General features: G+C 47.8%; 1 protein-coding gene across 1 annotated transcript; it reads right to left on the bottom strand.

Moving 5' to 3' along the window:
• Positions 1–18,053: 18,053 nt before the first annotated feature.
• On the bottom strand, positions 18,054–50,032 carry CA6 (carbonic anhydrase 6). Its single transcript, XM_030912980.1, has 8 exons — positions 49,907–50,032; positions 46,376–46,555; positions 35,452–35,600; positions 33,741–33,833; positions 29,655–29,724; positions 24,593–24,750; positions 21,065–21,179; positions 18,054–18,395 (listed from the first exon to the last, which is right to left on the bottom strand). The coding sequence occupies exons 1-8, from the start codon at positions 49,995–49,997 to the stop codon at positions 18,313–18,315; spliced, it is 939 nt and encodes a 312-aa protein (XP_030768840.1). The 5' UTR covers positions 49,998–50,032; the 3' UTR covers positions 18,054–18,312.
• Between the last annotated feature and the right edge of the window lie 20,791 nt (positions 50,033–70,823).

The following is a 70,823-nucleotide window of genomic DNA, read 5'->3' as shown; positions in this document are numbered from 1 at the left end:
GCTTCCCCAGCCATATGGAACTGTATGTCCAACTAAACCTCTTTCTTTTGTAAGTTGCCCAGTCTCAGGTATGTCTTTATCAGCAGCGTGCTTCACCCAGATCTGCAACCTGATGTCAGGTTTCCTTGCCATCTCCCTTTATTGGGTAGGCTTCTACCCATGGTACTGTCTTCAGGGTCCCACTTCAGAGAAGGGATCTCTATGCCAGTGCTCTTGGATGGCTGCGCTGCAAGGCTGGAATCCTGGAGCTTCAGGGACCCACTCAGGGGACTGGTCACCTGAGAGCAAAGCCTGCAGACAGGAGGCAGAGCCAAGACAGGCTGACCACACTTCTGACGCTGCACTCTAGATCCTGGGCTCCGGCTGTACTGGAAGCCAGGCCTCCCCTGGATTCTTCTGGTAGGTGAAACAATGGGTTCCCTGTATTGCTAAAACCTGTGTGTTCTGGGTTTTCTGTCTCTGAAAACAAAAGTCTTGAATAAAATAGTTCATTAAAGAACAAAGCAGCAGGAAGGTGGGGATGGTTAATGGGAAGAAAGAAAGAAAGAAAGAGAGGGAGAGAGAGAAAGAGAGAGAAAAGAAAAGAAAAGAAAAGAAAAAAAAGAAAAGAGCCAGGTGCTGTGACTCAAGCCTGTAATCCCCACACTTTCGGAGGCCAAGGCAGGAGGATCACTTGACCCCAGGAGTTTGAGACTAGCCTGGGCAACATAGCAAGACCCCCATCTCTACAAAAAAATATATATATAAATTAGCTGGGTGTGGTGGCATGTGCCTGTACTCCCAGCTACCCGGGAGTCTAAAGTGGGAGGATCGCCTGAGCCCCGGAGGTTGAGTGCAGTTCATGCCACTGCACGTTAGCCTGGGCAACAGAGCAAGACCTGTCTCAAAAAAAAAAAAAGATGACTGTGACCCCAGCTTGGTTAATGGGCTGGAATAGACAAATGTAGAGAATGTAGAGAGAAGCAAGTGTGGAAGTAAGGAGATGAGTTAGTGGGCCACTTCCATAGACCAGGGAAGAGATGCTGGTGGGTTGATGACAGAGAGATCAGTGAAAAATGGAGGTTGCTAGAGATTGTTGAGACTACAACTGAGAGACGTTTAGGAGGTGAGATCAATGGAGCTCAGTAATGGACTGGAGAGTGGGTGATGGGAAGGGAGAGGTTACAAATGTTTGCTGGTTTTTACTTCCTTCGTCGGATGGATGGTGGTACCACTTACTGAATCTGGGGTCACAGGGAAAGTACCAGGCTTTTTGGGGAAACCATGCATTTAGTTTTGTGCATGTTGTGGTTGAGTCCTCCCACATTCTGGGATGGGACGTGATAGGGCTCCTTGATCACATCTATCCCTGAAAACAATCCTTGTAGCTCACAGGTTGTAGCACACTGACACATCCCACTCAAAGCACATGGACTGAGAACTGGGGAGGATGGAGAGCAGCTGCTGTCCCTCACAGAGATCTAGGAGAAAAGGGTGTTCCAGGTTAGGATTTGGGTGTTCTTGCCATCCTTAGTGCCATTGACATGTCAACTTGATCAAACTTCCACATCCCAAAGGTGTGCTACTTCTGCTCTTTCAACCTATCTTTACTACTCTTAGCCTTGGGTTCTGCATTAATGTTGACGTTGGCTGGGCACAGGGGCTCTTGCCTGCAATCCCAGCACCTTGGGAGGCTGAAGCGGGTGGATCACTTGAGGTCAGGAGTTTGAGACCAGCATGGCCAACATGGTAAAACTCCTTCTCTACCAAAAATACAAAAATTAGCCAGATGTGGTAGCGTGCACCTGTAGTTCCAGCTACTCAGGAGGCTGAGGCAGGAGAATTGGTTGAACCCAGGAGGTGGAGGTTGCGGTGAGCTGAGATCGTGCCACTGCACTTCAGCCTGGCGACAGTTGCGTTTGCATTAACCTCTCTGTTGTCTTATATTTTTTATTTTCACTTTGTATTGTACTAGTTGTTTTGGTAACTGGGTCTCACTCTGCCACCCAGGCTGGAGGGGAGTGGTGCAGTCATGACTCACTGCAGCCTCCAACTCCTGTGCTCAAGTCATCCTCCTGCCTCAGCCTCCTGAGTAGCTGGGATTACAGGCACACACTACCATCCCCGCCTAATTGTTGTATTTTTTGTAGGGATAGGGCCCAGGCTGATCTTAAACTCCTGGCCTCAACAGATCCTCGCATGAGCCACCACACCCAGCTTGTTTTAGCTATGCCCTAGTGTTTTATTCTTTGATCCCATCTGAGAATATTTGCCCTTGAATAGCAGAGTTTAATCCATTTTTATGTCTTACAATTGATATTTTTTTCTTCTTCATCTTATTTTATGCTTTGTTTCTTACATGTTCTTGCTATTTTTAAATTTTTCTTTTCTTTGGCTGTATTGATTAACTTTGCTTAATTTTTATGTCCATGATTTGAGGTTTTACATTCTATTTGTATTTTATTAATAGTACCTACAGGCTGGGCATCGTGGCTCATGCCTGTCATCCCAACACTTTGGGAGGCCAAGGCAGGAGGATCACTTGAGGTCAGGAGTTCGAGACCAGCCTGGGCAACATGGTGAAACCCTGTCTCGACAAAAAATACAAAAATTAGCTGGGCATGCTGCCTGGGCTGTGTCTGTCGTCCCAGCTACTCTGGAGGTTGAAGTGATTGAGCCTGGGAGGTGGAGGTTGCAATGAGCCGAGATCGTGCCATCATACCCCAGCCTGGGTGACAGAGCCAAACTCTGTCTCAAAAAAAAAGAAAAAAATAATTGCCTACAGAGCCCTGGAGACCCTTACTGGTACTTAGGAATCCCCAATATGGCTCTGTCTTCCTGTGATGGGGGGCCCCACAGGTTGACCATTGCATGCAGGCTCCCAGAGGTCGCAGAGCCAGCCCTGCCTCTCCCCAGGGAGCCCAGAGATCCCAGAGCCAGTCCTTCCTCTCCCCAAGGAGCACAGTCCCTGAGCTGGCTGACCTTGATGTCCCGTGTCATTGCTACATGGAGGGACACTCCTCTGGGTCCCTCCTCTGCCCCCACCGTCCTCCTGGGGACAGCTGGGCTGATGCCCCAGCAAATCCGCAGCTCCCAGCAGTTCTCAGATGCAGCCACATGGCCCACTGGGCTCTGCAAACACTTGGTTTTGCATTGAGGTCCCGGCCTACCCCAGATGAAACAGTGACTCAGCCAACAACCTCAGGCCTCCCTCAGTCAGCTGCCTCTGATACTCCTTTCCTCCTTATCACATCCACCATCCTAAACCCAAAAGAAAGGCACCACAATAAAACTGCTTGCTATCCGTTGTTTAATTCACACTAAGATTTAATTAAGTGATAATGCTTCATCAATTAACTTTCCCTGTAGTGTTTTTATTTTCAAAGAGAAGCTTAGAGGCCATAAAGGATTTTTTTTTTTTTTAAGACAGAGTCTCATTCTGTCACCCAGGCTGGAGTGTAGTGGTGGGATCTCAACTCGCTGCAACCTCAGCCTCCAAGGTTAAAGTGATTCTCCTGCCTCAGCCTCCTGAGTAGCTGGGATTATAGGCAACTGCCACCACGCCCGGCTAATTTTTGTATTTTAGTAGAGATGGTTTCACCATGTTGGCCAGGCTGATCTCGAACTCCTGAGCTCAGGCGATCTACCTGCCTTGGCCCCCCAAGGATTACAGGCGTGAGCCAGTGTGCCCAACCATCTGGATCTTTGCCTCTAAGATGTACACAAGCAGGCGTCTCTCAGGGCCCCTCTCAAAGAGAGGTCAACGCGTGAGCAGCACCCCTGAGCCAGCTGTCTTCCGGGGCTCCACCCACAGAAGCCCAATATGCCATCAGGGGAGGGTGGGAAGCTCTGACACAGAGACTGCGGGGGCATTTGCCCCATGTTTGGAAGATGCTGGGGTCCTGATACCCTCAAACTCAGCCCTGGGGCCTGCATTGGTGGAGCTGAGACTGCCTGGAGCCACCTGGAAAATGCACCCCGCCCTCCGCCTCTTGCTGACGTGTCCCATAGTCCAGCTCCAGAGCTCCGAGGGGTCGATGGGAGAGCAGGAATTGGAGCTGGGTCCCAGCACCCCGCTGAGAGGCTGTATCCGGGCACACTGTCTTGTCCCAGTGTCCTTGTCAGGACATGGAGATAGCAAAGCCTGTCTCTGAGGCTCCAACAAAATCAAAGGCATGCTGTCTTAGTTGGGAACTGTGTATTTGTGGAAAAGCAGAAAAGCGAGCAAGGGCTGCAGGGAATTTCTGTGGAAGTCAAGGGCAGGACGTACAGCCCGGTCCAGTGGTCGTCAGCAGGTCATCATCCACCACCCCCGCGACGCCGACCCCCTCTGAAGCCCAGAGGCCCTCCTCTGCTTCTCTCCAGCCCTGCATCCTTCTCCCTGGACAGCGGCACTCCTGGGAAGGGCTGAGCACCTGCTCCCCAGCGTGCACTTGTGTGAGTTTTAGGGTGGCCAGGTGCCAATCGTGGCCCTCTCTGCACAGCCTTGGCATTCAGATATCACTTACTGAGGCCTGAAAGGGGGCACCTGAGTGACCGCTGGCCCACCATCCCTTCAGCTGTGGGTGGGGTGGGGGACCCCCATCATCCAGGTGTGAGGGTGCTTGGAAATTCCTTAAGCAGAGCATAGAGGCAACAGGAACCAACATCCCCATGTCCAGAGCCCCCCACATCCCACTGGAACAGTCCAGGGACACACAATCTGCCCTTTGTCCTTGATATGCTTTTAACTTACCTGGAGAGCTCTATAGCTCTTCTGTGCCTCAGTTTACCAATATGAAAAATGGGAGGGGGTGGACTGGATGGATCTCCGAGGTCTCCTGGGCACAGCCCCTGCTGTCCTCACAGAGGCCACTGGAGGGCAGCACCTCCTCTGTCCGGGCTGCCGGTTCTGCTTGGCCCCTCCAATCTGTTCGAGAACCTTCCGTGCTTTAGGTTTTGGGGGTTTTTTTGTTTTTGTTTACAAAATGGCACCAACAAAGAAGGTCTTTCAGAGAATTTCTGGCACTAGTGAGGGGAACACCCACTGCCGGCTCCATGGAACAGCTAATGGCTGTTTCTAAGGGATGTTTTGTTTCTCAAAACATGAATTTACAGGAACCAATCCTGGACCATCAAGATCCCAGGTCCCGCCAGGGTCTGCCCAGCTTCTGCCCCCCAGAAGCCATTGCTCAGTGACTTCCTTCCCATTGACAACGTGGTTTTGTGACTGTTTAAAGAACACGATTCTTTCTGCTGTCCCCAGGAGAGGATGCCCCATTGTGGCTGGGGGCCCACGGGTGCTCTCCAGCTTCTAGGAGGTTTGTAGAAAACAAAATTGGCCTCAGCAATGTAGTTTCTAAAGTGAACGTTCGCCCAAAAGTAATAGCACTGGAAGGCCTTCTGTTTCTTCTTGGGTTTGTTTTTAGTTTTAGTTTTTTGGGGTTTTTTTGAGTCAGAGTCTCTCTCTGTTGCCCAGGCTGGAGTACGGTGGCGCGATCTCGGCTTACTGCAGCCTCCACCTCCCGGGTTCAAGCAATTCTCCTGCCTCAGCCTTGCGAGTAGCTGGGATTACAGGCACACGCTACCACGCCGAGCTGATTTTTGTAATTTTAGAGGAGGTGGGGCTTCACCATGTTGGCCAGTCTGGTCTCAAACTCCTGAACTTAGGTGATCCTCCCACCTCAGCCTTCCAAAGTGCTGTGGTTACAGAAGTGACCCACCATGCCCGGTCCCTTAGTTTTCGTTTTTCAACTAAATTCAGGGCCAGGCATGGTGGCTCACACCTATAATCCCAGCACTTTGTGAGGCCGAGGTGGGAGGATTCCTTGAGCCCAGGAGTTCCAGACCAGCTCGGGCAACATAGCAAGATCCTGTCTTTACGAAAAATACAAAAATTAGCCGGGCGTGGTAGTGTGCACCTGTGGTCCCAGCTGCTCGGGAGGCTGAGGCAGGAGGATTGCTTGAGCACAGGAGGCTGAGGCAGCAGTAAGCTGTGATCACACCATTGTACTCCAGTGAGGGAGACAGAGTGAGATCCTATCTCAAAAAAAAAAAAAAGGCCCTTGCTCACTTCCTGTTGCTCCACCTGCCTTGGCCTCCCCACCTCTCTCCGATCCTGCTTGAGCCTCCGCATCTGGGAAGTACCTGCTGGTCCCCCTAGACTCACCCTCCTTGCTGCCCCAGGTGGGACCCACTCCCAGAATGCACACCTGGAGGCACTCACACAGCAGTAACAGGGACCACCTGCCTCCCGCCCAATCCTGACCTGCAGGAGGGGTGTCTGCCACAGCAGCGCCTCAGGAAACTCTGTTTGTTTGTTTGTCTGTTTGTGGCAGGGTCTCGCTCTGTCACCCAGGCTGGAGTGCAGTGGTACAGTCTCGGCTCACTGCAACCTCCGCCTCCAGTGCTCAAGTGATCCTCCCACCCCAGCCTCCGGAGTAGCTGGGACCACAGGTGTGCAGCACCATGCCCAGCTAATTGTTTATTTTTTGTAGAGACAGGGTCTTGCTGTGTTGCCGCGGCTGGTCTTAAACTCCTGGGCTCAAGCAGTCCTACTGCCTCGGCCTCCCAAAGTACTGGGATTATGAATGTGAGCCACCGTGCCCGGCCCCAGGAAATTCGTATTGCATGATTCAGTCCAACCAGCAGCTTCCTGGCTCATATTTGCCTTTCCAGAAAGCAGACTCTCCCAGGCTAAGCGCCAGACCCGCCATTCCTCCATGAGAACCACACTGAGTGCCGGTGAACACCCTGTAAACTGTCACTGTTGGAACAATTGTGCTTCCAGGTCTTCGAGAAGTGCAGGGAAAATGACAGCTTGCTCGGTGCTCCTAAAGTGCTAGGATTGCTCAGGGCTGAGGGTGCTTCAGAAACCCAAGCTTTTTGTCCTCAAAGTTTTTTTGGTAAGTGCTGAAAGTAATGATTTTTCTGGATCCATTAGTCATATGGGAGTATTGCCTGGGTCCTCCTCCTTCAACGCAAAGGGAGGAGTCATAGAATGGTGGGAAGATGACCTGCTTAGAGTCTGAGACCTGAGTTCAAATCCTGGCTCTGTTGCTAATGAAAGCTGGGCCCCAGTTTCTCTACCTGTAACTTGGCAATCAGAGATCCCCCCTCATGGCGTTGCTGATCCATGGGAATTTTCGGGAATGTTTATTTAAATTATTTTTATTTTCATTATCGTAGAGACAAGGTCTCATTATGTTGCCCAAGGTGGTCTTGAACTCCTGGGCTCAAGCAATTCTCCTGTCTTGGCCTCCTAAAGTGCTGGGATTACAGGCATGAGCCACCATGTCCAAGAACTTTCAGGAACTTTTGAAGCACAACATAAATGTGAGTGACCCTGGTAAATAAAACGTCCCAAGAGCTAGCTTGGTGCTGAGCCCAGTTCCCGCCTGCCTCATCCCAAACACCCCAGCCTCGCTTTCTGCATTTGCAACTGCACTCCTGCCTCAGACCAGAATCTCCCCAGAAGTGGCCCCAGGTGGCTGCAGGGAGCACGTGGCTCCTCCAGCCCAGGAATCCAGTGAAGGAGATTTCTGGAGTTCACCATGATTCCACCCAGAGGGCACCCTTCCCTCCCACTGGACACACTCTTTCTAGAGCCATGGTGCAGCCACGTCCACAGGCGAGCCTTCCCTGAATAGGAGCATAATGGGAGCAGTTGGCTCAGCTCTGGGCTCACAGCTCAGGGCACAAGGGTAAAGAGGCCATCCTCTCAAGCTCATTGTCATCCCTGGGGCAAAACAGAAGATGGTCAGGTGGCCTTTGTGAGGTGGGTAAAGAACACAGCAAGAAGGAGGAGAGATCAGTGCCCCATGTTCAGTGCAGAGAATGGCATGTGCAAAGGCCCTGTGGCCAGAACACATTTGATGTCTCTGAGGAACACTGCAGCCAGAGCTCAGTGAGAAAAGGGAGGGCAGAAACAGAGGATGCCCAGAAAGCGGCCAGGGCCAATGAGGCAGACCACAGCTAGGGCTTCGGAATTCATTCGAAGTATAATGAGGTCCAAGCGTGGTGGCTCACGCCTCTAATCCCAGCATTTTGGGAGGCCGAGGCGGGTGGATCACCTGAGGTCAGGAGTGCAAGACCAGCCTGACCAACATGGTGAAACCCTGTCTCTACTAAAAATACAAAAATTAGCCAGGCATGGTGGTGCATGACTGTAATCCCAGCTACTCGGGAGGCTGACACACAAGAATTGCTTGAACCTGGGAGGTGGAAGTTGCAGTGGGCCGAGATCACGCTGCTGCACTCCAGCCTGGGCAACAGAGTGAGACTCCATCTCAAAAAACAAAAGAGAGAGAGAGATTATAGCACACTTTTTAATACTACCTATGTTATAACATTGAATAAAAGATTAATTTAAGAAAAAGTGTAATGGGAAACACCGAAAGTTTTGAAGTAGGAAAATGATGTAATCAGATTTTTATTTTGAAGGGATAAATAGTAATATGACACTTAATTTCGTGTCTTTCTTTGCTTGCTTGCTTGATCTCTTTCTTCTTCCTTCCTTCTTTTATTTCTCTTTCTTTCTTTTCTTTCTTTCTTTCCTTTCTTCTTTTCTTTCTTTCTTTCTCTCTCTCTCCTTCCTTCCTTCCCTCCCTCCCTCCCTCCCTCCCTCCTTCCTTCTCTCTCTCTCTCTCTCTCTCTCTCTCTCTCTCTCTCCCCCCCTCCCTCCCTTTCTTTCTTTCCTTTCTTTTCTTTCTTTCTTTTTTGGAGACTGGATCTCACTCTCTAGCCCAAGCAGTAGTGTGATCTCACTACACTCACTGCAGCCTCAGCCTTCTAGGCTCAGGTGATTCTCCTACCTCAGCCTCCCAAGTAGCTGGGACTACAGGTGCCTGCCACCACACCCAGCTAATTTTTGTATTTTTTTTGTACAGTCTCACCATGTTGCCCAGGCTGGTCTTGAACTCCTGGGCTCCAGTGATCCTCCCACCTTGGCCTCCCAAAGTGCTGGGATTACAGGCATGAGTCACTTCACCCTGCCTGGTGTTTTTCTTATTAATCACCTTTACTGTGTGTTGTGTCTCCTTGACATTATACAGTCATGTGTCAGTAAACAATAGGGATATGTGCTGAGAAATGTGTCATGAGTCACTGTGTGAACACTGTAGTGTGTACTTGCACAAACCCAGATGGCATAGCCTACCCACACTAGGCTCGGTGGTGTAGCCTACTGCTCCTGGGTTACAAAGCTTCACAGCATGTTACTCTACTGAAGACTGTAAGCAGCTGTAACGCAATGCTAAGTATTCCTATATCTAAACATATCTAAACATGGAAAAGGCACAGTGAAAATACAGTGTTATCATCTTATGGGACCGCCGTCGACTACACTATCCATCATTGACTGAAACATTGTGATTTGGCACCTGTGTATGTACATCATTATTTTGTTATTCAACTTTTTATAAATGCTATGCTACTTTTCCTGGACTTGCTTTTGTTGCTCAACATGTTTGTAACTTTCTTTTTTTGTTTTTCGTTTTTTTGTTTTGTTTTCCGAGGCAAGGTCTGGCTTTATCACCCAGGTTGGAGTGCAATGGTGCGATTTTGGCTCACAGCAACCTCTGCCTCCCAGCTCAAGCTGTATTCCCACCTCAGCCTCCTGAGTAGCCAGGACTACAGGCGTACTCCACCACGCCTAGCTAATTTTTGTATTTTTTGTAGAGGCAGGGTTTTTCCATGTTGCCCAGGCTCATCTCGAACTCATGAGCTCAAGAGATCAGCCCAGCTTGGCCTCCCAAAGTACTAGGATTACAAGCATGAGCTACCATGCCCGGCCATGTTTGTAAATTTCTATCATGCTCATATTTCTTTCCTTTTTTGATTTTTTGAGACGGAGTCTTGCACTGTCACCAGGCTGGAGTGCAGTGGCACGATCTTGGCTCACTGCAACCTCCACCTCCCAGGTTCAGGTCATTCTCCTGCCTCAGGCTCCCGAGTAGCTGGGACTACAGGCACGTGCCATCACGCCCAGCTAATTTTTGTGTTTTTAGTAGAGATGAGGTTTCACCATGTTGGCCAGGATGGTCTTGATCTTTTGACTTCATGATCCACCCGCCTCGGCCTCCCAGTTTGGTGCTGGGATTACAGGCTTGAGTCACCACGCCCGGCTTCATGCTAATATTTCTAATTTTCATTTTCTAGTTCATTTGTCTTTACCGCTGCATAATATGATCTCTAAAACATCATTCTTTTACATTCACCTACTGACAAACTTTTAGGTTGTTTCCTGTATTTTTCCATTACAAGTAATGCTGCGGTGCGCGTGTTTGTTTCTTATGCATTCATGCAAGTCTCTGTAAAGTAAATACCCAGGAGTGGAATCTCTGGGTCCTAGGAGATGCCCCTGTTGAACTTTATGAGGTTTTGCCAAACTGCTTTCAGAGCGGTTGTACCTGTTCACACTCCCAGCACTGAATGAAGATTGCTTCATTTTTCACATCCTCAGTTGCACTTGGTAGCATCAGACCTTAAAGTTTTTGCCAATCCGAGGTTGTGAAATGGTATCTCATTGCGGTTTTCATTTTCACTGCCTTAATTACTATTGGTCACTCCTATTTCTCCTCCTGTAAATTGTCCGTTCCCTGCTCCTTATGATTTTTCTCTTGGGTTATTAATTGTTTTCTTTTTGATTTTTCGTATTTCTTCATATGAATGCTAATTCATCCATTCAGCACATTTTCACTGAGCATCGTACGTACCAGATAGTCTTCTCAGGGTGTTGGAGTTTATTGTGAAAAAGAAAACAAAAATCCCATCTTCCTCATGGAGCTTACTGCTTCATGGCGAATTACGCATTCTTCTGTGGCCTGAGTTTCCGGAAGCACAGGGTGTGCTCTTATTTTGTGTTCAGTGATGTTAACGCTGCTCAGTGTTTCCAAAGGTTGTCCCTGATCCATAAAATAGAATAGGACAGGATAGGATAGGATAGGATAGGATGGAATGGAATGGAATGGAATGGAATGGAATGGAATGGAATAGAATAGAATAGAATAGAATAGAATAGAATAGAATAGAATAGAATAGAATAGAATAGAATAGAATGCAATATAGTGTAAAGATCCCATCAATCTCCCATCTAACAGTGTTGGAAACCAATCATGATCATTTTCTGGGTCCATTATTTCATTGAGGTTGCAAAATGACTCCTTCTGAATACACTAACTGGAATTCCTCCAAGAAGAACTCACCCTCACCAACTGTATAGGGTAGAACAGTGGCCACCCCAAAAAAGTGTCCCCCCAGAACCTGTGAATGTGACCTTATTTGGAAAAAGGGGGCTGGGTGGGGTGGCTCATGCCTGTACTCCCAGCTTTTGGGAGGCCAAGGAGGGTATATCGCTTGAGCTCAGGAGTTCCAGACCAGCCTGGGCAATAAGGTGAAACCCTGTCTCTATTTAAAAAAAAAAAAAAAAAAAACTGGTTTAATTAGCTGGGTGTAGTTGAGCGTGCCTGTAGTCCCAGCCACCTGGGAGGCTGATTTGGGAGGCTCACTTGAGCCTGGGAGGTTGAGAGGTTGAGGATGCAGTGAGATACGATTGTGTCACTGTCCTCTAGCCTGGGCAACAGAGGAAGACCACATCTTGAAAGAAAGAAAAAAAAAGAAAAACTGAGAAAGCAGGAGGAGAGAAGGAAGGGAGGGAGGGAGGGAAAGAAAGAAAGAAAAAGAAAGAAAGAAAGGAAAAAGGAAGGAAGGAAAGAAAGAAAAGAAAGAAAGAAAAAGAAAGAAAGGAAGGAAGGAAGGAAGGAAGGAAGGAGAAGGAGAGAAAGAAAGGGAAAGGTAAGGCAAGGCAAGGAAGAAAGAAGGGAGGGAGGGAAAGGAAAGGGCAAAGAAAGAAGGAAGGAAGGAAGGAAGAAAAAACAAAGAAAAGAAAAGGATCTTTGCAGATGTAATCAAGTAAAGAATTTTGAGATGAAGTTCTGGATTATCCAAATGGACCCTAAGTCCAATGACAAATGACCTTATAAGAGAAAAGCAGATGGACAAAGGCACAGAGAAAAGGGGGAAGACCACGTGAGGATGGCAGCAGAGACTGGAGTGATGCAGCCACAAGCCAAGGAATGCCCGTGACCACTAGAAGCTGGAAGAGACAAGGGAAGCCCCCCAGCATCTTTGAGGGCAGCTTGGTCCTGCCAACACCCTGATTTCAAATTTCTGGTGTCCAGAACCGTGAGAAAATAAATAAATTTCTGATATTTTAAACCATGCAGTTTGTGGTCATTTATTACAGCAGCCACAGGAAACTGATGCAACGAACCATGAGCTCTCTCAGCTACAGTGTGCACAGGGAAGGCAGGACATATACTTGACCCTTTCCTTCATTTGCCAATTTACAGAAAAATAAATGATTTCCCTAGCAACCTCCAAAGTTGACCAGTGCATTTTCTTTTGCTTATTTTTAGGACCATAATGAACTCAAATATTTCTATATATTTAGTGTTTCAATTTTCAATCCATTGCAGTTATTATTCTTTTTATGATATTGTTCTTTTGGATGCTTAAGTTGACCCAGGAGCCCCTTCAAGATGGCCCCAGTGTCTTTTTGACATAAATCCAGTACTTAGATATCTTGTTTTCTGGCCTAAAAAGATATCCCAGGTTCTTTCTAAATATGCTTTTTTTTTTTTTTTTCTGGAGACAGGAGTCTTGCTCTGTTGCACAGGCTTATCTCAAACTCCCCATCTTAAATGATCCTCACAGTGCTGGGATTGTAGGAGTGAGCCACTGTGCCCAGCCCATCTTCTATATTCTTGTTCCACGTCTGGAATCAGTCATTTCTCCAAGGTTCCCTGATTCCTCATAGTGAAAAATGGTATTTAGAAGCCACTATCTGGGCCAGGCACAGTGGCTTACGCCTGCAATCCCAGCACTTTGGGAGGCCAAGGCAGGTGGATGATTTGAGGTCAGGAGTTCAAGACCAGCCTTACCAACATGGCGGAACCCCGTCTCCACTAAAAATACAAAAATGAGCGGGGTTTGGTGGCGCACGCCTGTGACTGCAGCTACTTGGAAGGGTGAGGCAGGAGAAATCACTTGAACCTGAGAGGTGGAGATTGTAGTGAGCTGAGATCGTGCCACTGCGCTCCAGCCTGGGCAACAGAGCAGGACTCTGTCTCAAAAAAAAAAAAAAAAAAAAAGGGAGCCGTTATCTGGTTATAAGGTGTTCGTTGCTTGTAGCTTGTTTTTGTTGGTAGGACATTTCAGTGAACAGACCTAGGAAATACACGCTTTTTAGAAAGAAAAAAAGAATTTATTGCCAAGTGTGGTGGTGCATGCCTGTAGTCCCAGGTAGTTGGAAGGCTGAGACAGGACAGCTCGAGCCCAGGAGTACTGGGCTGCAGCGCACTGTGCCAATTGGGTGTCCACACTAAGTCTGGCACCAATATGGTGACCTCCCTGGAGCAGGGGACAACCAGGTTGCCTAAGGAGGGGTGAACCAGCCCAGGTCAGAAATGGATCAGGTCAAAACTCCTGTGCTGATCAGTAACGAGACCATGCCTGTGAATAGCCACTGCACTCCAGCCTGGGCAACATAACGAGGTTCTGTCCCTAAAAAAAAAAAAAAAAAAAAAAAAAGACTTTATATATTTATACTGATATTTCTAAATTTATGATTACAGGGTTTTTTATCTAGCTCTGTCAATTTTTTTTTTCTTTTTTGAAACAGGGTCTTTTTTTGTCACCCAGGCTGGAGGGCTGTGATATAACCACGGCTCATGGCAGCCTTCACCTCCCCGGCTCAAGCAATCCTCCCACCTCAGCCTCCTGAGGAGCTGGGACCACAGGCATGGACCACCATGCCTGGCTAAATTTTTACTTTTTGTAGAGATGAGGTCTCACAGTATTACCCAGGCTGGTCTCAAACTCCTGGACTCCAGTGATCCTCCCACCTCAGCCTCCCAAAGTGCTGGGATTAAAGGTGTCAGCCATGAAGCCCAGCCTGATTTTTAAATTTGGATCTCTGTTTTTATCTTGAAAATCTTGTTAGTAAGGACATTAACATCATTCTTTGTGCACATATAGTAGTAGAGGATAGTAATTGCACACACACACAATTTCAAAATAACAATACCAATATAATTAGTAAGAGGATCCCTAAGTACTGTTTAACGTTTCTTGGTACTTCTTCTTGTCCTTAGGATACACTGCACCAGGTAGGTAGATGAAAACTACTGTGTCTAAAATAACATGAAAAAATCCTTCAGTGTTTCTGCCACCAGCCCTAAGTACAATTGTTCAATTGTTCTGCTATATTTTTATGTTGAAACATAACTTGCATTTTATGTTTCAGGAATGCTTTTTTCCTTCCTTACTTTTTTTTTTTTTTTTTTGAGACGGAGTCTCGCTCTGTCGCCCAGGCTGGAGTGCAGTGGCTGGATCTCAGCTCACTGCAAGCTCCGCCTCCCGGGTTTACGCCATTCTCCTGCCTCAGCCTCCCCAGTACCTGGGACTACAGGCGCTCGCCACCTCGCCTGGCCAGTTTGTGTATTTTTTAGTAGAGACGGGGTTTCACCGTGCTAGCCAGGATGGTCTCGATCTCCTGACCTCGTGATCTGCCTGTCTCGGCCTCCCAAAGTGCTGGGATTACAGGCTTGAGCCACCGCGCCCGGCCTTTCCTTACTTACTTAATTTTGCTTTGCAATTACATACAGCCTAATGTTCCAAAGTCAAAACTATCAAACAGGGTACATCCAGAAAACTCTACCTTCCCACCCCACCCTCAGCACCCTTCCCCTGCCTTCTCTTTTTAGGAAACCATTTTAATTTATTTTTTATTTCTTTCTCCCTTGTTTGTGCTTGAAAACATAAACAAATACTTAACTATTTTCGTATTTCTAACTCTTCTTGTGCCATCTGTAAAACTGCTTTTTGCAGGCTTAAAATGTAGCCTACAGTCCAAGTGCAGTGGCTCATGCCTGTAATCCCAGCACTTTGGGAGGCCAAAGTGTGCAGATCATATGAGGTCAGGAGTTCAAGACCAGCATGGCCAACATGAAAAACCCCCATCTCTACTAAAATTACAAAAATTAGCCAGGGCGTTGGTGGCATGCACCTGTAATCCCAGCTACTCACGAGGCTGAGACAAAAGAATCACTTGAGCCTGGGAGGCAGAGACTGCAGTGAGCTGAGATCCGGCCACTGCACTCCAGCCTGGGTGACAGAGCGAGACTCATCTCAAAAAAAAAAAAAAATGTAACCTAGAGATTATTCCCTATGCAGTTCTCTGCTGTGTGAATAGCTCTGATTTAGTCAACCAATCCCCAACTGATGGACATTTGCGGTTTTTCCTGTCCTGTAAATAACATCAGCATGAATGGCTTTTTTGCAAGTCTCTTTTTTTTTTTTTTGAGATGGAGTCTCGCTCTGTCGCCAGGCTGGAGTGCAGTGGCACGATCTTAGCTCACTGCAACCTCCGCCTCCCAGGTTCAAGCGATTCTCCTGCCTCAGCCTCCCGAGTAGCTGGGATTACAGGTGCCTGCCACCATGCCTGGCTAATTTTTTTGTATTTTTAGTAGAGACAGGGTTTCACGATGTTGGCCAGGATGCCTTCAATCTCCTGACTTCATGATCCACCCACCTCGGCCTCCCAAAGTGCTGGGATTATAGGCGTGAGCCACCACGCCGGGCCACAGTTCTCTCTTAAGGATAGACTTTCAGGGGTGGGAGGGCTGGATCCCTGAGCGCAAGTGAGTGTAATCCCATGTTCATCTTCACTTCCTTGTCTCCGTCCCCACAGGAATATAAGTAAGCTCTTTGGCTGTATGGTTCACTCTTGCATCTCTCATTTATTAAAGACATGCATTATCTGGTGGAAAGAATGAATCTCGCCATGTCATTCCCCTGCAGAAACCCTGCAGTCTCTGCCATCACCCACAGGGTAAAATCCGAAACCTTTTAGTGGCACAGAAGATACTCATGATGGCCTGACCTCCCCTGGCCACACCCCTACTTTCCGTGCCAGCATCCTTGAACTTGGTCCTCTGACCACGCCAGATTGCTTCCACTTTCCTGAGTGTCTTTCCATCAGCACATGCTACACTCTCAGGTTACAATAACCCCGCCCCTCTCTGACTTGGTTCCCCAGGTGAACTCTTTTTCAGCCTTCAAAACCTAGGCCAAGCACCTGGATTTTAAACGTAGGCTTTCCCTCCACCGTACGGAGATAACGATGATTGCTTATTTCAGTGTCTGTCCTGCTCACCAGACTCGAGCTGTAGGAGTGTGGGAGCTGTCCTCACCCATCTCTGGAACCCCCAGCAGTTAGTGCTATGTCGGGCTCAGAGCAGGTGCACAAGAAAGCTTGTTGAGAAAATGAAAGGGAGGCTTCCTATAGTTAAAAGAATGTGGATACAAAAGACCTGAGTTCAAGTCCTGGCTTTTCATCTGCCACCTAGGAGATCTCGGGCAAGTCGACATCTTGGTTTGCTTTCTGTAAACTGGGGATAATGCAGGTTCACTGAGGGTGGCCGTTGGAGCTGAGGGCAGTCACATGTGGTGGAAGTGCTTAGGATATCATAAATAATGACATGGAAAAATAAAGGTGGTAACGAGCAGAAGGAATTCAGAAGAGCCAGAGCGATCTCAATCAGAGGCGAGGAGGAAGCTAGGGCATGGGTAAGGAAGGGGCATTGATGAAGGGAATGCATAAGTGACCAAGAAAAATAGTAGCAGCCAGGTGTGGTGGCTCACGCCTATAATTCCAGCACCTTGGTAGACCAAGGTAGGAAGATTGCTTGAGCCCGGGAGGCTGAGACTACCATGAAGCTAGGATCACTACTGCACTCCAGCCTGGGCAACAGAGCTAGACCCTGTCTCAAAAAACTAAAACTAAAACTAAAAATATTGGTCACTCTTCTGGGTACTTCTCAGCGTTATTTAATGAAGCCACAGCCCTATGAGCGCTGTGGGGTCATGTTATCATCCCACATAACTAACGGGATGCCTGAACCTGGGTCTGGTAGCAAGGCCCAGGCACTATTTGACCAACAAGGTGGTTTGCAGTGAGATCCCCTCTCTTCCTTCCTTCTGTCCTGGGAGCCCTTCTTCTTTCTCATCTCCTTTTTCTCATTGACTAACAGCCCCTGCTCCAACTGCCCCACTGATAAATTCTCAATGTAAGAATCTCTTCCTAGACCAGGGGTAGTAGCTCACGCCTGTAATCCCAACACTTTGGGAGGCCAAGGCGGGAGGATCGCCTGAGATCAGGAGTTTGAGACCAGCCTGGCCAACATGGTGAAACCCCATCTCTACTAAAAATACAAAAATTAGCTGCACGTGGTGGTGCATGCCTGTAATCCCAACTACTCAGGAGGTTGAGGCAGGAGAATTGCTTGAACCCAGGTTGCAGTAAGATTGTACCACTGGATTCCAGCCTGGGCAACAAAGTGAGACTCTGTCTCAAAGGAGAAAAAAAAAAGGCTGGGCGCAGTGGCTCACACCTGTAATCCCAGCACTTTGGGAGGCTGAGGTGGGCAGATCACAAGATCAAGAGATCAAGACCATCCTGGGCAACATGGTGAAACCCCATCTCTACTAAAAATACAAAAAATTGGCTGGGCGTGGTGGTGCGCACCTATAGTTCTAGCTACTCGGAGAGGCTGAGACAGGAGAATTGCTTGAACCCAGGAGGTGGAGGTTGCAGTGAGCTGAAATAGCGCCACTGCACTCCTGCCTGGCAACAGAGCGAGACTCCATCTCAAAGAAATAAGCAACAGCAACAAAAAACACCTCTCTCCTTTTTATTAATCTTATTAATTTATTAATCTTTATTAATCCCTCCCACCTTGATCTCTATGCCTTCACCTGTGTGTGGTGTTGGAGGGGGGAAGTAGGGAGGGAATGGGGAGGAGAAGGGGGGCAGTGGGGGGTGGGCAGGAGAAAAGAAGGGATATTTGAAGTGATACAAAATAATAGAAAAGAAAATTTTTAATGACAAATTTCCAAAATTATTTTATTACATCTAATGCTAAAGGAAAGGTCAGGCTGGTTTATAATTTAGACAGATCAACATATATGATTTGATGGGAGAATAGTTAGGGTTCTATTTCCTTTAAATTTCTATTCCAATCAGTTTCCACTGGTGATGTCTAACTCAGATCCCTTCTCGTGAACTGAAGCCACCTCACTTCCTGTCCAGGATGATAGCATCTCACTTCCTGTCCAGGATGACAGTTTCCCCTCTTTCAATCAGAAGCTCAACAGCTGCCCCAGGGGGAGCAGCCTGTTCCAGACACACATGGTTTCTTAGACAGGGCAGGGTGTGGCTGCAGGGGACAGGTGCCTCTTCTGGTTAGGTCAGACTTTAAGCTAGTTAATATTGAATATTCCTCTTAGCTTTCCTCAGTTCAATGCTCTTCTTAAGTACTCAAGAATTTCCTCAATCTTACGTAGGTAAAACTGGAATTCGGAGCCTAGAGTATATTCTGTGAAAAGAAGAGTTAGTTGGAAACGGTTAAACCTTGTACAGTCCTCACAAAAACAGAGAAGGGGGACGGCCAGTTACCAAACCCACATCGCATTTTTGGGAAGTCTTTTGATTCCTTAGAATGCTCTCCATGTGCCCAATACATTGCCTTTATGCGTCTTCACTGTGTTTGAACTCAGGCTTCTAGGCTGCCCGGAGCCAAGGGGTGGCGTGTTGACGTGGGCTTTACTCTTGGATTTTAGTTTCTCCCGTGATTCCTGGTGGCCCTTGCCTGAGGGGATATAGTATAGAGGTGTTTTCTAGTAAATAAATTGCAAGAGGTCTGTATTTGGCCATCGTCTTGTTTTTGTAGCTGACCTTTGGTTTCTCAGGTCATGCCTTGTGGACAGGGGAATCCTATCAACCCCGCTGGGGTACAGTTCTCTACAGAGCAGTGCAATACCACGAGTCATGCAGCTGGATTGATCAGAGCCAATCACCGCTACATAGAAATCTGGGCCTGGCCAGGCGCGATGGGTCACGCCAGGTAATCCCAGCACTTTCGGGGGCTGAAGTGGGTGGATTGCTTGAGCTCAGGAGTTTGAGACCAGCCTGGGCCACATGGCCAAACCCCGTCGCTACAAAAAAATACAAAAATTAGCTGGGTGTGGTGGTACATGCTACTCCCAGCTACTTGGGAGGCTGAGGTAGAAGGATTGCTTGAGCCCTGGAGGTCGTGGCTGCAGTGAGCCAAGATTGAGCCATTGCACTCCAGTCTGGGCAACAGAGCAAGACTCTGCTAAAAAAAAAGAAACAGAAAAAAAGAGAGAGAGAGAGAGAGAGAGAGGAAGGAAGGAAGGAAGGGAGGGAGGGAGGGAGGGAGGGAGGGAAAGAGAGAGAGAGAGAAGGAAAGAAAAAGAAAGAAAGAGAGAGAGAGAGAGAAAGAAAGAAAGAAAGAAAGAAAGAAGAAAGAAAGAAAGAAAGAAAGAAAGAAAGAAAGAAAGAAAAAGAAAGAAAGAAAGAAAGAAAGAAAGAGAGAGAGAGAGAAAGAAAGAGAAAGAAAGAAAGAGAAAAGAAAGCGAATCTGGGTCTGCGGGAAGGTGGGCCAAGATGATGCCCAATTCTCTGTTCTATAATGAGCAAAGGGAGGCCACAATTCAGGTTCCCTGGGGGTAAGGAAGCCCTGTGATGCTGAACTGGGAGTTGAAGTAAGAAATCCTAAACAGCGATTCTCAGTGGACCTACAGACAAATCACCACATGGAGTACCTCAATCTGGGGCTGGTACCTAGAACATCTGAGCCCCCTCGTAAGGAGACGCTAGAGTGACCCTCTAATGGAGAAAGCATTTCAGATGTGGCATATAGAAAGATACGCAGTCTGTTGGTGCCTATTGCCAGAATAGCGTAAAATTGTTTTAGGGAAAGCAGGGGAAACGTGGCAACATTTAGAACAAGAAGACAGGCCAGGCACAGTGACTCACACCTGTAATCCCAGCACTTTGGGAGCCGGGCAGGCAGATCACCTGAGGTCAGGAGTTCAAGACCAGCCTAACCAACATGGTGAAATCCCATCTCTACTAAAAATACAAAAATTACCCTGGTGTGGGGGGGCATGCCGATAATTCCAGCTACTCAGGAGGCTGAGGCAGGAGAATCGCTTGAATCCGGGAGGCGGAGGTTCGAGTGAGCTCATGAGATTGTGTCACTGCACTCCAGCCTGGGCAACAGAGTGAGAGACTCCAGAAGAATTAGGAGACAGATGCATGAGTCTAAGCTCCCTTTGGTCAGCCTGCTTGCAGTTGGACCTGTTAAAGATGACATTGCCTTTGGAAAAAAGAATTCTTGCTGTTAATGTTGTATATAGTACAATATGGAGAAATGATCACTATAGCTGACGTCTGTTTTTTCCTCTGCTAGTATTGTATTGGAGGAGTGAATTGTATTGGAGGAAACAATATAGAAAACACCTATATCCCCTATTAATTCAATAAGTGAACCAGGAAGGAAAGGTGGGGAGAAAATCACAAATAGGCCTTATTGGGGTGGGGGGTAGAAATTTAAGTTTTTTTTTTTTTTTTTGAGACGGAGTCTTGCTCTGTTGCCCAGGCTGGAGTGCAGTGGCCGGATCTCAGCTCACTGCAGCTCCGCCTCCTGGGTTCACACCATTCTCCTGCCTCAGCCTCCCGAGTAGCTGGGACTACAGGCGCCGCCACCTCGCCCGGCTAGTTTTTTTTGTATTTTTTTTAGTAGAAATGGGGTTTCACCATGTTAGCCAGGATGGTCTCCATCTCCTGACCTCGTGATCCGCCCGTCTCGGCCTCCCAAAGTGCTGGGATTACAGGCTTGAGCCACCGCGCCCGGCGAACCTACACTCTTATGAGAGCTTCTGGACGTTGTGGTCTTTTTGCTTCTCCTGCTGTCTCTAGCCAAGAGTATGTAGGTAATAAATCACGTAGCTGTCTCTCCTGACCGTCTCCTGTGTTCTACTCACTGGCATCCCTGCCTGGACTGGGAAAAAGTCATCACCCTCTGCCCAAGCCACACTGTGCAGCTTGGCCCACTTGAGTCTCCTGCTACTGAAATGACTCTCCTTCCCTTACCGGTGCCAGAAGAGATGGGTCCACCTAGAGGAAGGAGTAAAACAGGAGTTAAACTGCAGAACATGATCAAGAGTCAATCTCGCTCACCCTGATTCGGGAAGTTGGATTCCACCACTCTGTGGTTCAGGGGCTGGGTCCTGCGGTAATCGTTTTGGATGGTCTTGTTGTGGTGATCCAGTAAGGAATTCTCCAGCTTCCAAACCTGGGGGCAACATGAGCGCATTATGGAGGGGAAGAGGCACTGGGTAATGTAAAAGAAATAACAATCGGCCGGGCCCGGTGGCTCACGCCTGTAATCCCAGCACTTTGGGAGGCTGAGACGGGCGGATCATGAGGTCAGGAGATGGAGACCATCCTGGCTAACATGGTGAAACCCTGTCTCTACTAATAATACAAAAAAATTAGCCAGGCGTGGTGGCGGGTGCCTGTAGTCCCAGCTGTTGGTGAGGCTAAGGCAGGAGAATGGTGTGAACCTGGGAGGTGGAGCTTGCAGTGAGCCAAGATCGCACCACTGCACTCCAGCCTGGGTGACAGAGCAAGACTCTGTCTCAAAAAAAAAAAAAAAAAGAAATAACAATTGGCTGGGCACAGTGGCTCACACCTGTAATCCCAACACTTTGGGAGGCCAGGGTGGGTGGATCACTTGAGCTCAGGAGTTAGAGACCAGCCTGGCCAACATGGTGAAACCCCTTCTCTACTAAAAATACCAAAATTAGCTGATCATGGTCTTGTGCACCTGTAATCCCAGTTACTCAGGAGGCTGAGGCAGGAGAATCACTTGAACCTGGGAGGCAGAGGCTGCAGTGAGCCAATATCACGCAACCGCACTCCAGCCTGGGAGACAGAGCGGAACTCTGTCTCAAAAAAACAAAACAAAGAATTAACAACTGGGCTAGAACTCAGATTTATATAACCCTGATGAAGCAACTGTAAGAAGATCTCAAGTCCAGGGGAGGTTCTGGGTGCTGTGTGTCAGGCATTATTCCAGAACTAATCTATCCATGCATTCTTCCAACAGAATCTCTCTTTTCAGCTTTTTATATGAGTATTTGTCCAATAGTAGAAAGCACAGAAAGAAGCAAGCAGAAATATATCAAGTGGCAAACTCAATTTTTGTTTTTCTGAAAATATCGGGGTTTTTTTGTTTGTTTGTTTTTGAGATGGAGTCTCGTTCTGTCGCCAGGCTGGAGCTCAGTGACACAATCTCAACTCACTGCAACCTCCACCTCCCGGGTTCAAGTTATTCTCTCCTGCCTCAGCCTCCTGACTAGCTGGGACTACAGGCACCCACCACCACACCCAGATAATTTTTATATTTTTAGTAGAGATGGGGTTTCACCATGTTGGCCAGGCTGGTCTCAAACTTCTCAGGCCATTCGCCCTCCTCAGTCTCCCATCGTGCTGGAATTACAGGTGTGAGCCACCTCACCTGGCCTGAAAATGTCTGTATTTTGTCTATATCCTTGAAAAGCATTTTTGCTGCACATACAATTCTATATTGGCTATTTTTTTTCCTCAGCACTTTGAAATTGTTTCCACTCCCTTCTGACTTTCACTGTCGCTATGTTGAATCAACTCTCTGTCTAATAAGACTATTTCCATGATAACCTGTCTTTTCTTTCTGGCTAATTTTTAAATTATTTCTTTGTCTTTGATGATTTCACTGTGATGTGTTTAGTGCAGGGTGTTGTGTACACAAACACACACATATATGTACACACCTAGAGAGAGAGAGAGACAGAGAGAGAAACTAATTGGCATTCTTGAATATATGACTTGGTATCTCTTCCTGAAAATTGTCAGTCAATATTTTGTCAAATCATGACTCTTCCCTATTCTGCCTCTCTTCTCCTTCTAGGATTTCGATTAGACATTTACTAGACCTTTCCAGTACACTGTGTCTCTTCACTTCTTTTCATAGTTCCATCTCTTTTTCTCTGTGCTGCATTCTAGATGCTGTTATTGGCTGTCTCCAATTTACTAATTCTCTCAAACTGTATCTAACATGCTGTTAAACCCATTCACTGGGTTGTTTTTTGTTTTTGTTTTTTTGAGATACAGTCTCGCCCCGTCACCCAGGCTGGAGTGCAATGGCATGATCTCAGCTCACTGCAACCTCTGCCTCCTGGGTTCAAGCGATTCTCCTGCTTCAGCCTCCTGAGTTCAAGCGATTCTCCTGCCTCAGCCTCCTGAGTAGCTGGGATTATAGGCTCACGCCACCACGCCCAGCTGATTTTTTGTATCTTTAGTAGACACAGGGTTTCACCATGTTGGCCAGGCTGGTCTCGAACCCCTGACCTCATGATCAGCCCGCTTTGGCCTCCGCAAGTGCTGGGATTACAGGCGTTGAGCCACCATGCTTGGCCAATTTTTTGGTTTTGGTTTTTGTTTTTGTTTTTGTTTTTGTTTTGAGACAGGGTTTTGCTCTGTTGCCCAGGCTGGAGTGCAGTGGTGTGATCTCAGCTCACTGCAAACTCCACCTCCTGGGTTCAAGTGATTCTTCCACCTCAGCCTCCCGAGTAGCTGGGATTACAGGGGCCCACCACCATGACTGGATAATTTTTTGTACTTTTAGTAGAGATGGGGTTCCACCATGTTGGCCAGGCTGATCTCAAACTCCTGAACTCAGGTGATCCACCCACTTTAGCCTCCCAAACTGCTGGGATTATAGGCATGAGCCACCGCGAGTGACCTGGATTATTAATTTTTGATACTATTTTTCCATTTCTAGAAATTCTATTTGTGTTTTTGTACCAAGTCTGGATGTCCATTTTTAGACTTTTTTGTTCTTTGCTCATATTTAAACCTCTTATTTATTTATACATATTAAACATTCTTATGTCCTATTAATTGTCTGATAATTCCACTAAGTGAAATCTTTGTAGGTCTGATTCTGCTGGCTCTCATTTATAATGTCTTTTTTCCTCATATGTTTTGTATTTTTTTTCTTAATTGAGCTAATTTCAGGTAACTTTCTTTGTGAAAATTCTTCTAGGTCTGGATTTAAGCTCATTTTTTCCAGAGATAATTTACCATTTGCTTTTGTCAGGTGTCTGAGGGCACTTCCAGCCTGACTGGCAACATTTTGGGGTGTGGGTGTCCTTGAGCAGGGGTCTCTTCCATCCCTTTCTCTAAGGAAATGAAAAGTTTAAGAAAAGGAGATGGCCAGGTGCAGTGGCTCACACCTGCAATCCCAGCACCCTGGGAGTCTAAGACAGGCAGATTACTTGAACCCAGGAGTTTGAAACCTGCCTGGGCAACATGGTAAAACTCTGTCCCTACTAAAAACAAAAACTAGCCGGGCGTGGTGGTGCATGCCTGTAGTCCCAGGTACTTGGGAGTCGGAGTCTGAGGCAGGAGAATTGCTTGAACCTGGGAGGCGGAGACTGCAGTGAGCCAAGACTGTGCCACTGCACTCCAGCCCGGGTGACAGAGTGAGACTCTGTCTCAAAAAAAAAAAAAAAAAAAGGTTGGATAGATGAGGCACAGTAGCCCTGCACACAGAAAATACCGTAGGACCCCCCAGTTGTTGACGTTCGTTGAGATGCTGGGGAGCACCCTTGTTAACCAGGCAGTCAAATGGGAAGACTTCGGCAAAGCGATGCCATACATTACCTGTGTCCTGGAGAGCTTGACAAAATCCGCCAGCACAAACCAGTGGACGTTCTCAGTACAGGGAGGCGTGGTAAGTGAGCCGTGGTAGCTGTAGTAGTGCTGGAGGTTCTTGGGCAGCATGTCCCGAATGTCAAGGCCAGTCAGGGTTGTTCTTCGTCCTGACCAAGAAGACAGAACGTAACAGAATATCAGGGACCACCGCTGCCCCTCAGGAGGACAGCTCAGGCCCAGGCCTCTCCAGGTTGCAATCTCTCGAGTTCAGCAGAATGTAGAAGCTGATGATTAGGAAACAATTTCCCAGTTTACTTCTCCCTGGAAGGGATTGAGGGGAGAGACTTTGGGGATAGACGCACTCAGACACCTCCTCCTGGTTGAGTGCTCTTGGCTGGGTGCTCGCTCTGCGGCCGTTTTCTCATCCGTGGAATAGTCAGCAGGATTGCTGTGAGGGTAAGGAGGTAACATCTGGAAAGTAGCTGGCATTGAACCACTACATAGGGAAGGACTCCTAAGTGTAACTGCTGTGGTCACCATTATCGTGGCTAGGCAGAGGACACATTTTATGATCAATGAAAGAAATAAATATGGCCCCTGGAGACTTCTGGGTAAGTGCCCTCGAAGAAAGACCAGAATGCCTTGGTTTGGGCTCATTGAGAAGTGGGTAGACAGCAGTTGTAAATGCAGAATCAGGCCGGGCGCAGTGGCTCACGCCTGGAATCTCAACACTCTGGGAGGCCAAGGCGGGGAGGATTGCTTGGGGCCAAGAGTTCAAGACCAGCCTGGGCAACACAGGGAGGCCCCGTCTCTACAATTAGTTTAAAAAAAAATTTTTTTAAATAATAAATGCAGAATCAGAACCAAGCCAGGGTCCAGGTGTAGGCATTTTGTCCTGAGCTCTTCCTGCCACACCCACTGGGAACCAAGCCCAGCCACAGATGGGGCGTAGGGAGGGGCCCCTTGCACCAGGGCCTGCAAAGCTCCTACAGGAGCCACATCTGCTCCTGCTCTAGAGAGGCCCTTGTTCCATTCATGTCAACAACGCTGAGCCCCTGAGCTCAGCACGAGACTCTCAAGGCAACACAGGATTGAGCTGGGTTTTGCTTCACTTTCCCTGAGCGCTTTTGCGCTTCTTAAAGGCAGAGAATACAGTTTTGAGACATACGTAGATAGGCCTGTTCGACCAAGGCCACGATGTCTCAGAGTACATAAGCCCATGAGTAGGCAAAGGAGTTCTAAGTTTTATCACTATTGGAAGATGCCAAGATATAACCTCCAAAAGGACTCTGTGGTAGAGATTTATTTTGTAACTCTAACATATTTAAGTGAAAGCCAAGAATTCCAGAATCAGGATGCAGCTGCTATAGAAAATAGTATAATGGTTCCTCAAAAAATAAACATATGGCCAGGTGTGGTAGCTCACACCTGTAATCCCAGCACTCTGGGAGGCCAAGGCGGGCGGATCACTTGAGGTCAGGAGTTAGAGAACAGCCTAGCCAACATGGTGAAATCCCATCTCTACTAAAAATACAAAAATTAGCTGAGCATGGTGGCACGTGCCTGTAATCCCAGCTACTCAGGAGGCTGAGGCAGGAGGAGTGCTTGAACTTGGGAGGCGGAGGTTGCAGTGAACAGAGATGGAGCCACTGCACTCCCACCTCAGAGAGACTCTGTCTCAAAAAACAAAAAACAACAACAAAAAAATTAAAAAAAATAGGTTCCCACATGACTCAGCAATTCAACTCCTATCTACCCAAAAGAAATGAAAGCAGGAACTCAAAGAGATGCTTGTACACCCATAGGCATATTCATTGCAGCCTCACCTCACAATAGCTAAAAGGTGGGAGCCACCCAAATGCTCACCGGTAGATAAATGGATAAACAAAACATCATACTCCCTTTGGCCTTTTTTTTTTGAGACAGAGTCTCACTCTGTCCCCCAGACTGGAGTGCAGTGGCACAATCTCAGCTCACTGCAACCTCCGCCTCCTGGGTTCAAGTGATTCTCCTGCCTCAGCCTCCTGAGTAGCTGGGATTACAGACACCTGCCATAACACCCGGCTAATTTTTGTATTTTTAGTGGAGATGGTGTTTCACCATGTTGGCCAGGCTGGTCTCAAACTCCTGACCTCAAGCACCCCGCCAGCCTTAGCCTCCCAAAGCACTGGGATTACAGGTGTGAGCCACCTCGCCTGGCCACTTCAGCCTTAAAAAGGAATGAAATTCTGATAACATGCTATAATGTGGGCAAACCTAAAAGACATTATGCTAAGTGAAATGATCTAGACCAAAACAAACAAAAAAAAAGACAAATACTGTATGATTCTACTTATATGAGGTACCTAGAATAGTCAAATTCTTAGAGACAGAAACTGTGGTTACCAGAAGCTGGAAGGGGAGATGGGGAGTTACTGTTGAACGGGTACAGAGTTTCAGTTCAGGAAGACGAAAAAAGTTCCGGCAATGGAGGGGTGTGATGGTTGCATCACAATGTGAATGTACTTAATGCTACTGAACTATACATTTGAAATGGTTTAAGTTGTAAATTTGTTGTTGTTGTTGTTGTTTGAGATGTTGTCTCACTCTGTCACCCAGGCTGGAGTGCAATGGCACAATCTCAGCTTGCTGCAAACTCCACCTCCCGGGTTCAAGCAATTCTCCTGCCTCAGCCTCCCGAGTAGCTGGGATTACAGGCACCCGCCACCACGCCTGGCTAATTTTTGTATTTTTAGTAGAGACGGGGTTTCACCATGTTGGCCAGACTGGTCTCAAACTCCTGACCTCAGGTGATGGGCCCGCCTCAGCCTCCCAAAGTGCTGGGAGGTGTGAGCCACCGCTCCCGGCCTTAAGTGGTAAGTTTTAATTCAGGCTGTGGGACTGCATGGAGTCACTGAGATGAGACAGAGCCTGACTCCACCCAACACTTAGAGCAGGAGCCAGAGAGTGAGAGGGCAGAGCTGGGGCACGCCAGACCACCCTTTGAAGGTAAACTAAGACAAGAGAAGAAGAGTGGCCCATAGATCTGCCCACCACTCCGGCTCGGTGGAGCAGTGGCCAGCTCAGGGTGGGGTGGGTGAGAAAGGAGAACAGGACTATTCTAGGACCTTTTCAAGGGGAGCCGGAGAACTGGGGGGCAGCTGGGGAATGGTAAGATCAGGAGATACGTTTGTTTGCTTGTGTTTGGAGGTGGGAGGAATTAGGGCAGATCTGTGTGCTGAACAGTCAATGATGCAGGCTGGGCGCGGTGGCTCGCGCCTGTAATCCCAGCACTTTGGGAGGCTGAGGTGGGCAGATCACGAGGTCAGGAGATCGAGATCATCCTGGCCAACATGGTGAAACCCTGTCTCTACTAAAATACAAAAAATTAGCCAGGCGTGGTGGTGTGTGCCTGTAATCCTAGCTACTCAGGAGGCTGAGGCAGGGGAATCACTTGAACCCGGGAGGCGGAGGTTGCAGTGAGCTGAGATTGTGCCACTGCACTCCAGCCTGGTGACAGAGCAAGATCCATCTCAAAAAAGAAAAAAGAAAAATCAATGATGCAGAAGAGAGGGAAGAGAATGGCAGGAAAGGAGGCCCTGAGCGTGGAAGAGGAGTGGGTTGGGGCCCACGTGGGAGGGGTGGTGTTGACAAGAGCAGGGATTTGTCATCCATTGCAGCTGAAGAGAGGACGTGGAATCTGGACCAGATGCACGTGGTTTAAGGAGTGGAGTGTTTCTGACCCATGGCTTCTGCCTTCTCAATGGAGTGGGAATGGGAACATCAGCTCCAGGGGTGTTGCTGGAGCCTGGGCACAGGGGCTTCAGAAGAGAGGAGAAAGCGTGTGACAAGAATTTGGGAGGGCAGAAAGAAAATGCCCAGGGTGGTACTTTAGGATTTCTGGGCACTGTTCATATTTGTAGCTATAAATAAAAAAACAATACCAGTTGGCTAGGTGTGGTGGCTCATGCCTATAATCCCAAAACTTTGGGAAGTTGAGGTGGGCGGATCACTTGAGCCTAGGAGTTGAAGACCAGCCTGAGAACATGGTGAGACCCTGTCTCTACTAAAAATACAAAAAACCAGCCAAGCATAGTGGTGCACCTGTAGTCCCCACTACTCAGGAGGCTGAAGTGGGAGGATCAACCGAGCCCCAGAGGTGGTGGCTGCACTGTGTCATGATCGCACCACTGCACCCCAGCCTGCACGACAGAGCGAGACCATGTCTCAAAAATAATAGCGATAATAATACCAGTTAGATGTCTATGGATTCCTGTCCAACTGCATTCAGCTCTTTGGCTGCCAGCTCTGAGTTGGTCTGGAGCTTTGCCAGGTGAGTTCATGGAGGAGTAGAGGAGTGAGGGCATAGAGGGTGTTTGCATGGGAGTGTTGAGGGAGACTTGAGAGTGTTGGGGTGGAATCTAAGCTGGGAGAGAGATGAAAGAACACAGGCGTCACTAGGAGCAAGAGTGTGGAAGCCTCAGGTTTGGAGGACTCGGGTCAGGTGAGTTGCAGGAGGGGTTGGGTCCTGAAGTCAGAGGACTGGGAGGCTGGGAGGTGCGGGCGGAATGGGACATGTGAAGTCGAGAATGCAGAGCTGATGTGGTTATAGCTCAAAGTCAAGGGTTGACCCTGGGCAGGAGATGGCTCTTACAAGAATGCTGCCTTCTGGAGGCAGAGGGGATGGAAGAGCACCCCAAGTGTCTGTATGTCCAAGTGGGATGACGAGGGCTTCCCTCTTGACATTCATCTCAGCCTGGAGCCAGGTGGACATCTTTCTAGCCGCCAGGACTGTCACTGCCAGCTGAGGTGACAGCCATCGAAGCGAGGATATCCCTACTTAGTGCAACTCCAGCCAAAAGTTCCAATCATAGGAAGTGACACATCGAATTTATGCACAGCCTTCTCAGAGAGGTTTGCTGCCTAAGCCAACAGCAGAAATCACTGGAACAAGTAATCTGGCACAGGGAGGGGTGGACCCCCTAGGCAGGGCCCACTGGCCACCCTGCCCACCAGCATCAATCCCCCGCCCCCTGGGCACACCCCACACTCATTCCCTTTCCCTCCTGCAGCCACAGTTGGCTTCCCTCACCTGGGTACTTGATGTTGGCCAGATGAGAAATGAAGCTGCTGTAGTAAGTGTTTTCAGGGTAATCCTTCACCTGCAACAAAGCGCAGAGCACTGAGTGTAAGTGAAGAAGAGGCCCCAGCACCATCTCTACTCATCCAACTGCTCAGCTTTCTAGCTGATTGGGCCGAGCCTAGAGAGTAAGGAGAGGCAGCCTGTGCCCTGTTGTGTTTTGGCAGAGACAGGCTGACTGACTGTTCTTTGCTACCAACCACACAGGTTCAGGAGTCCCTCCAGAAAGGCACTATCTTAAGTATTTTGGCAGCTTCCAGAGAAAGAAGCTTCTCAGTCATTGGTGATGCCCTCAGAAATGGCCAACACCTACTCTAAAAAAGTCCCCTGCGTGCTTGTTTTTGTTTGTTTGTTTGTGAGTTTTTTGTTTGTTTATTTGTTTGTTTTTTGAGAGGGAGTCTTTCTCTCTTGCCCAGGCTGGAGTGCAGTGGGGTGATCTCAGCTCACTGCAACCTCCGCCTTCCGGGTTCAAGCTATTCTCCTGCCTCAGCCTCCTGAGTAGCTGGGATTACAGGTGCTCACCACCACGCCTGGCTAATGTTTTTGTATTTTTAGTAGAGATGGGGTTTCACCATGTTGGCCAGGCTGGTCTCGAACTCCTGACCACCTCGGCCTCCCAAAGTGCTGGGATTACAGGTGTGAGCCACCACACCCAGCCTGTGTGCTTGTTTTGGGCAGTGTCAGCCACAGTCAGATTCTTTGTGATGAGGAGAGCTTGATCTCACGAGCTCCCTTCTTCATCCTCAGGACTTCCGACAGAGAGCCAGATGTCCAAGGCAGAACGACTACAATTCCCCCAACACCAAATAACTCTTTCTGAATGAGTATTGGCTTTAAAAGTCAGAAAAGTTGCTTTGGGTGAAAAAGGTCTATTTTCAATGGTTCTTGTCAGTCAAGTGGTTGATCTCTTTCACTGTGCATAAATTTGGCTTTCTTGGCTTTCTGACTGCATTTGCTATTTGTTTTCTAGATGTCTCGTGCCTTTATTGTTGCATTAGTCCACCTTTACTGCCTTCTTTTGTGTTAAGCAAATACTTTTCATGTACCATTTAATCATTTTTAGTTATTTTCTTAGTGGTTGCTCAAGTGATTACCATATACAACTCAATCACAATCTATGTCAGGTTAATATTAATTTAATTTCAGTAAAAGATAGCAACTTTGCTTCAAAAGAGCTCTATTTCTTCCTTGTCCTTCCTTTCTTCTATTTTTGTTATACGCATTACATCTACATATATTATAAGCCAGTGGTATATATAGTGGTATAGTCATTGCTTTAAATAATGTTGATGGTTTTTAAAAAAAAATTAAAAGAAGAAAGCACAAAAAATATATGTGTGTAGTCTTCTCCGTTCTCCATTTCCAGTACTCTTCACTTCTTTCTGTGGATCGGAGTTACTGTCTGGTGTCATTTTCTTTCAGCCAGAAGAGCATCCTTATATATGACTTGTAAGATAGGCCTGCTAGCAATTATACTGATTCTTGTATATCTGGGAATGTCTTTGTTTCGCCTTCATGGTTGAAGGTGGTTGATTGGATATAGAATTGTTGATTGACAGTCATTCCACCGTGTTCTGATGACTTGAAAAGTCAGCCATTAATTGGATGGTCATTTCTCTACATATAATAAATCCATTTTCTCTTGCTGCTTTCAGCAGTTTAATTTTTGATGTATCTAGACTTGGGGTTTATTTATCAGACTTGGGGTTTTTTTAGTTTCCTGGATTGGTAAATTTATGTTTTTCCTCAGATTTGAGGCTTTTTGGCCATTGTTTTGTTTGGTTTTTTTCTTCCACTTTCTCTCTCTCCTCTCCTTCTGGGACTCCCATTATATATATATGTGTGTGTGTGTGTGTGTGTGTGTGTGTGTGTGTTGCTCTACTTGATGTTGTCCCCGTGAGTCTACAAGGCTGTTCATTTTTCTTCTGTCTTTTTTCTCTGTTTTTCAAATTGGATAATTTCATTGCTCTGTCTTCATATGAACTGATTCTTTTTTTCTTCTGCTGCCTCACACCTGCTTTGGGCCCATCTAGTGATTTTTTTCATTTTGTTTATTATACTTTTCAACTCTAGACTTTCCATTTGGCGCATCTTTAAAGTTTCTATTTCTCTATTGAGATTCCCTTTTTGAGTCATTGTCATCATATTTTCCTTCAATTCTTTGAACATAGTTTCCTTTCATTCTTCAAACATTTATGATAGTTGGTGGTTTGTTTCTTTTTTTTTCGCTTAGCCACAGCATTGATAGTTGTTTTAAAGTCCTGTCTGCCTAATCGCTCTGGGTCCACTCAGGTCAGTTTCTGTTGATTGATTTGAGTTATTTTTTCCTCCTAAATATGGATTACATTTTCCTATTTCTTTGCATGCCCAACTTTGTTTTGTTTTGTTTTTAAGATGGAGTCTCACTTTGTCATCCAGGCTGGAGTATAGTGGTATTATCTTGGCTCACTGTAGCCTCTGCCTCTTGGGTTTGAGTGCTTCTCATGCCTCAGCCTTCGCAGTAGCTGGGATTACAGGCGTGCGCCACCACGCCCTGATAATTTTGCATTTTTAGTAGAGACGGGGTTTTTCCATGTTGGTCAGGCTAGTCTCAAACGCCTGACCTCAGGTGATCTGCCTGCCTCGGCCTCCCAAAGTGCCAGGATTACAGGCATGAGCCACCACGCCTGGAGTCTTTGTTTTGGTTTCCCTCTTATTGCCCAGGCTGCAGTGCAATGGCACAGCCTCAGCTCACTGCAACCTCTACCTCCCAGGTTCAAGTTATTCTCCTGCCTCGGCCTCCCAAAGTGCTGGGATTACAGGCGTGAGCCACCGTGCCCAGCTTTTTTTTTTTGAGATGAAGTGTAGCTTTATTGCCCAGGCTGGAATGCAATAGCGTGATCTTGGCTCACTGCAACCTCCGCCTCCTGGGTTCAAGTGACTCTCCTGCCTCAGCTTCCCAAGTAGCTGGAGTTACAGGTGCCCACCATCATGCCCAGCTAATTTTTGTATTTTTAGTAGAGATGGGGTCTGGCCATGTTGGTCAGCCTGGTCTTGAACTCCTGACCTCAAGTGATCCACCCACTTTGGCTTCCCAAAGTGCTGGGATTACAGATGTGAGCCACCGCGCCCAGCTCCACCGTCTAGATTTTTTTTTTTTTTTTTTTTTGAGACGGAGTCTCGCTCTGTCGCCCAGGCTGGAGTGCAGTGGCCGGATCTCAGCTCACTGCAAGCTCCGCCTCCCAGGTTTACACCATTCTCTCGCCTCAGCCTCCCAAGTAGCTGGGACTACAGGCGCCCGCCATCTCACCCGGCTAATTTTTTTGTATTTTTTTAGTAGAGACGGGGTTTCACTGTGTTAGCCAGGATGGTCTCGATCTCCTGACCTCGTGATCCGCCCATCTCGGCCTCCCAAAGTGCTGGGATTACAGGCTTGAGCCACCGCGCCCGGCCGTCTAGATTTTCTTAGAAATGCAGAGGTGTTGACCGGGTGTGGTAGCTCACACCTGTAACCCCAGCACTTTGGGAGGCCGAGGTGGGCAGATCACCTGAGGTCAGGAGTTCGCGACCAGCCTAGCTGATATAGTGAAACCCATCTCTACTAAAAATACAAAAATTAGCTAAGCGTGGTGGCAGGCACCTGTAATCCCAGCTACTTGAGAGGCTGAGGCAGGAGAATCGTTTGAACCTGGGAGGCGGAGGTTGCAGTGAGCTGAGATCCTGCCACTGCACTCCAACCTGGGCGACAAGAGTGAAACTTTGTCTCAAAAGAAAAAAAAAAGGAAATGCAGAGGTGTTGCCTTTGTCTGATTGGGTTGCAGGTTTCCCCTTGCCCTTCCAACAATTTGTGTCTACGCAACCCCTCTGGGATTCCAGCTCTTTTAAGTCAGCTTGTCCATGTTAACTAAGGTCTGGAGATTCACAGCACAGAAGGAGCACAGTGATCTTCCATCCAGTCAATGTTTCCAAGAACTGTGAGCTTGGGAAAAGATGGAGAGTGATAATGAAGAAGGCTGTTCAACTAGACTTTGCAGACACACGTGGGTAGTTTCTGCTTACCTCAACGAAGGCTGCCAGTACAGCCAATCCATCGGGCGCATCTTGGGCTATCTCATAGCTCTTGTATTTAGAATTGTAGTGAACAACGTGAATCTGTAAGAGCGAGGTAGGGTGGGTCAAGGGCAGTTCATAGAAATTTGGATGCTTAAGATTTCCAGGGAAGAAGGAAGAGAAAGGAAGGTGCCCCATCTGAGGCCTCAGACTGTTCCACACAAGCAACTTGGACCTCCATCTCCCTCCATCTGGGCTGCAAATCCCATGAATCAAGAGCAGAAACTTCCCAAAGAATGGAAAGAACAAGAGTGGGATTCTGGAAGATGGCAGCTTCAGGCCATTTCCCAACCACACCTCCCTCCAGGCAGACAAGCTGGCAGAGTCTGAAGGGGTCACATGAGGACATAGGGTTCTCCTGGGGTGTCTGGGGGCTTTGCGGGGAGAGGGAGCTTGCGCCCCTTGTCCCAGGCAACCACTGTTAATGTGTAGTCATCCTATGGATGGATTCTGGCAAAAGAGGGAACTCAGAAAATCTAACACAGTCCAGACGCAGAGGCTCATGCCTGTAATCCCAGCACTTTGGGAGGCTGAGGCGGGTGGAACACTTGAGGTCAGGAGTTTGAGACCAGCTTGGCCAATATGGCGAAATCCCGTCTTTACTAAAAATACAAAAATTAGCTGGCTATGGTGGCAGGTGCCTGTAATCCCAGCTTCTCGGGTGGCTGAGGCAGGAGAATCACTTGAACCCAGGGGATGGAGGTTGCAGTGAGCCAAGATCACACCACTTCACTCTAGCCTGGGCAAAGGAGCAAAACTCCGTCTCAAAAAACAAAAAAAGAAAATCAAACACATAAAAATCCAGCTGAAACAAAGGAGGGCTTGCCACACCCTGTGGACTGTGAAGTCCTGCCCACCTAAGTCCTGTAAGGGCAGGACCTTGCCTGAACCCCTGTCACAAAGTGGTGATCCATCAACAGTTGCTGAGTGAATAAAAAATAAATTCAACTTCAGGATAACTTAACTGCTACCTTTGCACAAAGTCTTTTGGCTGTTTTTGTTTGTTTTGTTACTCAGACTGGAGTGCAGCGGCATGATCAGGACTCACTGCAGCCTCAACCTCCCGGCCTCAAGCCATCCTCCCACCTCAGCCTCCTCAGAAGCTGGAACTATAAGCGTGCGCCACCACTCCTGGCTAATTTTTTTTTTTTTTTTTTTTTTGTAGTCACAGGATCTCGCTACGTTGCCCAGGATGATCTAGAACTCTTGGGCTCAAGCAATTCCCCTGCTTTGGCTTCCCAAAGTGCTGGAATTACAGGTGTGAGCCAGTGCACCCAGCCTTGGCTATTTTAATAAGAAAAGTGATAGCCGGCACTGTGGCTCACGCCTATAATCCCAGCACTTTGGGAGGCCAAGGCGGGTGGATCATCTGAGGTCAGGAGTTCGAGACCAGCCTAACCAACATGGTGAAACTCTATCTCCACTAAAAATACAAAACTTAGTCGGGCATGGTGGTGGGTATCTGTAATCCCATTTACTCGAGGGACTGAGGCAAGAGAATTGCTTGAACCCAGAAGGTGGAGGTTGCAGTGAGCTGAGATCGCACCACTGCACTCCAGCCGGGGCAACAGAGCGAGACTCTGTCTCAAAATAAATAAATAAAAAGGAAAGTGACTACAGGGTTTGAAGGAAAGAGGACGCAGTGGGGGTCCTCAGGTACCTCGATCACATGTCTGATCCCGTCCACGGTGTGCTCAGAGCCCCTGATCTTCGAGGACACTCCTCCCCAGTGAAAGTGCATCTGCTGGGCTATGTACACAGTGCCGTCGGCTGCTGTCATACGCATGGTGGAGGGCAGGCTGATCTGCACTGGAGAGAAAAGGTGGGGCTGAGAGCAGAGTAGGTGAACACAGAGGGGTCAGGCCTACAGGCTGGGTAGCTTCTCTGCTCACCTCCCACCTGTCTGAACCTAGGGCAAGTCAATACCATAGACTGGCTTAGCATGCCATGAGCAGGGTCACCAAAGGAGAAGAGGCGTTTGCACACACAGCACAGGGTGAGGTCAGGATGGAGGCCAGGCACTGAGTAAACCAGGCTGGGCAAGTGCCTCTCCCCAGCACACACCTTCCTGCTCAGAACCAACAGGCCAAAGGCAGGACCACAGAGTGGCAGGTCCAGCTTGCTGGCCCCAGGGAAAGGGAAGGTCCTGAAAAATTACAGTCAATGGGCATGGAAACTAGAATTCTACTCTCTATCTCTGGCTGATTTTGGAATTTGCCGAAGGTATAAGAATAGGAAATGGGGCCTCTTAGAACTGTTTTCTTTTCTTTTCTTTTCTTTTCTTTTCTTTTTTTTCAGGCTCACTCTGCTGCTCAGGCTGGAGTGCAGTGGCACGATCATGACTCACTGGAGCAACTCACTGCAGCCTCCAACTCCTGGCTTCAAGGGATCCTCCCATCTCAGCCTCCTGAGTAGCTGGGACTACAGGTGCCCGCCACCACGCCTGGCTCATTTTTGTATTTTTAGTAGAGATGGGGTTTCACCATATTGGTTAGGCTGGTCTTGAACTCCTGACCTCAAGTGATCCACCTGCCTCAGCCTCCCAAAGTGTTGAGATTACAGGCGTGAGCCACCGCACCCAGCTGAAATCTCTGTCTTTTGGAATGAACTACACAAAAAGGAAAAATGGACTCAGTTACTAAGAAAAGTGACTAAGAAAAATACCTATGAGGATAGAACTTTGGCGTTGGAAAGGGCCAGGCAGCATGTGTCCCAAGAGCGAGATCTTCCCATTTATTTATTTATTTATTTATTTATTTATTTATTTATTTAGAGATAGAATCTTACTCTGTCACCCAGACTGGAGTGCAGTGGCATGATCTAGGCTCGCTGCAACCTCTGCCTCCTGGGTTCAAGCGATTCTCCTGCCTCAGCCTCCCCAGTAGCTGAGATTACAGGAATATGCCACCATGCCCAGCCAATTTTTGCATTTTTAGTAGAGACGGGGTTTCACCATATTGGCCAGGCTGGTCTCAAACTCCTGACCTCAAATGATCCGTCCTCCTCAGCCCCCCAAAGTGCTAGGATTATAGGCATGAGCCACCACGCCCGGCAAGATCTTCCTATTTAAAGTCATCAGTGGTGGCTGTAAACAAGAACATTTTCTTAAAAGACAGCAAATATGAGGTATTTAAAACCCATCAGATGCCCCCCTTCTTCCTTTCCAAATTATCTAAAGGAGCAGGGAGCTATGACTAAATTCATAACGTAATGTGCTGTAACACAGTAATCTGGCCTGAAAGGTTTTCACCAGCCGTTTGGCAGAACAAGTGCTTGGTATTTAGAGCTTGAGATGTGGCTGGCCTCAAAAATCAATGCTTGCAAGAAAAGGAGGCATGCAAGGTCAGCGATGTTGAAAGCGGATGGGAGCTGAGGAACTGAGGACCGGAGCAGAGCTCCCTAAATGGACCGTCAGCACCACAGAAGAAATGAGAGAGGTCCTCACAATTTCCCCAAAACACAGCCCCCGGGAGACGGAATGTGTTACTTCTGGCTACACTGACAGGCCCACACAGGCCCAGTTGGAAAAGAGCCACAAGCCTGAGCCTGTTGTTGTGCTTTTTTTTTAGACGGAGTTTCCTCTTGTCCCCCAGGCTGGAGTGCAACGGTGCGATTTCAGCTCACTGCTTCCTGGGTTCAAGCGATTCTCCTGCCTCAGTCTCCCCAGTAGCTGGAATTACAGGCACCCGCCACCATGCCTGGCTACTTTTTGTATTTTTAGTGTAGACAGGTTTCCACCATGTTGGCCCGGCTGGTCTTGAATTCCTGACTTCAGGTGATCCACCCACCTCGGCCTCCCAAAGTGCTGGAATTATAGGCTTGAGCCACCGTTCTCGGCCATCGCTGTGCTTTTGAAAAGGCAAGGCCAAAAGTTAACTGGCTGTTCCCAAAAGTCGACTGGCTGAAACTTCCAGATCTGCATATCAATTCAACTTCCAGAAGAGGCTGCTCCCCTTTATGGGAACCCAATGTAACCAGTTTCTTATCAGAAGAGAAAAGCCACATAATCCAAGAATTTGCTGTGCTCAAGAAACAATCAGCAAACTGTCAAGGTCGTGGAAGTCAAAGACTGAGAAACTGACTGAGATTGGAAGAGACTTAAAGAGACCTGACAGTGAAGCGCAATGTGGAATCCTGGGTTAGACCCTGGACCAGAAAAATATAGGAGTGAGAAAGTCATGTCATTCAAATGAGGTCTAGAGTTAACTGTGTTGTATCATTTAAATTCAATAATAATTGTACCATGGTGGCTGGGCGTGGTGGCTCATGCCTGTAATCCCAGCACTTTGGGAGGCCGAGGTGGGCAGATCACCTGAGGTTGGGAGTTCGAGACCAGCCTGACCAACATGGAGAAACCCTGTCTCTACTAAAAAAAAAAAAAAAAATACAAAATTAGCCAGGCATGGTGGTGCATGCCTGTAATCCCAACTACTCAGGAGGCTGAGGCAGTAGAATTGCTTGAACTTGGGAGGCAGAGGTTGCAGTGAGCCAAGATTGTGCCACTGCACTCCAGCCTGGGCAACAGCATGAGACTCCATCTCCAAAATAATAATAATAATAATAATAATAATAATAATAATAATTGTACTATGGTTATAAGATATTAGTGTTAGGGGAAGTGGACAAAGAGCATGTGGGAAATCTCTGTACTACTTTTGAAATTTTTCTAGTGAAAAGCTATTTCACTAGAAGTTGAGGCCGGGCACAGTGGCTCACACCTGTAATCCCAGCACTTTGGGAGGTCAAGGAGGGCAGATCACTTGAGGTCTAGAGTTCGAGTCCAGCCTGGCCAACATGGAGGAACCCCATCTCTACTAAAAATACAAAAATTAGTCGGGCATGGTGGTGCAAACCTGTAATCCCAGCTACTCGGGGGGCTGAGGCAGGAGAATCGCTTGAACCCAGGAGGCAGAGCTTACAGTGAGCCAAGATCACGGCCACTGCATTCCAACCAGGGCGACAGAGTGAGACTACATCTCAAAAATAAATAAATAAAATTGAAAAAGAAAAAGGAACCACCAGCCTCCTGCCTCCCTGCTGAACATTAAAAAATCAAAACCTGTGTAGAATTCTGTGTCACTCATGGGCACCTGTTTGAGGACTTATCCTTTTACGTTCAGGTCTTTTCTGCTCAAATGCACCATTCAGTGAACATTTTGAATTTGCTCTGTCAGGATCTGTGGCAAGTACCGTGATGAAAAAGATGAATACGCGATTATCCGTATATTCAAGGAACTTCATAAAAGAAGTAGCCAATAGCAATTATTAAGAAAATAGTATATATTAAGAAAACACTGAACACTAGAGGCCCAGTACCTCAGGCATTTAAGCTTTTCTGGAGCCTATCAAATGTATTTTGGAAAATTTAAATATATACTTTTTTGTTGTTGAGACAGGGCCTTACTCTGTCACCCAGGCTGGGGTGCAGTGGCATGACCTCAGCTCACCGCAGCCTCTACCTCCCAGGCTCAAACAATCCTCCTGCCTCAGCCCTTCAAGTAGATAGGACTACAGGCACACACCACCATGTCCAGCTAATTTTTAAGTTTATTTGTAGAGACAGAATTTCACCATGTTGCCCAGGCTGGTCTCAAACTCCTGGGCTCAAGCAATCTGCCTGCCTTGACCTCTCAAAGTGCTGGGATTATAGGAGAGCCACTACTACACCTGGGCAATATGTATTAATGGATCAGTGCCGGCCCACCAACTGTTACTAGTCTATAGCAAAACAAATCAATTGGGAGTTAGTTTTAGAAATTTTGTAGCAATTTGTGTGTCTCAACGGCCTGTGTTTCAATTTGAATTTCTCTTTATTGAAATGTTGAATCTAATTTTAATTTAATTTAATTTTTTTTTTTTTTTTTTGAGACGGAGTCTCGCTCTGTCGCCCAGGCTGGAGTGCAGTGGCCGGATCTCAGCTCACTGCAAGCTCCGCCTCCCGGGTTCACGCCATTCTCCTGCCTCAGCCTCCCGAGTAGCTGGGACTACAGGCGCCCGCCAGGTCGCCCGGCTAGTTTTTTGTATTTTTAGTAGAGACGGGGTTTCACCATGTTAGCCAGGATGGTCTTGATCTCCTGACCTCGTGATCCGCCCGTCTCGGCCTCCCAAAGTGCTGGGATTACAGGCTTGAGCCACCGCGCCCAGCCTAAATTTAATTTTAAAATGAGGAGGCCAGGCCTAGCAGCTCATGCCTGTAATCCTAGTAATTTGGGAGGCCAAGGCAGGCAGATCACCCGAGGTCAAGGGTTCAAGACCACCCTAGCCAACGTGGAGAACCCTCGTCTCTACTAAAAATACAAAATTGCCCAAAAATGTGGACAAAATCGGCCGGGCGCGGTGGCTCAAGCCTGTAATCCCAGCACTTTGGGAGGCCGAGACGGGCGGATCACGAGGTCAGGAGATCGAGACCATCCTGGCTAACACGGTGAAACCCTGTCTCTACTAAAAATACAAAAAAACTAGCCGGGCAAGGTGGCGGCGCCTGTAGTCCCAGCTACTCGGGAGGCTGAGGCAGGAGAATGGCGTAAACCCGGAAGGCGGAGCTTGCAGTGAGCTGAGATCCGGCCACTGCACTCCAGTCCGGGCGACAGAGCAAGACTCCGTCTCAAAAAAAAAAAAAAAAGTGGACAAAATCTATATATGGAAAATCATAAAACTAATGAAATAAATCAGGAAGAACTAAATAAGTGGAGAAATATTCCATGTTCACAGATAGGAAGACTTAATACTATTTCAACGTCCATCCTTTCCAACTTGGTCTACATGGTACCGAAAAGGGGTCCCGATCCAGACCCCCAGAGAGGGTTCTTGGACCTCACACAAGAAAGAATTTGGGGCGAGTCTACAGAATAAAGTGAAAGCAAGTTTATTAAGAAAGTAAAGGAATAGGCCAGGCGTGGTGGCTCATGCCTGCAATCCCAGCACTTTGGGAGGCCGAGGCAGGTCGATCACTCGAGGTCAGGAGTTCAAGACCAGCCTGGCCAACATGGCGAAACCTCGTCTCTACTAAAACTTAACAGGGGCATCATGGTGCACGCCTGTAATCCCAGCTACTTGAGAGGCTGAGGCACGAGAATCACTTGAACCGGAGGCAGAGGTTGCAGGGAGCCAAGATAGCACCACAGTACTCCAGCCTCAGAGCAAGATTCTGTCTCCAAAAAAAAAAAAAAAGGAAGTAGTGGAATAAAAAATGGCTGCTCCAAAGGCACAGCAGCCCCAAGGGCAGCTGGTTGCCCTTTTTTTTTTTTTTTTTTTTTTTTGAGATGGAGTCTTGCTCTGTCGCCCAGGCTGGAGTGCAGTGGCCGGATCTCAGCTCACTGCAACCTCTGCCTCCCGGGTTCACGCCTTTCTCCTGCCTCAGCCTCCCGAGTAGCTGGGACCACAGGCGCCTGCCACCTCGTTCGGCTAATTTTTTGTATTTTTAGTAGAGACGGGGTTTCACCATGTTAGCCAGGATGGTCTCGATCTCCTGACCTCGTGATCCGCCCATCTCGGCCTCCCAAAGTGCTGGGATTACAGGCTTGAGCCACCGCACCCGGCCGATTGCCCATTTTTATGGTTATGTCTTAATTATATGCTAAACAAGGGGTGAATTATTCATGCCTCCCCTTTTTAGACCACATACGGTAACTTCCTGACGTTGCCTTGTCATCTGTAAACTGTCATGGTGCTAGTTGGACTGTAGCAGTGAGGACGACCAGAGGTCACTCTCGTGGCCATCTTGATTTTGGTAGGATTTGTCAGGCTTCTTTATTGCAATCTGTTTTATCAGCAAGATTTATGACCTGTATCTTGTGCCAACCTCCTCTTTCATCCTGTGACTTAGAATGCCTTAACCTCCTGGGAGTGCAGTCCAGTAAGTCTCAGCCTTATTTTACCCACCCCCTATAAAAGATGGGTCACTCTGGTTCAAACGCCTCTGACATTACTGTACAATCAAGCAAGCTCTTGGTATTTACCCACATTAATTGAAAACACACAAACCTGCACATGGAATTGACTGACTGATTGATTGATTGATTGATTGAGAGAAGGTCTCGGTGTCACCTAGGCTGGAGTGCAGTGGTGCAATCATAGCTCACTGCAGCCTTGACCTCCCAGGCTCAAGCGAGCCTCGCACCTCAATCTCCTAAGTAGCTAGGACTGTATGTTTGAGCCACCATGCCAGGCTAATTTTTTGATTACTTTTGTAGGTCTCACTACATTGCCCGGGCTGGTCTCGAATTCCTGGGCTCAAGTGATGCTCCCACCTTGGTCTCTCAAAGTGCTAGGGTTAGCGGCATGAGCCACCATGCCTGGCCTGCACACAGGTTTTATAACAGCTTTATTCATAACTGCCAAAACTGAGAAGCAACCCAGATGTCTTTGGATAGGGGAATGGATAAACTGTGGTTCATCCAGGCAATAGAATATTCAGCACTAAAAAGAAATGAGCTATCAAGCCATGAAAAGACATGGAGGAACCTTAAATGCATATTACTCAGTGAAAGAAGCCAATGTGAAAAGGCTACATGCTGTATGATTCCAACCATGTGACATTTTGGAAAAGGAAAAACTATAGGTCAAATAAAAAGATCAGTGATTGCCAGGGTTTAGGAAGGAAGGGAGAGATGAACAGGTGGACCACAGGGTTTTCATGACACTGAAATGATTGCTCGGATACATGTGATTAGAAACCTGTCAAAACCTGACTAGGCGTGATGGCTCATGCCTGTAATTCCAGCACTTTGGGAGGTGGATCACTTGAGGTCAGGAGTTCGAGACCAGCCTGGCCAACATGGTGAAACCCCATCTGTACTAGAAATGCAAAAATTAGCCAGGCGTGGTGGCACGTGCCTGTAATCCCAGCTACTGGGAAGGATGAGGCAGGGGAATCCATTGAACCAGGGAGGCAGAGGTTGCAGTGAGCCGAGGTCGTGCCACCCCACTCCAGCCTGGGCGATAGGGCAAGACTTCGTCTCAAATAAAAGAATCTTGCAAAACCAAAAATCAACAAATCTTTAATACATCACGTCAACTTTATTGTTAAGTTTAGTGTTCATCAAAATCTCATTAGAGTCAACGTTTGTAGATTTTTTTTTCCCCTTCAGTAGAATTCCTGAATGTGCTTGGAGCTTGCTGAAAAGTAGCCAATGGCAATAGCCAAATAACTTCAAAAGCTAAATCATAAAAATCTTTCAAAATACTTTATATCAGGCCAGGTGCAGTGGCTCACGCCTGTAATCTCAACACTTTGAGAGGCCAAGGTTGGTGGATCACTTGAGGCCAGGAGTTCAAGACCAACCTGGCCAACATGCTGAAACCCCATCTCTACAAAAAATACAAAAATTAGCTGGGGGTGGTGGCCCACACCTGTAATCCCAGCTACTCAGGAGGCTGAGGCATGAGAATTGCTTGACCCTAGGAGGCAGAGGTTGCAGTGAGCCAAGATCATGCCACTGCATTCCAGCCTGGGTGACAGATCCATCTCAAAAAAAAAACCCGGCCGGGCGCGGTGGCTCAAGCCTGTAATCCCAGCACTTTGGGAGGCCGAGACGGGCGGATCACGAGGTCAGGAGATCGAGACCACCCTGGCTAACACGGTGAAACCCCGTCTCTATTAAAAAATACAAAAACCTAGCTGGGCGAGGTGGCGGGCGCCTGTAGTCCCAGCTACTCCGGAGGCTGAGGCAGGAGAATGGCGTAAACCCGGGAGGCGGAGCTTGCAGTGAGCTGAGATCCGGCCATTGCACTCCAGCCCGGGCGACAGAGCAAGACTCCGTCTCAAAAAAAAAAAAAAAAAAAAAAACCCTTTACATCAAAAAATAGAATTATGGCCAGTCACGGTGGCTCATGCCTGTAATTCCAGCACTTTGGGAGGCTGAGATGGGCGGATCACTTGAGGCAAGGAGTTCGAGACCAGCCTGGCCAATATGACAAAACCCCATCTCTACTAAAAATACAAAAAGTAGCTGGGCATGGTGGCACATGTCTGTAGTCCCAGCTACTGGGGAGGCTGAGGCAGGAGAATCGCTTGAATCTGGGAAGTGGAGGTTTCAGTGAGCCAAGATTGCACCACTGCATTCCAGCTGGGGCGGCAGAGCAAGACACCGTCTCAAAAGAAAATTTTTAAAATATATATATAATTAATGTGAACTTTGGGTCCACTCTAATGTCTGGCATGCTGTCATGTGAGGTGAGAACCCCAAAGGAACAGGTTTCTAGACCACAGAAATTTGAGCACAGCCCCAAAGGAAGAAAGGACAGGGTCCTCTGGAAATTGGGAGGAGCGAGCCACTGCAAGCCCCTTGGGAAGCTGGGCTCTTCTCTTCCTTATGGCTTCCCTCTCCTGGGCCCTCAGCAGGAACCCCGCACTCAGCAGGGGCTGCCCATGGAGATCCCTCCATCACTGATTTCTTCCCGCCCGCTGTCCAGGGAGGGTGAACAAAGCCACTGCCTTTGGCCTTTGGGCTTTACCCTTTCTCCACAAGCAGAGGACAAGGAGAGGAGGAAGAGTTCAGCCTGCCAATCTGGAAGCGCCAGAGAGTAATTTTGGAAACAAGAGCTTGATGTTATGATGAAAATGAGGCTTTTGTTCATTCTTTGTGTATTTCAGGGCTCTTGGCGACATAAACCTGAGTCCTTTTACAGACAAAGCTTCATTCTCCAATTTGCTACTTTCACCAGTGCTATAAAGGATAATTGGTTTTCTTTCTTTTTTTCTTTTTTTCTGAGATGGAGTTTTGCTCTTGTTGCCCAGGCTGGAGTGCAATGGCATGATCTTGGCTCACTGCAACCTCCGCCTCCTGGGTTCAAGCAATTCTCCTGCCTCAGCCTTCCGAGTAGCTGGGATTACAGGCACGCGCCACCACGCCCAACCAATTTTGGTATTTTTAGTAGAGACAAGGTTTCACCATGTTGGCCAGGCTAGTCTCGAACTCCTGACCTCAGGTGATCTGCCCACCTCAGGCTCCCAAAGTGCTGAGATTACAGGTATGAGCCACCTCACCAGGCCAGTTTTATTTTCTTGATTGTGCAAGATAAGAAAACTAAGTCCTGTGACCTTTCTTTTTTAAATTTATTTATTTAAAGAAACAGGGTCTCGCTCTGTTGCCCAGGTTCCAGATAAGAAAACTAAGTCCTGTGACCCCTTTTTTTTTTTTTTTTTAAAGAAACAGGGTCTCACTCTGTTGCCCAGGTTCAAGTGCAGTGGTGATCTCAGCTCACCACAACCTTGACCTCCCAGGCTCAAGTGATCCTCCCACCTCAGCCTCCCAAGTAGCTGGGACTACAGGCAGTCACCACCACTCCTGGCTAATGTTTTGATTTTTTGTAGAGATGGAATCTCACCAAGTTGTCCAGGCTCGTCTCAAATTTTGACCTCAAGTGATCCTCCCACCTCAGCCTCCTAAAGTACTGGGTTTACAGGCATGAGCCACCATGCCTAGCCAAGTCCAGTGACTGTTGTATGGCTGTGTGGCAGGCAGGGAACTGTCTCAACCCAGGCAGGAGTGAGAGAGTGCAGTACCTAAGAAGGATGTGGCCAAGAAACCCTACATCTGGGGGTGTGAGCCCATCTTGGCCGTCAGACACTGTGTGGCCTTGGGTGAGTCCCTCGACCTCCTGAGGCCTCAGACTTCCTGCCTAAAAAATGCCCCCTCCTGGGGTGGTCATGAGGCTCAGAGGAGTTGAGCCAACTTGGAAAATCAGGAGGATGTTCTGCACAAGTAAAGCATAGATTTCAGTTTCCAGGCCGGGCGTGGTGGCTCGTGCCTGTAATCCCAGCACTTTGGGAGGCTGAGGTGGGCAGATAACTTTGAGGTCAGGAGTTCCAGACCAGCCTGGCCAACATGGTGAAAGCCCTGTCTCTACTAAAAATACAAAAAAAAATTAGTTGGGCATGGTGGTGCATGCCTGTAATCCCAGCCACTCAGGAGACTGAGGCAGGAAAATCGCTTGAATCCAGGAGGTGGAGGCTACAGTGAGCTGAGATCATGCCACTGCACTCCAGTCTGGGCAACATAGTGACACTCTGTCTCAAAAAAACAAATATAAAAATTTACAATTTCTCATATTGGATTCCTGAAGTGGGGCATCCCATGGCCCTGCTTTTTCTGTCTGACCTTCACCTTCTTTCTGGTAGGGAGCAGAAAACCAGAGCTTCCTTCTTAAAACTCTGAGAAACCCTGGTCCTACCTGTCAGGTGCTTTGAGCTGAATAGACTGAATATAGGAATTGTGGAAAAGCTGACCCCAGCTGATGGACAGAGAGTCCCCGTGGGAAAGGTGGCTTCAGCAGCACGGCCTGTCCTGCCTGTCGCCTGCTGGGTGGGTTGGGTGAGCTCGAGTAAGAGGATAACATGGCAGGAAGGGACCAGCAGGGAGCTGAGGGGAAAGACAGATGCTGCCCTCTCTAGAAGAGCCACCAAGTTTCCGGGCCGGTCAGCCGTCGTGTTCCACCCTCATGTTCAAGGCCTCCAGTTCTGAAGCCATGCTCTGTGTCTCTGTGTAAGCCACTCCTGGCAGGGACATGTGTCACCTGCCTTCCCCTGCAGGCTGCCAGGGGCTGCCCGTGGATTGGAGCCCCTCGCCACCCCTTCCCCTTACCTGTGTGGCCATTGTTGACCATGGGGAACTCGCCCTCCTGGGTCTCATAGCCCGTCAGTTTGAGCCCCTTCAAGGCGGGGTTGTACCGCACCTTCGTCCTCTGCAGGTTGATGGGCGACTGTCTCTGGCCCCCACAGGCGGGGTAGTGCTGTGGCCAGTGCGCTTCGTCCAGTGCTCCTTCTGAGACAGGAGAGAGACAGTTCAAGGGGCTGCCTGGCTGAGCCCACCCTGTAGGAACCTCACCGGGCCAGAGGCCAGGGCCCGCTGGGCAGGGACCCACGGCAGCACCTTCCAGAAAGCAGAAGCAGGGCCCCCAGAAGAAGGTCAAAAAGACAACGAGGTCAACTCCAAGGACTCTGGTGTTTGAGGGGCTTTAGTCCTAACCTCTAACTTTCCTGTGGCAACTGCTGGCCCTGGGAGCAAGACAGTGTTTTGAAATCAGTGAAAGTCTTTTTTTTTTTTTTTTTGAGACAGGGTCTCACTCTGTCACCCAGACTGGAGTGCAGTGGTGTGATCTTGGCTCACTGCAACCTCTGCCTCCCAGATTCAAGAGCTTCTCCTGCCTCAGCCTCCCAAGTAGCTGAGATTACAGGCATGCATCACCACTCCTGGCTAATTTTTGTGTTTTTATTAGAGACAGGATTTTGCCATGTTGGCCAGGCTGGTCTCTAACTCCTGACCTCAGGTCTTGGCCTCCCAAAGTGCTGGGATTACAGGCGTAAGCCACTACGCCCGGCCTGAGAATCTTTTATACAGAGCGTTTTGCTCTCCTTTGACTTATTTCCAGCTGATGAAGGCATGGAGGGATCCTTGGCTTGCCATTCCTGTGCTGCTTCTGGGGCCTCTTCCTCATTTCCTCTCAAGGGCCCAGCTGTCCTTCCATGCCCCCAACAGGAACACAGCCCCCACCTCCCCATGCTGCAGGAACCCCCACCACTATTTTCTTGCTCCAGCCCCTTTTATGGATTCCCAGTATGGTAAAGACCATCTAGGTGTCTACACTTACGGATTCAGGGAAACTAGGGAAGCATCAGGTTCCAGGACAACCCAGAGTGAGTACTTTTTTTAGAACTCCTAAGGAGAAAGTTTATCTTTTCAGAGAGGATTGATAATCATAGGGGACAGAGTAACATAGGTGAGTCATTGTCATAGGTGACTTGGCCCCCAAACAGCTGTGGAGCTTGGTGTCAGTCATGTGACATGGAGAATCTCTCCTCTGTTCCCTGTGCAGGGGTAGCCGTGTAGTGAGTACACAGCTTGTTTTAAGAAAGGTGTTTGTGGCCGGGTGCGGTGACTCACGCCTGTAATCCCCACACTTTGGGAGGCCGAGGTGGGCGGATCACCTGAGGTCGGAAGTTCGAGACCACTCTGACAAACATGGAGAAACCCCGTCTCTACTAAAAATACAAAACAGTCAGCCGGGCGTGGTGGCACAAGCCCTTAATCCCAGCTACCTGAGAGGCTGAGGCAGGAGAATCGCTTGAACCCAGGAGGCAGAGGTTGCAGCGAGCCGAGATCGCGCCTTTGCACTCCAGACTGGGCAGCAAGAGTGAAAAAAGAAAAGAAAAGAAAAGAAAAGAAAAGAAAAGAAAGAGAAAGAAAGGAAGGAAGGAAGGAAGGAAGGAAGGAAGGAAGGAAGGAAGGAAGGAAGGAAGGAAGGAAGGAAGGAAGGTAGGTGTTTGTACCGGGGCCTCTCACCGCTTTTTGGTTTGTAATCAGGCAAGAGGCCCCTAGCACAACCCCTTCTCAGAGCAAGATGCTTTGGTCCAGGCCACTGTCAATACTGGAACATCTCTCAGGTGTCCCTGGAAGTCATTTACAAAAGCTACGCTACTCTCAGCTTCTCCCAGAGTCCCTAGTGGCTTTCCAGGAAGCCCACTGTCTCAGAGGCTGGGCAGAGCCTGGGGAGGACAAGGACTTCATTGTCTGAATTCTCTCTTCCTTCACCTCTGAACCACCTGCCTGCACTGCTTGGCCAAGTGAAGCGGAATGCCCCAGGCTTCTGAGGCACTGCCCTGTGTAAGATCACTGTGCTCGGGAACAGAACGGTTGGTCAGAGCTGGCTGGACTTTCTGAACCTCCCAGGATGTCCTTAATTCCATTGCCCTTGACTTAACAGATCATCCCATTCATCCTGAAGGAATGCTTCTGGAGCAGCTGAGCTGGGGCGGACTCTGCAGGAAGCAGGTGTTTGTCTCACTTCCTGCATCGGCCAGCGGCCACCAGCCTCCTCATGGACCCCAGTCCGTGGTCCCGTACAGAAAGGAGGGGGACGCGGGAAGAAGCTCTCCTCACTGCCCCTGGAAAGGGCCATTTAGTGTCCACAAACCCCACAGACACGGCCTTCTAGCTTTGGCTCACATGTGGACCAGAACCCATGCTGAATGCCAGGATTTTACATTTCACGTTTTAAAAGTCTGTTTTGGGGCCTGGTGCAGTGGCTCACGCCTGTAATCCCAGCACTTTGGGAGGCCAAGGTGGGCAGATCACTTGAGGTCAGAAGTTTGAGACCAGCCTGGCCAACGTGGTAAAACCCTATCTTTACTAAAAATACAAAAGTTACCCAGGCATGGTGATGAGTGCCTGTAATTCCAGCTACTTGGGAGGCTAAGACACAAGAATCACTTGAACGCGGGAGGCAGAGGTTGCAGTGAGCCAAGATGGTACCACTGAACTCCAGCCTGGGCAACAAAGCAAGACTCTGTCTCAAAAAAAAAAAAAAAAAAAAAAAGTCTGGTTTTGGCCACCCACAGACCAAAGGGAACTGGGTTCTTATGTCAAGATGTTCTGGGTAAACTGCCTACCATGAAATTTCCAAGAAAGAAGGTCTCGCAAACCCCACAGCACCTTCTGTGAGGTTACCGAGAGTTTTTTCTAAGAACTTTATTTTCCACTTACACAGACCAACAAAGCAAATGTCTTTACGAAAAGAAGCAGTGAGTGTGCTTTCGAAGCAGCCAACACCGTGAGTGGAAAAAAAATTAAAGCAAAAAGCCAGGAGTTTGTGAAGAGGAAAGCTATTTCCTTCTTTTCCTTATTTGAAGTTTAAGTTCAGCTTGCTCTCCATACCTTCTGAGACACTGAAAAGGTGACATCTGAAGCCACAATGAGCAGATCCCCAACAGATGGCAGGTGGGCTGCCTGGCCATCCTGGGAAATGCCCTAAAGGAGGACTCTTGGCCGGGCGTGCTGGCTCACGCCTGTAATCCCAGCACTTTGGGAGGTGGGCAGATCGCCTAAGGTCAGGAGTTCGAGACCAGCCTGGGCAACATGGTGGAACCCTGTCTCTACTAAAAATACAAAAATTAGCCAGGCATGGTGGTAGGCGCCTGTAATCCCAGCTACTCGGGAGGCTGAGGCAGAAGAATCACTTGAACCCGGGAGGCGGAGGTTGCAGTGAGCAGAGATCACGCTACTGTACTCAAGCCTGGCCAACAGAGTGAGACTCTGTCTAAAAAAAAAAAAAGGGCGCTTGTCCTGTTGTAAGGGTGTGAGGGTAACTGAGGGAGTGTGCAGGGGCTAGGGGCTTACCTGAGTAGGTCCAGTCAGACCCATGCTGGGCCTGGCCACCCAGCAGGAACAGGGACAACAGAGGCACCAGGGCCCTCATGGTGCTGCACATCTGGAATGAAGACTGATTCCCGCGACGCTCTTCTTTTAAAGGATCAGAAACTGTAAATAACAATTTACAAGTGATCCGCCCAACTGGCTAAGCCACTCTTTGCTGCACCCACTAAAACAATAACACCCTCCCCACAACAGCCCTTCTGGCTCTGTGCATTGGGCCAGGCAGCCCCAGCACCTGCCTGATCTCCTCCTACGTCAATTTCATATCCGGTCAGTCCATGGGTCTGGTTGTTCAGTGTCAGGAGCACCTGCAGGGCCGCACAGTGCAGCCATTGTGGACAGGTGACCGCGGAAATGGGAAAAAGCCCAAGGCAGGGAAAAGCAGGATGAAGGACTTTCCTGGACAGTGGGACTTCCTATGCCCTTTCTCCTGACATTAGAGATCTGGGGACTGCTGATGGGATTACCATTGCCTGCAAACTCTGCCCGTCTCAGTCATGGACACATGCCACCACTGCAGACACGTGGCTGCCCTCAGCCAGGCACCCAGGGAGACGGCCTAGCCTCCACGTTCGGGCATTTCACGGTCCTCTCCTTAAACCAGTGGTTGATCCCGGGTCCCAGCTCATGAGCCACATTCCAATGCGTGCCTTTAGGCCATCCGAGCTGGTGTGGGCGTCCGCGTTTCTTCATGAATTTGTTCTGACACCTGTAGGCACTTGGGCACACCTAAGTCAATCAGCCAACTGCCCTCACAGGATCTATGGATTACCTCATCCTGTGTATCTACTTGGCTAGACCGTCCCTGAAACTAGCTGAAGGAGAAACTTTTGAGTTTATGCCTGCTGACAGGCCAGCGTTTCCCATGCCCTTCCACAGGGTCAAACACAGAGGGCAGCCGGAGCTACTGCAGGGGGCTACCGTGCTGCCGGACACAAAGGGCTGCCCCTGCCTTGTTGTGGGGAGCTGAACCCCCTCCTGGCCTAGCTTAACGCATTATCCCCTTGGTCCTGGAATGGCAAACGGCACCAGGCCTTCACAACAAGGATGTTAGCAGTGAACCCAGGCTCTCCCGAATATTTCAAAGACTCCCAGCTGTCATTTAATAGAGAACGTCAGCTGCTGCAAAGAACTTGCTGGAAACTTCAATTTCTAAAGCTCAAGAGCTGAAAGAATCTCAGAGAGAGAGCAAAGCGTGGTCAAGGGCAAGAATTCTGAAACTAGACAGGATCTTTGCCACCTGCTAATTGTGTGACCTTGGGCAAGTTACTCAGTGCTCTGTGCCTCAGCTTTCCTTTCTTTTCTTTTCTTTTTTTTTCTCTTTCTTTCTTCCTTTCTCTCGTTCTTTTCTTTCTCTCTTTCTTTCTTTTTTGAGACAGGGTCTCTGTCACGCAGGCTGGAGTGCAGTGATACGATTTCAGCTCACTTCTCCCGGACTCAAGCAATCCTCCCGCCTCAGCTTCCCAAGTAGCTGGGACCACAGTCGCATGCCACTACGTCCTGCTAATTTTTGTATTTTTTTGTAGATACAGGTTTTCACCATGTTGCTTAGGCTGGCCTCAAACTCCTGGACTCAAGCGATTCTCACGCCTGGTGCTCCCAAAGTGCTGGGATTACAGGGGTGAGCCACCGCACCTGGCCGCCTCCTTTCTTTAAAAGAAGTTAGTGATAGCACCTCCTTTGTGGGAATTCATCAATAAATGTGCCTGCAGTAGTTGGAGCAGTGTCTGGTGTGTAGCAAATGGCATTAGCATCTATTCAGACCCCTCGTTTTACAGGAAAAGGAAGTGACTTATCATTGCCACCCAGCTGGTTAGTGAGGGAACAGGAGGAAAAATGCTTCAATCTCCAGTTTACGGACCATTTCTTTGCAAAAATGAGAAACCCACTCACCTGTCCTTGCTAAATCAGTGACGCACACCTGCTGACGCCCAGCCCTGTGGAAAGGGCTACCTTGTAAATCACAAGACCCCACCTCTGCTGAGGAGAGCAAGACCCTTTGCAAGCCTGGGCGGGACCCTTGACGTCGAACTGGCAGGAAAACACGAACTCGGTCAACTGAATTTTTTTCTTGGGAATCTGAATTGGGAGACCCAGAAAGAATCAGGGAGCAGCAGACGGGCAGAGACTGAAATGTCAGGCTGTCAGGGAAGCCTGGGAGGACTGAATGAGCCCAGGCGAGGGGAACTGGAGCGGGAAGGAGCTCAGAGAATGCCTGGGCCACGGGGGAGGAGAAGACTGCCCAGAGACGGAGGGAGGAAGGAAAGGGCCCTGGAGAGTCAGAGAGAGGAGTGCTGGGGGAGAGCACAGTGAAATGGAGAGGGCCCACCACTCCTGGCAGCTCCCAGCCCCATGGGTCTCACTGCCCTGCGGTGAGCATTTGGGGCTGGCTTCCCAGGAGGGCCCTGGGATTTTCCTTGCCTCACACAGCTCCTTAAAACACAGTGCACAGGCCGGGCGTGGTGGCTCACGCCTGTAATCCCAGCACTTTGGGAGGCCAAGACGGGCAGATCACGAGGTCGGGAGATAGAGACCATCCTGGCTAACACGGTGAAACCCCGTCTCTACTAAAAATACAAAAAATTAGCTGGGCGTGGTGTTGGGCGCCTGTAGTCCCAGCTACTTGGGAGGCTGAGGCAGGAGAATGGCGTGAACCTGGGAGGTGGAGCTTGCAGTGAGCTGAGATCGCGCCACTGCACTCCAGCCTGGGCGACTGAGCGAGACTCCGTCTCAAAAAAAAAAAAAAAAAAAAAAAAAAAAACAGTGCACATACTACATCTGTGCGGCTGTGGTGACAGCAGCTCTGCCGCAGAACTGCTGTGCAGCGTATCCACCCATCACATGTGACGCTTTGCCCTGGTTTTGCCTGTCTTTCGCTCAGGCAAGAGCCTGGGCTGGCCAGCAACCTGTTGACCTGGCTGGTGTTGAGAATTGGTGTGAAAGTGAGTGATGAAGGCAATAAGGGGGTCAGATCAGATGATGGACTCTTGGAGTAGCAAGGCCATCTGCCAGCGAGGGCACATTTCTAGAGAGAGGGTCACTCACTTCCCTTCATCGTGCAGCACCCTGCCAAGGACACACTGGACCCAGAATCAGGTATGGTCAGTAGGGTTGCCTGTTTTCTGACTCCTTGTCTACTTCAACCCTGAAATTTTCCATCACCTTTGAACATGAGTCTTCTTCTTGGATTTGGGAGACACGTTGTTTGTTCGGGTTTGCTTTTGTTGTTGGTGGTGGTGGTGGGTTTTTGTTTTTGTTTTTTGGGTTTTGGTTTCTTTGTTGAGACACAGTCTGTTGCCCAGACTGGAGCGCAGTGGTGCAATCATGGCTCACTGCAGCCTCCCAGGGCTCAGGTGATCCTCCTGCCTCAGCAATCTCCCCCCACTTCGTCCTCTCCAAGTAGCTGGGACAACAGGTGCATGCCCTATGTCCGCTCTGTTTTTGTTGCTTTTATTTTTAGTGAGTCTCTCTATGCTATGAGCTTCCTTCTGCCTTCATCCAACCACATCCTTGGCTGATCAAGGTTGTTTTTTTTAATTCTAAACTCCTATTTTTCTAGGGCCTATGGTTGGATTGGCTGTCTGAGATGAGTTGACAATCATATCATTATTACAACATAAGGTCAAAGGGAGAAAGGAGCCTTTGTTCTTCCTTGGTTCTACCACTGCCCCTTGATAAGGCCCACTGAGGCAAGGAAAAAGAAGGGGGCAGGGCGGCATGACCAGTCCACGTGGGCAAGAAGGCACTATCAGCCCAGGTGAGCAGGGAAGCACTGTCAGCCCAGGTGAGCAAGGACAGATGATGAACCAAATGACTAGGGAGGCACCATTAGCCCAGGCTGCACAGGACCAGCATAAAAGAATGAGTCTGGTGGGCCAGGTGCGGTGGCTCACACCTGTAATCCCAGCACTTTGGGAGGCCGAGGTGGGTGGATCACCTGATGTCAGGAGTTCAAGACCAGCCTGGGCAACATGGTGAAACCCCGTCTCTACTAAAAATACAAAAATTAGCTGGGCATGATGGTGTGTGCCTGTAATTCCAGCTACTTAGGAGGCCGAGTCACAAGAATCACTTGAACCCGGGAGGCAGAGGTTGCAGTGAACTGAGATCATGCCACTGCACTCCAGCCTGGGCGAGACTCTGTCTCAAAAACAACAATAAAAACAAAGAAGCAAACAAACAAAAAAGAATGAGTCTGGCTACACAAGAATATGCATATTTTGGCTGTAAGTAACACACAAAGGCTATTGTTCTGTTTCATGCAGGAGTGTGAGCTCATCCTGAAGAATGAATCCCTCTGAACAAGTGAGTTCTGATGGTTACAGGCTCAATCCTTTGTAAGCACCAAAATGATTAAAACCTCTAAAATGCATGGTACATTTTTAAATAGATAAAACTGAATGTTATTAAACTTTTCTTAATGACTGAGTTCCACTAATATGAACATCAGTTATTCTCCTGCATTGTAATATATTGATGTCCACTGGGCCTATAACACATACATATATATAAAATTCTCCCGGCAAGAAACGACCTCTGGTCAGGCGCCGTGGCCCACACCTGTAATCCCAGCACTTTGGGAGGCCAAGGGCGGGGGGCAGATCACCTGAGGTCAGGAGTTCAAGACCAGCCTGGCCAACATGGTGAAACCCCGCCTCTACTAAAAATACAAAAAGTAGCTAGGCATGGTGGCATGTGCCTGTGATTCCAGCTACTTGGGAGGCTCAGGAAGGAGACTGTGAAAGAAAGAAAGAAAGAGAGAAAGAGAGAAAGGGAGAAAGGGAGGAAGGGAGGAAGGGAGGAAGGGAGGAAAGAGAGAAAGAGAGAAAGAGAGAAAGAGAGAAAAGAAAGAAAAGAAAGAAAAGAAAGAAAAGAAAGAAAAGAAAGAAAGAAAGAAAGAAAGAAAGAAAGAAAGAAAGAAAGAAAGAAAGAAAGAAAGAAAGAAAGAAAAGAAATGACCCCTAACTGTGATGTTTTTGGATTTCTTTTACCAGGTATTGAGAGGGGAAAGTTAGCTAGCTTAATTGATTACTAAAGTAATGCACATCTATGCTCACGGGTATCCATAGGGCCGGGGCATAACCAATCACAACAGAAGCCAGACTTGGTGTGGAAGAGAGTCTGGAAGCTCCCTGCTCTGCCAGGAGTTAACCCTGGATTGGTGGATTGTAGGGAGATTGGGAAGTTCTTGGGAAGGGCTGAGTGGCAGGAGCAGCTGGAGGTACCATTGTGTGTGTATTGATTTGTTTTTTCATTGTTAGCATTTCTCTTTCTTTCCTTCCTTCCTTCCTTCCTTCCTTCCTTCCTTCCTTCCTTCCTTCCTTCCTTCCTTCTTTCCTTCTTTCTTTTGAGATGGAGTTTCACTCTTGTTGCCCAGGCTGGAGTGCAATGGCATGATCTCAGCTCACTGCAACCTCCACTGCCCAGGTTCAAGCGATTCTCTGACCTCAACCTCCCAAGTAGCTGGGTTTACAGGCACCCGCCACCACGCCTGGCTAATTTTTGTATTTTTAGTAGAGACAGGGTTTCACCATGTTGGTCAGGCTGGTCTCAAATTCCTGACCTCAGGTAATCCACCTGCCTTGCCCTCCCAAAGTGCTGGGATTACAGGTGTGAGGCACCATGCCCAGCCCACTGTTAGCATTTCTAACATAGGCTTCCAGCTGTTGCCTCTTAGGGTTGTCTGTCTGTCTGTTCTCATCTCCTGGCTTCCTCATCTGTTTGGCAGAAACCAGATGACAACACTTCTTAGAATTACATATACAAGAAGAATGGAGAGAGCTAAGCCAACAGCCCAGAGACTGTCCTCTACCTAAAATACACTCACTCTGAAATGCCTTCAGCATTTCCATGCTAAACTCACAGATTTCTATTTCCTTTCTGACTTTCAGCTATATCCATATAAATGGAGCATCAACACAAGTAAGTCATTGTGTGAACTAACCCACTTGCAGAATATCCAGCCACAGTCAGGTCCAACTCCACGGGGGTACCCTTGCTTTCTCTCACTAGCCTTCTGGTGATGAAATTTCACAGTCTTAGAGAGCATCTCCAGCCTCACACATCCTCCTGGAATTCAGCACCTGTCGGGTAGGGGTGTCTCCCAACAGGCATCTCCTCCTGTGTCTCTATCCTCTTCCCCACTGGGTACCAGTAACCCACATCCAAAAACAATCAGACCAAAACCCTAGTGGAAATCCTCTTTTCTGTCATTAATTTAGGTATAAGCAAAATAGGAACTGAATACCTAAAAATATTTACAGCTCAGCCATCAACATCCTGTGCCCCTTCTCTGTGCAAACTCACCGTCCTCCTGCCACGAGAATTGGATGTTCTGTTTGTGTCTCCTGCTGGCACTACCTTCTACTTCTTGGAGTAGACCAGAGTCTTGCTTACATCTCTTCAGTATGCTCCACCCCTAGTTTACATCTGCAAGGCAGGTTTGTATGTCTTTCAGCTCCACCCTTCCCTGGTCAATAAGCAGGTCAAATCCACCCTTCCTGGTCAAATCCATAATGAGTCCTCACCCTCCCCTCATGCCTAAGGGACCCATTAGGCAAGCAGAGGACTATATTGGTTTCCTGCTGCTGTAACAAATTGCCAAAAACTCAGTGCTTAAAGCAACACAAGTTCATTCTTTTACAAATCTAAAGATTAGAAATTCAAAATCAGTTTCATTGGGCTATAGTCAAGGTGTGGGCAGAGCTGGCTTCTTCAGAGGTTCTGAGGGGACCACCTGGTTCCCTTGCATTTTTCAGCTTCTAGTGGCCACCTGCATTCCTTGGCTCATGGCCTCTTCCTTGAATCACTCCAATCTCTTGTTTCCTTTGTAGTTTTCTTAGTCCTTCGTGCAGCTAGGTCTGAGTTCTTGCTCTACGACCAAGAAGAATAAGGCACACAGACAGTGGAGAGGGAGTAGAATAGAACAGGATTTATTAAACAAAAGGAAAACTCTCAGCAAACAGAGGGGTCCTGAAAGTGAGGCAGAAATTTAAAAATAATATTAATAATAAGTACTGCACTTATTCACTACAAGAAAAGTAAAAGCTGGCCGGGCACGGTGGCTCAAGCCTGTAATCCCAGCACTTTGGGAGGCCGAGACAGGCGGATCACGAGGTCAGGAGATCGAGACCATCCTGGCGAACACGGTGAAACCCCGTCTCCACTAAAAAATATAAAAAACTAGCCGGGCGAGGTGGCGGGCGCCTGTAGTCCCAGCTACTCGAGAGGCTGAGGCAGGAGAATGGCGTGAATCTGGAAGGCGGAGCTTGCAGTGAGCTGAGATCCAGGCCACTGCACTCCAGCCTGGGCGACAGAACGAGACTCTGTCTCAAAAAAAAAAAAAAAAAAAAGAAAAGAAAAGTAAAAGCTAAGGCCCAGAATGTGTCAAGGCAAGGTTTCAAAAGAAAAAGAAAAGAACAAGTTTTCCTCTGCCTAGCAAGCTCATTTCAAGGACAGTTATAATGCTGTTGAAATAGCCAAGGCTAAAGGAATGGGCTCCAGACACTCCCCCGCTTCCAGAGCAAGGTTGAAAAAAAAAAAAAATAAAAGAGAGACAGAAAGATTCTTTTACTGTTACTCTTTTCTCAGGCTTCTTAAGCATTCTTATGTTTTACAAATGTCTGTGTTTAGCCAGTTCTTGTTTTTCTTTCAATGCAGCTACAAGGCCACCAGCTATGCAAGATCACAAGTTATGTTATGCTATAGATTACGTGACCTGCCGCCGTATGAGTAACTGCTTTTGCTTTGCTTCTCTAAGGCCGCTTATAAAAAACCCCGCTCTGTCTTTGTTCAATGCTCAGCTTTTTGGATGTGAGTCCACTGAGCCAGTGCATACCTAAAATAAACCATCCTCCGGTTTCTCGCATATTGTTCTCTCCGTTCCTCAGTTTACTGCAACAAAAGCAGGTTGCCAGAAACAGGACTGAGTTCCGTGTCTTTTATGCCCCGGAAGCCAGGAAGTCTTCTGTGGGCTTTGCTCAAATGGAAGGGGTAAAATTCTCTCCTAGGAGTGTTGCATCTACCTGTGCCTGGGGTTGGCCAGAGTGACTCCATCCTGGTTATTATCCATGAGTGCCTAAACAAAACCCACAGCGGGGCTAAAACCACAATGTTAACGTTATGTTAATGACATTATAATGAGCTGGGTTAAGTGAAGGACATTTGGGTTGATTTATTGCACCTGCACCTTAGTTGGGACAGTCACTTTTGAGCAACATCCTGGCACAAGGGGAAATCGTTAACCACATTTCTTCCCCTCAGCTGTTCTTCAGTTGTTCCTGTGAACATTGTCCCTCTCTGTCCTTCTCCAGAGACCCTCCCTCTCCATCTGCCTAACCAGCCCCTAACTGCCCCCTCCCTCACTTCCTCCTTTGGTCTTCTTGACCTCCCTTGTATTACGGTCCTTGTGATTACATTTAGGGTTTACCCAGATAATCCAGGATGATCTCATCTCCAGAGCCTTAACTTAATCATATCTGCAAGTCCCCTTTGCCCTGTAATGTTATGTACACAGGTTCCGGGGGATTAGGATGTGGACATTTTTGGGGGGTCATTATTCAGCCTACCACAAAGATACTGGGAATTACCAAGATAAATTAAACCATGAGTTGCTGAAATTGGATTTAGACTTCAGAGAATGAAGTAATAACCCAGCAATATCATGAAACATACCAGGAATGAAGAGGGTCATAGAGGAGCCAAATGAACAAGGGTTAGCCTGTCCAGAGGATGTACTATTGCCAGGAACTTTTCTGAGCTCTTTTTTTTTTTTTTTTTTTTTGAGACAGAGTCTCGCTCTGTCGCCCAGGCTGGAGTGCCGTGGCGAGATCTCGGCTCACTGCAAGCTCCGCCTCCTGGGATCACGCCATTCTCCTGCCTCAGCCTCCCAAGTAGCTGGGACTACAGGCACCCACCACTGCGCCTGGCGAAATTTTTGTATTTTTTAATAGAGACAGGGTTTCACCGTGTTAGCCAGGATGGTCTTAACCTCCCGACCTCGTGATCCACCTGCCTTGGCCTCCCAAAGCGCTGAGATTACAAGCATGAGCCACCACGCCCAGCCTTTCTGAGCTCTTAATGGTCACAGTGATATGACCAGAGTCAGCTGACCAGACTGGAAAAGTCCTGGTAACCTGCAAAACAGTAAAGGGAGAAGCAGGGTCAAAGACCCAATGTGAGCGGGGCTCAGTGGCTCATACCTGTAATCCTACCACTTCGGGAGACTGAGGTGGGTGGATCACTTGAGCTCAGGAGTTAAAGAGCAGCCTGGGCAACATGGTGAAAACCCATCTCTACAAAAAATACAAAAATTAGCCAGGTGGGGCTGGGCGCGGTGGCTCACACCTGTAATCCCAGCACTCTGAAAGGCCGAGGCGGGCGGATAATGAGATCAGGAGTTCAAGACCAGCCTGGCCAATATGGTGAAACCCCATCTCTACTAAAAATACAAAAATTAGCTGGGCGTGGCGGTGCGCACCTGTAGTCCTATCTACTCAGGAGGCTGAGGCAGAAGAATCACTTGAACCCAGGAGTTGGAGGTTGCAGTGAGCCAAGATCACCGCCACTGCACTCTAACCTGAGTGACAGAGCAAGACTCCGTCTCAAAAAAACAACCAACCAACCAACCAAACAAACAAACAAAACTAGCCAGGTGTGGTGGTTTGCACCTGTAGTCCCAGCTACTTGTGGGGCTGAGGTGGGAGGATCACTTGAGCCCAGGAGGCAGAGGTTGCAGTGAGCTGAGATCACGCCACTGCACTCCAGCGTGGGCACCAGAGTGAGACCTTGTCTCAAAAAAAAAAAAAAGAAAAAAAAAAAGACCAAATGTGATCAGCCTGCCAGGAGCTAGTGGGACCAGCACTCCTTGAATGTGGCCTCCCTCACCCAAGATACAAGAGTCAACTTTTGGCTGAATCACAGTTTGGCATGTAGAGGGAAGTTCCGCATCAGAAATATACAGTCTTGTGGCCGGGCGCGGTGGCTCAGGCCTATAATCCCAGCACTTTGGGAGGCCGAGGTGGGCGAATCACCTGAGGTCAGGAGTTCAAGACCAGCCTGGCCAACGTGGTGAAACCCCTTTTCTACTGAAAATACAAAAATTGGCCAGGTGTGCGCCTGTAATCCCAGCTACTCGGGAGGCTGAGGCAGTAGAATCGCTGGAACCTGGGAGGCAGAGGTTGCAGTGAGCCAAGATCACACCACTGCACTCCAGCCTGGGCAACAGAGTGAGACTCCATCTCAAAAAAAAAAAAAAAGAAAAAGAAAAAGAAAAAAGAAATATACAGTCTTTTACTTAGTGCCCACACAAACTTCTATCATATTTTTTCCATTTATTTATTTATTTATTTATTTATTTATTTATTTATTTTGGGGACAGAGCCTCGCACTGTCACCAGGGCTGGAGTGTAGTAGCGTGATCTTGGCTCACTGCAACCTCCACTTCCCGGTTCAAGTGACTCTCCTGCCTCAGCCTCCCAAATGACTGGGATTACAGGCACTCACCACCACGCCGGGCTAATTTTTTGTATTTTTTGTAGAGACGGGATTTCACTATGTTTGCGAGGCTGGTCTCGAACTCCTGAACCTCGTGATCCGCCTGCCTCAGTCTCCCAAAGTGCTGGAATTACAGGCCTCCCAAAGTGCTGGGATTACAGGCCTGAGCCACTGCACCCAGCAAACTTTCACTATATTGATCTAAAAATAAAAAAGATGTAACAGGGAGAGAGACTCTGTCTCAAAAAAAAAAGAGTCAATATACAAAATATAATTGTATTTCTACAAAACAGCAACAATTAGAAAATGAAATGTAAAGTTTTTTAATTTTAAAAATTATACCACTACAGGAACTCTGTATGGTCTTTGTAACTTTTCTGTAAATCTAAAACTATACTAAAATTAAGTTTCTCTTTAAAAACTTCTACCATTTTACAATGGCATCAGAAAATATCAGATGCCCATGAATAACTAATAAAAGATTATTATTATCTTAGGGTCTCACTCTGTCGCCCAGGCTGGAGTACAGCGGCATGATCTTGGCTCACTGCAGCCTCTACTTCCTTGGCTCAAGCAATCCTCAGCCTCCTGAGAAGCTGGGATTATGGTCATGCATCACCACACCCAGATAATTTTTTGGCACTTTTTTGTACAGATGGGTTTTTGTCATGTTACTCAGACTGGTCTGGAACTTCTGAGCTCAAGTGATCTGCCTGTCTTAGCCTCCCAAAGTGTGAAATTACAGGTGCGAGCCACCACACCTGGCCAAAGATTATTGAGAGAAATTCAATACCTGAATAAACGAGGAAATTGGCAAGAATTTTTTTCTTCAGTCTCTGTGCTACTAAAGAATTTCTTTCTTTTTTTTAAGAATTTCTTGGCCGGGCACAGTGGCTCATGCTTGTAATCCCAGCACACTTTGGGAGGCCAAGGCGGGCAGATCACAAGGTCAGGAGATCGAGACCATCCTGGCTAACATGGTGAAACCCCGTCTCTACTAAAAATACAAAAATTAGCCGGGTATGGTGGCACGCACCTGTAGTCCCAGCTAGAGGCTGACGCAGGAGAATCGCTTGAACCCAGGAGGCGGAGGTTGCAGTGAGCTGAGATTGTACCACTGCACTCCATCCTGGGTGACAGAGTGAGACTCCGTCTCAAAAAAAAAAGAAGAAAAAAGAATTTCTTAAACAGAGCTGCGTGCGGTGGCTCACATCTGTAATCCCAGAGCTTTAGGAGGCCAAGGGGGCAGATCACCTGCAGTCAGGAGTTTGAGATCAGGCTAGCCAACATGGCAAAACCCCATCTCTACTAAAAATACAAAAATTAGCCGGGTATGGTGGTACATGCCTATAACCTCAGCTACTTGGGGGGCTGAGACAGGAGAATTGCTTGAACCCAGGAGATAGAGGTTACAGTGAGCCAAAATCATGCCATTGCACTCCAGCCCGGGAGACAGAGTAAGACTCTGTCAAAAAAAAAGAGTTTCTTAAACAGGATATTAAAAAAAAGATTATGGGCCGGGCATGGTGGCTCATGCCTGTAATCCCAGCACTTTGGGAGGCCAAGGCAGTGGATCATGAGGTCAGGAGATCGAGACCATCCTGGCTAACATGGTGAAACCCCGTCTCTAATAAAAATACAATAAATTAGCCAGGTGTGGTGGCAGGCGCCTGTAGTCCCAGCTACTTGGGAGGCTGAGGCAGGAGAATGGTGTGAACCATGGAGGTAGAGCTTGCAGTGAGCCGAGATCATGCCACTGCACTCCAGCCTGGGTGACAGAGCAAGACTCTGTCTTTAAAAAAAAAGAGAGAGAGAGAGATTATATGAGCAACACAAAAGTTAAAAATTCGAGGGGCATGGTAACTCTTGTCTGTACCCAGCACTTTGGGAGGCCAAGGTAGATCACTTGATGCCAGGAATTCAAGATCAGCCTGGACAACATAGCAAGACCCCAACTCTACCCCCCAAGAAAGAAAAACTAAAACCTTTAGTTCATCAAAACATATCATACCAAGTGAGATGTCAAGCCCCATAGTAGGAGAAGGTATTTTCAGTACATATAACCAACAAATGACCCATATCCAGAACATATAAAGAACACTTACAAATAAATGAGAAAAAAAATCCAGCTCATAGTCAAATAGGCCAAGACTCATAGTACCTTTCAAAAGAGGATTTCCAGATGGCCAATTAACATCTGAAGAGATTCAACCTCTTTAGTGACAAGAGAAATGAAAATTAAAACCATAGTGATACCACTACAAAGTCACCCTCACCCTGCAGGCAAAAATTTAAAAAGCTACCTGATATGGTTTGGCTGTGTCCCCATTCAAATTTCATCTTGAATTGTAGCTCCCACAATTCCCATGTGTTGTGGGAGGGACCAAGTGGAACGTAATTGATCATGGAGGAGGGTCTTTCCCATGCTGTTCTCATGAGAGTGAGTAAGTCTCATGAGGTCTGATGGTTTTATAAGAGGGGGTTCCTCTGCACAAACTCTCTTTGCCTGCTGCCATCCATGTAAAACATGACTTGCTCTTCCTTGCCTTCCACCATGATTTTGAGACCACCCCAGCCAGGTGGAGCTGTGAGTCCATTAAACCTCTTTCATGTATAAATTACCCAGTCTCGGGTATGTCTATTAGCAGTGTGAAAATCGACTAATACACTGACAATACCAAATGTGAGCAAGATTGCAAAGCAATGTGAACTCTCATACATTGCTAGAGAGGGTGCAAGAAATAGGTTCAGCCACTTCGGAAAACACTATCTGCTAAAGTTGATACATCCAAATCCTATGACCTAACAGTTCTGCTCATAGGTATATACCCAATAGGAATCTGTACATTTGGGTGCCAACAGACATGTATAAGAATGCTCGGCTGGGCACGGTGGCTCAAGCCTGTAATCCCAGCACTTTGGGAGGCCCAGACAGGCGGATCACGAGGTCAGGAGATCGAGACCATCTTGGCTAACATGGTGAAACCCTGTCTCTACTAAAAAATACAAAAAAAACTAGCTGGGCAAGGTGGCGGGCATCTGTAGTCCCAGCTACTCGGGAGGCTGAGGCAGGAGAATGGCATAAACCCGGGAGGCGGAGCTTGAAGTGAGCGGAGATTCAGCCACTGCACTCTCTAGCCTAGGCGACAGAGCGAGACTCCGTCTCAAAAAAAAGAAAAAAAAAAAAGAATGCTCATGGCAGAGCATGGTGGCTGTCACCTGTAATCCCACACTTTGGGAGGCCGAGGCAGGTTTATTACCTGAGGTCAGGAGTTCAAGACCAGCCTGGCCAACATGGTGAAACCCCGTCTCTACTAAAAATACAAAAAACTTTGCCACGCATGGTGGCGGGTGCCTATGATCCCAGCTACTTGGGAGGCTGAGGCAAGAGAATCGCTTGAACTTGGGAGGTGGAGGTTGCAGTGAACTGAGATCGTGTCATTGCACTCCAGCCTGAGGTACAGAGGGAGACTCCATCTCAAAAAAATAAATAAACAGACATAAAATAAAAAGTAAAGTGGTCACCCACTCCCCAGCCCCTCTGTGGCTAAAGGTAGATATGTCATGCACTTTGAGCTAATGGGATTCTGAGAGGTACATGCCATGATGAAGACGAAAGTTGGAAATATTACGCTAAGTGAAATAAGACAGGCACAAAAGAACAGACGTTATATAATTCCACTTATATGAGGTACCTGGAATGGGTATATTCATAGAGGCAGCAAGTAGAATAGTGGTTAACAGGGGCCGGAGACAGAGGGGAATGGGGAGTTATTTTTTGATGGATACAGGGTTTCAGATTGGGATGATGAAAAAGTTCTAGAACTAGATAGCAGTGATGGTTGCACAACATTGTGACTGGACTTAATGCCATCAAATTGTACACTTAAAAGTGGCTTAAGGCCGGGTGCAGTGGCTCACACTTGTAATCCCAAGACTTTTGGAGGCCAAGGCAGGTGGATCATTTGAGGTCAGAAGTTCGACACCAGCCTGTCCAACATGGTGAAACCCCATCTCTACTAAAAATACAAAAAATTAGCCGGGTGTGATGGTGGGCGCCCATAATCCTAGCTACGTGGCAGGCTGAGACAGGAGAATTGCTTGAACCAGGAAGGCATTGGTTGCATTGAGCTGAAATTGTGCCATTGCACTCCAGCCTGGGCGACAGAGTGAGACTTGTTCTCAAAAAAATAAATAAATAAATAAGTGGCTTAAATGTTTAGTTTTACAAGATGAAGAGTTCTGGAGATTGGTTTCACCACAATATGAACGTGCATAACTGAACTGTACACCTCAAAATGATTAGATGATTAGGACAGGCTGGGCACAGAGGCTCACGCCTGTAATCTCAGCACTTTGGGAGGCCAAGGTGGGCAGATCACCTGAGGTCAGGAGTTTGAGACCAGTCTGGCCAACATGGTAAAACCCCATCTCTACTAAATACAAAACTTAGCTCGGTGTGGTGGCGGGTGCCTGTCATCCCAGCTACTCGGGAGGCCGAAGCAGGAGAATTGCTTAAACCCAGGAGGCGGAGGTTATAGTGAGCCGAGATCATGCCATTGCACTCCAGCCTTGGCGACAAGAGCAAGATTCCATCTCGCAAAAAAAAAAAAGTTTTGGATGGTAAATGTTATGTTGTGTATATTTTACCATGATTTTAAAAAGTTAATAATGAAAAGTTCTTTGTCCATTAATTTGAGAATGTAAATCAAATAGACAAATTCCTACAAGAATATAACGTTAACAATGTTTAAGAGGAGACAACCAGAATAATTCTGTATTTATTAAATAAATTGAACCAACAGTGGAAAACTGTTCTCATGAATCAAAAACAAGCCCATAACATATTACGGGCAAGTTTTCCCAAACATCGAAGAAATAAACAATTCCAAAATTACATAAAACATAGCTTAGACAGGGCTCGGTAAACCACAGCTTGTGGGCCCAATTTGGCTTTTACGTATCGTCTGTGGCTACTCTCACACTCTAACGGCTGCTTCAAGCAGTCACAACAGAGACACAGGGCCTGGAAAATGCAACGTGTTTACCATCTGGCCCTTTACAGGAAAAGTTTGCCAAAAACAGAGAACTCTCTCCAGCTCATTTTGTGAGGCTCATATGTCTTTGGCACCAAAATCTAGCAAGAACAGCATGAGAAACAGTTATAAGCCAGTGCCATTCATGAACTTAGATGTAAAAATCCTAACAGGATTGAATAGCAGGAATGAATGAATAAATGGCTGAATGATCTTCCCAAGACTTCTGTAGTTTTCAGTCTATATTTGCTGGGCTTTTTTGGTCCCTTATATAAGTGTCATCTTTTATTGATCAATCTCTTCCATTTGCTCAACTGTGGCAGACACCAATCCCCTTCCCTTGCCCCCTTCCTAGCCCCTCTTGTGGCTAAGGGTCATTCACTTTTAGCTAATGAGACCTACAGGGTGCTGGAGACACTTTTGGGCAAGGTTTTGCTTTCTTATAAAGATAGGCAACTGGGCACGGTGGCTTATGCTTGTAATCCCAGCACTTTGGGAGACTGAGGCAGGAGGATCCCTTGAGGCTGGGAGTTTGAGACCAGCCTGGGCAACAAAGTGAGACTCCATCTCTACAAAAAAAAAAATGTAAAAAATTAGCCAGGCATGCGAGATGCAGTGGCTCATGCCTGTAGTCCCATCACTTTGGGAGGCCAAGGCTGGTTGATTACTTGAGGTCAGGAGTTCAAGACCAACCTGGGCAACATGGTAAAACCCCATCTCTACTGAAAATACAAAAATTAGCCAGTTGTGATGGCATGTGCCTGTAGTCCCAGCTACTCAGGAGGCTAAGGTGGAAGGATCACTAGAACCCAGGAAGCGGAGGTTTCAGTGTGCTGGGATCACACCACCGTACTCCAACCTGGGTGACAGAGCAAGACTCTGTCTCAAAAAAAAAAAGAAAAAAATTCGCCAGATGTGGTGGCATACACCTGTGGTCCCAGCTATTGGGGAGGCTGAGATAGGAGGATCACCTGAGCCCAGGAGGTAGAGGCTACAGTGAACTGTGATTGCACCACTTCAGTCTAGCCTGGGCAACAGAACCAGACCCTGTCTCAAAAAAATAACAACAAAAACAAGCCAGAGGAGAGCAGGGGAGCCTGACAACATTGCTTCTTCTCCCTTCTTTGGTTCTAAAATTAGGTCTGATGCCTGGAGCTGTGGCAGCTATCTTACAACCATGAAGATAAAAAGCCAGCATGCTGATGACAGTGGAGCAAAGGAAAAGAAGAGCTTGGGTCCTCAAAAGCTTCATAGGGCACCTGAAGCAGTGCCAGCAATTGCCACCAGATGTCTTGTCTTCCAAGAAAAATAATTACTCCTCTTTTTTTTTTTTTTTTTTTTTTTTTTTTAGACAGAGTCACTCTGTCATCCAGGCTGGAACACAGAGGTGCAATCTCGGCTCACTGCAACCTCCATCTCCCGGGTTCAAGTAATTCTCTGCCTCAGCCTCCCGAGTAGCTGGGACTACAGACATGCACCACAACACCTGGCTAATTTTTGCATTTTTAGTAGAGACGGGGTTTCACCATCTTGGCCAGGCTGGTCTTGAACTCCCGACCTAGTGATCCACCTGCCTTGGCCTCCCAAAGTGCTGAGCCACCGTGCCCGGCCACTCCTCTTTTATTGGGTCACTGGTAGTTGGATGTTCTGTTACTTGCATCCGAAAGCATTCCTAAGTGATACATCCTCAGATATACACTGTTTCAGTGTATATTTTCTAAGCATAACTTAGAAAATACATTGAAGGTAGACCTGTTAGGGTCTGTTAATGGATTGGGCCTGGGATTTCAATATTCCCACCTTCATGAACATGAATTGGCTTTTTTTTTTTTTTTTTTTTTTAAAGAAACAGAGTCTTGCTGTGTTGCCCAGGCTGCTCTCAAGCTTCTGAGCTCAACTGATGCTCCTGCCTCAGCTTCCTGAGTAGCCGGGGCTACAGGCACGTACCACTACACCCAGCTGGGAGTAGTTTTTAAGAATCATTAAAATCCTTAAGACTTACAGATGGACCCACCCATGGGTGTAAATAACCCTGGTTAGATGTGTTTGCTTAAACCCAGCATGAGCCCCAGGTTACTTTCTTTTTTCTTTTCTTTTCTTTTTTTTTTTTTTTTTGTGAGGGAGTCTCACTGTATCAACCAGGCTGGAGTGTAACCTCCCCCTCCTGGGTTCAAGGGATCCTCCCAACTCAGCCTCCCAAGTAGCTGAACTATAGGCACCTGCCACCACACCCGGCTAATTTTTGTATTTTCAGCAGAGACAGGGTTTCACCATGTTGGCCAGGCTGGTCTCAAACTCCTGACTGTAAGTGTTGCCGAGAGAAAAGACAAGTAGATCCAAAGTCAGGCCAGCAAGTGTATTAACCTGATGGGGTGCTCCTTTATAGTCAGAAGAGGCAGCGCTGAGCTAGCAAAGCAGGGGGTTGATAGAGGGGGAAACGCTTCGGGATTTTCTAGGTGCGACCATATCCTGGGTCTGTTTGCCAGGCCTCTTGAAATTTTGCAAAAACAATGACTGGCATAGAACAAAGAAGACGGGTAATGGTGGCAGTCTAAGGAGTTAGTTATAGCAGTTTAGCAGCCTCACAGAGGAGTTACAAGAGCTGTTTGTGAGGCTTATGGGGAAAGGGAGGGGTAGCTTTGTCTCAAACATTTCAGCCTTTTAATAAATAATAGATAAGAGAAGAGGGGTGCAATTCTCATTTGGCTACTTCAAGCTGAAGAGGGTCGCTGGTTCAGGGGAAAGGCCGGATGGTGGAGGTTGGGTTTGGAACCGCTGCTATCCTTGGAGCAGCATCATGTCTTCTATTGTTCCATGGGTGAATGCTCTGATATGGTTCTGTAAAAACTGGGTAAGGAGACGTAAGAGGCAGGGGCCACATGCTAAAAGGAAAAAGAGGGTTATGGCAGGACCTAGGAGGGGCAGAAGCCAGGGAGCCCAGGAGTTACTGAACCACTGGGGCGATGTGGATTGACTGTCCCTTAATTTTTGTGCTCGGTATTTGAGTTTTTTCACCGCGTCTCATACTAACCCAGATTGGTTGAGATAGAAACAACATTGTTCATCTAAAAAGACACAGAGACCCCCCTTTTTGGCTGTAAGATGATCAATGCCTCTGCGGTTCTGTAGGGTAACTGCTGCTAGAGAGCCTAATTGATTTTGGAGGCGAGTGATAGAATCTGCAGTCTCTTCTAACGATGCTTGAAAGTCTTTGTAGAGTGACTGAAAATATGAGAATGAAGTTGCTAAGCTTCCAGCTCCTAGTCCAACACCTGCTGTGACCCCGAGGGCTGCTAATAAAGGAATAAATTGTATTGCCTTCTTTGAATGGGCATGGACTATGGCGGGAATAGGGAGTTCTTGGTCTGAGGGAACGAGATTAATATCAGGGGTAAGGTAAATTAAGGTGCAGGTACCTGTCTAGGTAGCAGGGAGACAGAAGTAGGTTGTGGATCCACAGAGGAAAAAGATGCCTGAGGTATTGATGCAAACACACAAGTGAATTGAGAACAGATGCTGTAGCATGTACATTCCTCATTTAGAGGGACTAGGCTTGGCTTCAGCAGCCCAGAGTGAGGATGAGAGAAAGACCCCTTTGAGAACCCCTGTTTGGGGAAGGGGTTTCTGTGTCTGAGAGGCAGGGGGAGAGGTGATTTGAAGGGGCTGAGTGAAGAGACCGTTGGCTTCAGGAAAGACTGAACAACCTACTCGGAATGAGGTGTGGGAAGAAGGGTGAGAGATGGTTTGGGCTGAATTACAGGTGGAAGGAGGGATGGTGCCTATGTGTATGTGTCTGTTGGAAGAAGTGTTGCATAAGGGGACTTGGCCAATTCTAGTGGTGTCGAGGGTTATGGGGCCCTGAATGGCAGGGTGAGGGAGCTTGGAGCAGTCATAGTTGGCAGTTGGTAGCTCTGTTAGCTAAGGCAGTAGGATAGTTTCCAGTGAGGGTGAGGGCTTTGTCTATAAAGACAGAGCCCCTTGTTGTAGTAGTGAAGCTCTCTCAGTGAGGGAATACCGGGCTTGGATTGCAGGGGCAATGAGGAGGAGAGAAGCAGGGGCAGACGAAAGGGAGGTTTCTTTTGCTGCCTCATCAACTTTTCTGTTCCCTCTTGAAATGTTATCTGATTCTGTTTGGTGTCCTTGACAGTGTATAACTCCTGCTTGAGTTGGGAGGTGTGCACCCTGAAGGAGTTGGTAAATAAGGGGGCTGTTAGTGATGGGGGTCCTTTTGGCAGTAAGGAATCCCCTCTCTTGCCAGATGGTGGCATGGGAATGAAGGATGTGATAGGCATATTTGGAGTCTGTATAAATGTTGACTCATTTGCCTTTGGAAAGTTAGGGCTCCGGTGAAAGCTGTAAGTTCTGCCTTTTGGGAGGAGGTTCCTGGAGGTAGGGGTTTGGCTTCAATTACTCAGTCAAGAGAATTGAACTGCATATCCAGCAGTTTTGCAGGAGCCAGTGGGCCCAGAAGAGGAGCCATCTATGAATAGCTGGTCATCAGGGTCGCTGAGAAGCTTGGAGGAAATGTTTGGGAAATGTGGCTACAGGTGGTCTAGAATGTCAGTGCAAGAATGAGTAGGAGGGGAAGAGGATACAGGGAGTAAGGTATTCCCAGGAAGGATGCTGGGTTGAGGGTAGCACTCTTGGCAAGGCTGAATTCGATATTTTTGATAAAGACCATGGAGTGATTGAATCCAGGAAGGAGGAAGGGAGATTAATGCTCGGGAGGAGAGGAGATCTTATAGATTATGAGGATTGTGGATGGTGATGTTTTGGCTGAATGTTAGTTTACTGCTTTCTAGAGCTAGAATGGCTGCTGCTGCTAAAGCCCTAAGACAAGTAGGCCATCCTTTGATTATGCTATCGAGTTGTTTAGAGAGGTAGGCTACAGGGGCAAACGAAGGAGGATTTCTTTTCTGTTACCCTAGTACACCGAGGGCTCTTCCTCAGTTCTTGGCAGTATAGAGAGTGAAAGGCTGGGTGATATCAGATAAGGACAGAGCCAGTGCAGTGACAAGAATGGTTTGGAGTTTGTGGAAATTGGGGAGTATATGAGGGGTTTAGGGGTTCGTTGAGGGGGCCTTTGGCTGCTTCATAGAGGGGGTGAGCCAGAAGGGCAAAGTTGGGAATCTATATTCTAAAAAAGCATGCCAGCCCTAGAAAGGAAAGGACTTTGCTTTTGGAGGAAGGCGGGAGCAGACTGTTTATGAGTGCTGCTCAGACTGGGTTCATAGCCTAGGCCCCAGGAGAAAGTTGAACTCCTAAGCAAGTCACTTTGGGGGTGGAGAGCTGAGCCTTGGAAGGGGAAACTCTATACTCCTTGGCAGTGAGAAAGTTTAAAAGAGTGACTG

The sequence above is a fragment of the Rhinopithecus roxellana genome, chromosome 12 (assembly GCF_007565055.1).
Source record: "Rhinopithecus roxellana isolate Shanxi Qingling chromosome 12, ASM756505v1, whole genome shotgun sequence".
Taxonomy (NCBI): Eukaryota; Metazoa; Chordata; class Mammalia; order Primates; family Cercopithecidae; genus Rhinopithecus; species Rhinopithecus roxellana.
The sequence above is the reverse complement of the archived record's forward strand: the minus strand, read 5'-3'. Positions and strand labels throughout refer to the sequence as shown.

What these genes read in the sequence shown, in the direction of transcription:
- CA6 (XM_030912980.1), bottom strand. Translation starts at nt 49,997, where the DNA reads ATGTGCAGCACCATGAGGGCCCTGGTGCCTCTGTTGTCCCTGTTCCTG. An exon ending in TACTGGCAGCCTTCGTTGAG is followed by an intron (nt 29,725 to 33,740) that starts GTAAGCAGAAAC and finishes GCTTTGTTGCAG; the next exon opens with GTGAAGGATTACCCTGAAAA. An exon ending in ATCCAACTTCCCGAATCAGG is followed by an intron (nt 18,396 to 21,064) that starts GTGAGCGAGATT and finishes TTCTTTTCACAG; the next exon opens with AATATACTCTAGGCTCCGAA.